This window comes from Ostrinia nubilalis, chromosome 21 (assembly GCF_963855985.1).
Source record: "Ostrinia nubilalis chromosome 21, ilOstNubi1.1, whole genome shotgun sequence".
In the NCBI taxonomy this organism is placed as follows: domain Eukaryota; kingdom Metazoa; phylum Arthropoda; class Insecta; order Lepidoptera; family Crambidae; genus Ostrinia; species Ostrinia nubilalis.
The window spans coordinates 6,537,307-6,609,395 of record NC_087108.1 but is presented as its reverse complement, the minus strand read 5'-3'; the positions used below and the strand labels follow the sequence as shown (position 1 = coordinate 6,609,395).

The following is a 72,089-nucleotide window of genomic DNA, read 5'->3' as shown; positions in this document are numbered from 1 at the left end:
TTACGTGTTCTCTTATGTTATTTGCTATCTCCACGAATTGTATCGCGGCGGTTAGTTTGTAATGCATTAATAAAAGCTTAGATTGCTGGAATCGGGCTAGAGTGGTTATTTCTAATTCAGTACCTTAATTATGTATTGGGTTTTACTGATAGCGGTGGAAAGGTTGTTTGTTAGTGCCAATAATGGAGGGGATTTGGTATTGGAAGTATTGACTGTTGGAGTATCTTTGGTATTCTGGCATTCTAGTCTGTTGTTCTATTCATTTATTGTGTTTATTAATTTTATTTGAATGCTAGAGCAAGGCTGAGTGGCACCACCTGATATTTACCGTAGCTATAATGATAACCGGTGTTTTTTGTATGGAGTAAGACAGATTTTTGACATTTGACAAAATTAAAGGAAGATTGTGCAACTCAGCCTTAGTTTTTATTAATGTTAGCAGCCACAGGTATGCAAAAAGTTACTGTAACTAGTAATAAAGATAAGTGAGAGGTAATTGGTTGGGTAATATTTAAAGATTTTTAATATTATACGATACCAATCTTTTGTAGACAATAATAGAGTCTGATAAAAATTATTATGTCTCTTACATACATTATTCTTGTTATTTTGTATTAAAAAGCAATGAAACAATTGAAGAGTACAAGAACACAATAGGACATTTTGTTGAAAACTAATTTCGAATGTTTATCTTGATGAGCCATCGTTCGTACATTAAGCCATTAAGCAGAACTATTAATGTTATAAAACAAAACAGTAATTTAAGCATTTTCCTTTTACACCACATCATCAATCACTACACCATCTCTTTACGATTTTTAACCTTATAATCCTACACTGAAAACAAATAATTCCCTGACACCAGAATAGTCACTTTCACAGCCCATCCAATCTCCGAAATTATCATTTCGTCCAAACCAGACATTTCTACGCGGGACGTCAAGTCACGTAATATCTCTTGCAGCAGCCAGGCTATAGTAAAAGTTAACGGTATGGTTCAGAATTGTGTGGTTTCTACGCCATTGCTGTTTAAAATTAGATTGTTATTAAAATAATTGACAACGTTATTTCATAAGTAAATTAGTGCTTGATTATTATAAATTAAAATCACGAAATGCATCTTTGGCGCGATACAACTCATGCATTTCTAGGCTGTGCAAAGCCTTTGCTTGATAGTTTTGTTGATCCATTAGCCATGGCTAATCGGTGTCGTAAATACACATTAAATAACAATAAATAAATTATTTTATGCCTTAACTTCATCACAGTAACTGTTCTAAATAGGGCGGTGAAAATTTGCTAAGAATTAAAGAGCAGTGTGTCACTATCATGATACGGACATGACTTACTCTGTTTACTTTTACTATGACAGAGCCCATGGAAACCATGAATTTAACATGAACAAAGATTGTTGGTTCAAATGAGCTATTGTTTTGGCATGACAATGTGGACTCCCGTATTTTTAAAGAAGGCGAATAAGGTTTTTCTTTTAAGCCTCATATCACCCGTAAATTCGTTCGTAGAGCCTTTCGTAGACGTGAGATTGGGTGTTATATTATGATACGTCTTTTTATACAAAAACCTAATTTTGCTTGAAAAATCTGGTGTTGATTTTATGTTCAAAAATGTTTTACGGGTTTTTTTTATATTACCGACCAGGAAGCTCTTGGCCTGCTTCTGACCTGATGAAAAATAATGATTAGTTGAAGGTGGAAGCAAGCTTCACCCGGAATTCTCAACTTGGATCGTATAATTTTGTAAAATTGTTTTATTGTGATAAAAATAATGTAGCCATTTGACAATAGAGAAGATCAAAAAGCTTAAGCATCAGGAGACGTATTTTTGAAGCGAAAGAAATCCCTCCCACATCAACCATCGTATTCGACAATAAAATTGATGATGAGTGATAAACTCGCATGCTATTAAAAACGTGACTTGATTACATGACAATAAAATATAAAAGTGCCATGAGACTTTTCCTGGCCATCACTTACGAATAATTATTCGCCGACAGGTACTTGCGGCGTCCCTTTATCGATTAAAACGAGGCATCGAGGTGCGAATAATCGCGTTCACAGGGTGTTCTCCCAATGAATCGATTAGGCGACTCCATTTGTCCGTTATTTGTTACTATCACGATGTAACCAAACCCCTTTTCCGTGCCATTTGTTCTGAACCTATTTTCCGTTCGCAACGATACATTTAACCAAAGATTAAGTGCCCTATTTGTTTACAGAAGGCTCGACTGTTGAATGCGATTTATTGCCACTTTTGGTTTTTATATACTATAGTTCCGTTTGCGTTTCGCGGATTACGTCATACTTCCGCGAAGACGGCAATTTGGTCAAAATTGACCTGTCGATATTTGTAAAGACTTCGATTGCTTTTGATTCCAACTCAAACATAAATTACAATCTTAAATTGGATAATTTTACGCCAATGCAAATGTAAAGGTAATTTTTGTGTGAATTGTTTACCTTAGAAACCACTTGAAGATCACAAATCACGTAGATACCTACTTTCAAGATTATTCCAGAATTAATTACTCCAGAACCAACCATTGTAGATACCATCAATCATCCACACCTTTAACTTTCAAGAAGCGATTTTAAGTAGTTGAAACGCAAGACTTATGGATAGGATTATATTGGAATCTATGACGTCACCTGTTTGTCAAATCAAATTGACTATAAATAATTTCAAAGCTGAAACATACTTTCATACTGAATCAAACAGCAATTGACTTTTAAATAAGTTATTTTTTTTAAAGTAGTTTTTATGTGTAAGGTAATGGTATCAACTACATTTCAGCACCATCCATCCGTCGTCCGCTTTAAGCACCCCATACAATAAGCTATTTTCTTATTACCCTCCAAAAAGGCACCCTAAAACTTGTCCCGCCAGTTTACAAGTCGCTGACTGAAAGAGTGGCAATTCCATGAGGTCGTTAACCTAGTCGGAAAGTGTGAAAGCGCCTTAATCTTCGGCTGTAAAAAGTACTTTTGTGTTACGGTACGTGTGAAACGTAATTGGTTGGGACAGAATGGGCGGGTCATATAAGTGGGTTCTGTACAATCCAGGCTTTTGTATTGAAAGCTTCAAAAGATGTCTGAATTTACTTTTCAGCGGTCGGGGTTACATGGATTTTGGAGGATCGCGAAACGTATCAGGAGAGACGGTTGGCAGATGTTTTGAACGAGGTTTCGGGCAACAGCAACAGGGTCTAATCCAGCTTGCAAGGTTTGACCCAAACATAATATTCTTACTTACAATACATTGCAGGTTAAATAAAAGCTTGTAAGAAATCTCCCTGTAAGGACCTTTTCACACGTCCCGGTTGCCGGCTAATCGGCGCCGGGTATCCGGTGGTGAAGTGTATGGGCATGGTACGTAGCTTTCGCATGTTCCGGCGTAATTAATCCGGCATGCCCATACACTTCACGACCGGGTACCCGGCGGCCGGTTAGCCGGCAACCGGGACGTGTGAAAAGGGCCTAAGTCTTCAATTTTACCTACAGAGCAAGAGTATTATTTTAACTTAATTTAACTCTTTAAATACGACAATTTTAATTTTTGACTCCAAATCAATACGAGTATCTATAAATTTGGGTTGGCATGTAGGTGGATGTTATGACGTAGGCATCCGCTAAGAAAGTATTTTAGGAAACTCCACCCCTAAGGGGGTAAAATGGGATCCACGCGTACCTACGAAGTCGCGGGCGGCCGCTAAGTAGTACCTATTCAATAAAGTAATCGAATCTTATTTAAAGCAATTAGAACGCTTTATTTCTACTCAACATGTCATAACTTCCAAGATTCCCCAATCCCGACATTCCGTTTCTACTAATATTACTAACAAAAGCTTAGGATATACGGCCTTACGTTATCTCTGCCTAGTTTACGATCATAAGCACCATCTACAGCCAATAAACTTATACCGACGTCAAGATATGAACGTATATCGTGCTTAGAACAATAGCTGGAATGTTAAATGAAATCTGGTGGTAGAGGATTCGATTGTGTTGTGTTTGGTAGTAATAGTTGTTCAGAACATTGGTTTTAGGATTAAAATGCTTTCAAATCGAAGTTCTTATGAAAAAGATAGCTGAGCAAGATTGAGAATTAACTTCTTGTCATCTTCGAGCATAACCCTCTCCAATTTGATAGAGGCAAATGGAGGATTAGATCTACCTATATAAGCATCTACTCCCTACGCGCTGGCCAGGCGGGTTAAGAAGGCACTACTTGTTTTAAATCATTAAATTCAATGTTAAATAATAGTTGTGTACCAAGTGAAATAACATTTAAATCACAGATATTTCATGTACCAATTCAAACGTTACTTTGAAAAGAAACTTACATACCAAACTTTCAATAATGCAAACAGCAGAAATAGGTGTAATATGAAAAAAAATTGACAAACAAAACAAAACCAAATGATTTCATTTCCCCATTTGTTTTCTCATGTGTAGATTAACAATAAGGCCGCTGGTAAATATCCGTTTTTTTGACCGGACTACGGCCCGATTTTTTCGCTGAATTTGGCGGTAGTGTATGATTTTTAGTGAACGTGTGCACATGCATCAGGCATAGGTCCGACGAGAAAATTGACAGCAAACAAAGGATATCCCTTTTTGACGGTCCTTCGTCCGGTGTAAAAACGTCTACAAACGGCCTGAGCCATCACGTTCCCATACCATTTTGTAATGCAGATAAAAGCAAAAGTAGCTTATGGCGTAGAATTCCACATGTAAATGTAAGCAACGGGGTGCAAAAGGAATCCAAGAACGTACCGCTTATTCGATATTTCCTGCCACGTTCTCGATAAAATTGAAGCCGTTGCGCTTTTATTGATATTTTGACGTGTGCTGAGAAGTTACGTGGCGTGTGTGAGTCTGTCGTCGATAAAATTGTCAAGTGTGTAACAAGAACGATTTATGATACAGAGTAAGGTAAGATTGTGTGTTAAAAATGTGCGACACTCTTTAATCCTTCAAGCTCCGCGAATCTAGACACAATAGATAATCAATTGTTATGACATTAATTAATGCCGTCTGGGACTCAATCGGTTAATGCTTCTATTATTATTAGGACTTTATTTTCTAATAGTCATTTGTTTATAGCTAACAGTTATCAGATATTTTTGTTAAGCTTCACCACACCAACGCGTGCAGATCGCCATCGCTGGCGCGATCAAAGGCCAGTGCCATTTGCCTATGACTGCGCCGTGATCGCACCGCCAATGGCGATCTGCACGCGTTGGTGTGGTTGAAGCATTACATTAATAAATTAATAACTATATTTAGACATACATATTTAGCTTGATATATCGATCAACATGAAAAGCATTGGGGGAGGCCTATGTTCAGCAGTGGACGTCCTATGGCTGAAATGATGATGATGATGATGATGATTTAGCTTGATGCCTATGCATAATACCTATAATGTTTACTTTCACGCTAATAGGCTAGTAAACTAAACGATAATAGGCTAGTTTCCTAAAAAAATTTTTTTAGTCCGTCATGTTTAATATCAAAAAATATTGGACACATATATTTTTATTTGTCAATCTAACAAATAATTACATAGTTATGGTGCGTTGAAGTTCCGCACGACGCGGCGACGTCACAACGTGCGGTACTTTTATGCACGCATTGACGTCACGGGCCTCTTCTTATGAACTTTGGCGCGCTTTATCTCTTTAAATTTTCATTAGTTTGAAAAAGTGAAAAATACGTGTAGAGTATTTTTTGATAAGTTAACTGACGGACTAATTAAAACTCTTGCTTTTTGACCCAGGAAACATCCCTATTCTCTCAGTTGATCTAAAAAATGAAATCGTTACGTCGCATTATTCCCACACAATTCTAATTTCATACATTTTGAGCTTATAATGTTTTGAAAACACTGTTTACGATAATTTCAACCACAGTACAAAGCAAGAAGTGTGTTACAATTTTCTGTACAAAAAGGTTACATTGTGTCCGTGTCACTTCTCGGACGAGTTATTTGACCACAACCAGGATCTTCCTCACAATTTTCCCAAAAAAAATCATATTTTTAAATACAAAGCAATTTCCTACAATAGAAATTCCTTGCTGCAAAGGAATTTGAATTTTCGCGTCCAAACAACAAGTCGTATAATAGAGTGCCACGTCAGCGCCCTGTCTGTTTATTTGTTTTCCTTGTCCTATGGTTCCTTTTGCTAATCGTATGACACGCTGCGGTTTTTTAGGGTTCAGTAAATAGATTCCTATAAATTTTCAGAATCAGAATCTAGAGGCATAGAATCATAGTCTAAGGTTTTTAAGGTCAGCACATCAAATTACAAATATTTGTTGCAAAATAATAACTATTGCAATTACATTGATTCCACAGTTTACTGTAACTTAATGCGAGGACTGCGAGATCGTTCTTACTTTATTTGTCCCTTTATTTCTCCTTTATCTGGATATTGAGGCCAAGATGAGGCCAAGAATTTAATGTAGGTACCTATTAATCCTTATAAGCTACCAATAATTAAGAATAGTTGCATTGATGTAAAGTCAAATAATTGTTATGTAATTTCATCCTGTATTTATATAAATCTTTGAAGAATTGCAATTGACGAATTGCGTTTTTAAGCATTTTGCTTATGAACGCCATAGTACAAAAAGAGACGCAGTTTTATAAGCCCGCATATTACCAATCACACCACTGTTATCGCTTGTCAACAAAAATAACTATTCAAAACAATACTAAATACATTTTGTTTTCATCTTTGCCAACAACAGCGTGATGAACCAATTGTTAAAATGTTTATCAAACACATTTTCAATGCGGGCTTCATAGCAATAACAAATTCAAACGAGCCTTCCGTGATTTGTGTAGAACAGATAAACACTGGATGATTAAAGATACCTTATTGATATTTTTACTACTTCATGTCGGTACAGTAATGTATTAAAAGATATTCGTGTGGTTCTAGCAGAGTAGAATAGGGCTACCACTCCCACTTTCCCCGTGGATGTCATAAAACATGACAGATCAATCCGAGACCTATCCGCCTGGGCCAGTGTAGGCTAAATCTTTTACTTTCCTCTGGCTAGTCTATAGTAGAGACTAAATGACCTGACGATAACGTATAAGAGATGTGAGCTGACCCAATAAAAACCCGTTTTTTTTTCAGTCACAAAGAAGAGCAATCGGGAAGTCCTATTTTCGGTCACCACAGAACATCTAAAGCCAATAATGAACCAGCATTTATCATTATTTAGTGCTCTTTAATTTATTTTGAAGTACATGCTTTACAGTGGATGTCATATGGCTGAAATGATGATGACGACAATGATGATCATGACATGCATTGGTACAATAATAGATCGGAACCACAAGTAAAAAATACATTTCGCGCCTTATTCGGATTGCAACTGATTACCATTTTTCATGTAACTCCAGTAAATGGATCCGACGAGTCACGACGACTCGAGAGCGTTTCAATCGAGGCTCTTACCAAATTGACATTGGAAATATAGGGTGTATTGACAACACATACATTTGTGTTGAAAAATAGACCTTGGTGCAACTACTTAAGATGCCTTAAAGTTGATGTTTTAGTGACTATAGGTACAATGACTTCGCACTTTTTGTGTATTTGTATTTTGTATGTGTATTTTTCTTCCATTGTAGCAATGACAATGCGAAGCAATAGCAGTTTAAATGATTGATTTTGACAATGTTGATATTGCATTATTTGTTACGACTAGTTCTATTTATTTATTCCGATTGTTTGATTCATGGAATAGAAATAAATTATTATCCAATATTTTCCTATTATTACGCAGTTGTAACAAGATGATTTTGCTAGAATTTTCCGCCATACAACAAAGAAAAAAGTATCTCAATAATTTTAATTGTTGATAATGAGGATTTTGAGATTGACAATATTTAGTTACACCAATCAAAGCCGCTACCAACTGGGCGATGTGGAAATCATTGGGGGAGGCCTATGTTCAGCAGTGGACGTCCTGTAGCTGAAATGATGATGATGGTAGATAGATACCAATCAATCTAATTTTCATTGTTAGGATTTCTATACCAATTCAATCAAACCCTCCAAATCTCAGACTCTTTTATAACCAATTTTGCCAAATCTTCAATACCAGCCAAGGCAAGGAAATCCTCTATTTACATAGCTAAGATCTTGTCATAAACATTTATAAATGCAGACAATAAGCGATAAAGCACTCCGGTTCATACCACACGCGGATAAAACGCCGCGAAATATGCGACGTCAAGTGGGTAAGTAATCTCGTTTACATTGAACGGGGGAGGTACACTCAGCTACATAAAAACAAGAGTATTTGTGATTAATTACATTTTAAAGATTTTATTCAGCGAGGAGAAAATATTTGCAAAACAAGTTAAACAATACTAAATTACATAATTGAAGCTTCTCTGGTCCAATCTATGGTAGAATTAGCCACGCTGACTTACAAGTGTTACCGTGTTTTTGTATAAGTTTGAAAGATTTTTGACGTTTGTCACGGTTTGGGGTGAAATGGTGCAACCCGGCCTAAGTTATCATACAGAAGAGCAGTCTCATTCTAACATAAGTTTTTCAAACTTAAAAGGATGAAATTCACAACATCAATTGTTAAGACTTTTATCTATATAAATAAATAAATTTGAAATTTTGAATTTTTTGAATAAAATACAAAATATTTTATTTCATTACAAAAGTAGGTACAAGTGTTGGGTTCGATTCTTGACGGGACGCGCATAAAGCACGGAGATAAAACGCCGCGAAATATGCGACGTCAAGTGGCCTAAGTAATCTCGTTTACATTGAACGAGGGAGGTATACTGAGCTACAGAAAAACGACCTAAAAAAAATTTGATTAATTGCTTTTTTCGAATGTTGTAGTTAAAGATTTTTGTCTGAATATAACAACGTTGCAGTGTCTGTTGATTACAACTTTGATTTGTTCAAAGGCTCAAAGGTTTCGGTTCGATTCATTAAATTAAATGAAATGCGCATAGTGTGGTCACTTATTGTATTTGTTTCCAGTTTGGTTAGGGTCCTGCAGTCCTGACTCTCTGAAAAATAATGTCATTTTCCGCACGTTTACTTGTCGGTCCTATTAGTTATATCAGATGCCCGTTGCAAATCATAAAATCAGATACCTAGTGTATGACGTCAGATGTGTATCATCAAACAATAAATAAAAGAAGGAGAAAAGACACACCACAAATGATACAAGAAGAGTCTTTAGGGAATAATAAATTTTATTGCTAACATAGATCCTGAAATAAAACTTGATCGCTCTAATGGAGAGTTTCAAAAAATGAGAGGCCTTCGCTAACTGGACGCCTAAATGGAAAACAATTTCCACGAAGTAACTCGCGTAGCTAGTTTTTATAAAAACCTGCCAGCAAAGTAATAAATCAAACTGAGCGCCGCAAAAAACGCAATAAATCCACGATAGAAATTGATACTCAATTACTCAATATTTTTACTCAATATTCGGCTGATGCTTTATTTTTCGAGGTCAAGTGTACCAAGCGCTAAAAGGTCCATCTGTCACCAAAAGGCTCGGGGCCACATCGACTGGTTCACGCCCGCAAATAACGCTGACCTACATACAACACCCTGTATAACATCGTGTATAGTACTATGAAGTCCTGATAAAAACATCGCTATGTTTTATACTCGTTTGTATACTAGGTAACCTAGACCAAAGAAGATTCATGTGCGGATTTGCTTTCAAGCATACCTACATTCAGCTTGCTAATGGGCTAGCAGCGACTTTACTTCGTTTACGGATCTCCTCATTTCTGATTTGATCTCTTAAAGAAAATAAATACCGAACCGAGGGCGTGTACTGAAATAGGTGGACCAGTGTCGTTATGATGTCCTATCATAAAGGAAGGTGCTGGACGCTGGACCAATCGATCAACATGGAAATCATATGGCCTATGTTCAGCAGTGGACGTCTTATGGCTGAAATGATGATGATGATGATACCATTACGGTACCAGAAAACGCATAAGGTGGACCGATTACCTTATAAAGTAAGTAGCAGAAAGGCACTGGATGCAGGCCGGACCAACGGGGCGATGTGGAAATCATTGGCAAAATGCTATATTCAGGTGGACGTCCAGTGGCTGAAATGATGATGATGATAAACCTACATTTAAGCCTAGCATAGTTCAAAGTGTAATCCTATCAATGACATCGTAGGGTATTATCGTTACAATACAACGCTCAAAATTCTATTCAATGTCTGTCACAGATTGTGTCTCGTGAATGGTCTAATATAGAAATTAAACCTACAAAGCTTCAATCTATGCTCGAAATTGAATTGATTCATTTGCAATAATTTCAATACGCACTAAGACTCTTGGAGAATAAATTGGTAGTCTATGTAGAAGGTAAAAGTTCCCTTTAAACAATGATTTTTAGAATGCAGACTTTTATAATTAAAAATACTTAGTTCAAACACAAAAGATTCAATCATTTCTATAAATATAACGTAGATCACTACCCGAAATAAGTTTACCCGTAACTTTTTAACTGACCACAACCTTCCATTTCCCTATCCCTGACCCAGTCAAACATATTGAAACGGAACGTGACTGCGTACTCTGCGTACAAAAACGTGATGATACATCGGCGACCGATAAATCTTGGGGCCCATCGGACCGACACCTTGACAGTACTCCTGGGTCCACTAACAACATCTGTTTATCAAACTTCGGCTTTCTCATTGATTTATTAGCTATTCCCGAGTTTGTGGAAGACGCTTGAGGGAAGTTGCTAAAACTACTGCAGCGATATTGAGGTCGGTTGAAGGTTTGGAAAATAGTTTGTTACAACTAAAGTAGTTAAAGATTGTTATGAGATTAATAATTGAAATTGTGTATCTACATTGCGTGCTCATAATTATTTTAACACACCATCTCATTTATGGCACACCGCGAATCCTCTTTATAATACTTAATTAAAATATCAGCCAGATTTACATTTATCATTTTTCACATAATAATAACCAAAATTGTGATACATTGTCATCCATCCTTTTCACCGAATGATTTTAACAATACGACCCTCAAATACGAAACTCGGAAAGAGCGTACGAACATGAGTGGTCATTGTCCGGGAACACTCCAGTTGAAAAACAGGCTTTAAAACAAAAACCAGTTCATTACTCTATACCCGAACGAGGGTGCGTGAGGTTGACATTTTATTTCCCAACGAGAAACTTTTATTGTACAAAAGAGCAGCAAAAATATCCGAACGCTCAAAACGTATGCGAACAAAATGCATTATGACTCGGCGATTCGCTCTTGATGCTGGATTAATGATTCAACTTTTAAATGTGATTGGATGGTTGGAATTGGAGTAGTATTCTTTTGGGATGCTTTTGAAAGATTATTGATGGTACGAGCATTGGTAAAGCCAAATTACACGAGTGCCTCATTAATATTTTGTTTCAATTTAAGTAATTCCTCTTTAACTTTTGGTATCGCCGTGAGTTTTTTGTTAAAGGCGGGAATAGATATTTAAAATGTGAAGTAACGGTTAAATAACTTCAGTAAATTTTCATTGCTATCCGCAAATGTTGGGTGAAAAACTTTCTAGAAAAAAATCTGTAGTTGGTAAATAGACCAATAGTTATCACATTTGTCACCTTGTTGTCACCTTCTTTGATGCAGAAGCGAGCATAGTGACACATAAGCACGCAAGCAATAAACTGAAGAAACACAGCTTTTTACTAATCCTAATTTTTATAAAGATTAAATTAGTGTAAATGGTAACAATACAACGTGGATGCTTAATAATTTAACTGCAATACCAAAGCTTGCTAGCTGCAGACAGGTTTTTGGGCATGTAAAGTTTGGTTAACTGTTTACCTGGACTCGTCTCTATTTATTCAAGCTACTAGCTTTCCGCCCGCGGCTTCGCCCGCGTGGAATTTTGTCTGTCACAGAAAAACTTTATCGCGCGCGTCCCTGTTTCAAAAACCGGGATAAAAACTATCCTATGTTCTTTCCCGGGACTCAAACTATCTCTATGCCAAATTTCATCAAAATCGGTTGCGAGGTTTAAGCGGGAAAGCGTAACAGACAGACAGACAGACAGACAGACAGACAGACAGACAGACAGACAGAGTTACTTTCGCATTTATAATATTAGTTGGGATTCCCTCCGAATTAGACGATGAAAATTTACACTCCAATTATACCCGTTTATCCAGTACACTTGAAGCACTCCAGCTTAAAACAATAGGGCATAAAATAATACGTATAACACCACTAAGCTCCAAGTATCGGTGGTAACTTTGTGTAACATAAGAAGCAACGGGCTAAGTTTTAATAGCCGGTTGGTTTACACTTGCGGTTCCCAAAGTGTTGTATCAGCACCCCGATGGGCGATAAGGAGAGCTAAGTACATCTTAAAATAGCGTTAGTGTACAAGAGTTAATTCAAGTTTAACTTATGAAACGAGTTTTTAACTTATGAAAGTCTTTAGTTAGAACTAGCTGTTCCCTTCTGGCTTCACCCGCGTGAAATTCAGTTTGTCACAGATCGTCGTAAATTATAGCTCGTATATGTTATTCTGCGTTATAAATAATAATACTGTAAAGTTTTATCAAAATCCGTCTAGTAGTTTTTGCGTGAAAAAGAACAAACATCCAGACATCCAAACTTTCGCATTAATAATATTGTAGTGACCAAAATTGTTGTTATGTCAAGGACAACCTTCTCCTTTTTTGAAGTACTTAGGCTAAAATGGTACTCTTCATAAAAATTTTCGTCGCCTCAGTGATTATTTTGTTCTACCTCCTATTATTAACTTTGATAGGTAATACCAGCGCTTCAAGACAAACGTAATAAGTACATACCAACTCTTGGTTTAGTTAACGTAGGTACCTACTCGTATTTCATGTTCATCTGACGATAAATAACATGTAACGAATCAAAGTTGAACATTGTCTATTGATAAATTAAGTGCCACAAGTTCATCCAAATATCTCCACAACGTTTCATTGATAACTCAAGTTTCAAAATAATAAACTTTGTAATTAGTTTGTCATGATTAACCAACCAGTCCAAAAGGCAAACTAATACAACTATTTTCCGCAAATTGAAACTAAGCACCACTATTGATGTAGTAGGCTTTTAGATCTTGAACATAAACATAAAACTGGTTCAACTCACAAACTTTGGGAGCCTCTGGCTCTCACTATCCAGTAACTCTAGGCTTAATGCCGAGATGGTTACTGCAGTTGAGACTTGTTTAATTTTGTTACCATCCCATTTGATTGTCCGACGAAAGATCATTTGTTAATGGAACTTTGTCTGTGGACTGAAGTTTGGGAGCCCGAGGAAAATTGAGTTTATAATTAATGATTAATATGATTTCGGCTTTCTCATTTCTATTTTGTATTTGGATTTGTTTTGTTTTGTTGATTTTGATGATGGAATAAGTAATAATTTGGATGATTATACTCATAATTTGTTTAATTCTTAGGCTGAGTTGCACCACCTTATTTTAACCGTAACTATAACCAGTGTTTTTGTAGGGAGTTTGAAAGACTTTTGACGTTTGTTTAAGTTAAAGTAAGATGGAGCAACCCAGCCTTAGTTAGACTTGTATGAAGAATTTGAAACTATTTTGCAAACTTCAACAAAGCTCTTGATTTTAAATCCACAACATTTAGAAAACTATTAATCTACTATATAAAAATAAGTCGGGTTTTCCTCCCTGACGCTATAACTCCAGAACGCACGAACCGATTTCCACGGATTTGCATTCGTTGGAAAGGTCTCGGGCTCCGTGAGGTTTATAGCAGAAAATTCGGGAAAAGGGGGTAAAACAGGATCCACGCGTACGAAGTCGCGGGCGGCCGCTAGTAACTAATAAGGAAAAAACCACATTATTATCGAGTCTAACTAAGATTATCAAAAATAACTCAAAGAATAGAAACTAATTTGATAAAACAGTATCTTATAATGATGGGTTGTTTTCTAAAATTGAGCTGTGCCTAATCTAGCAGTTACCTACTTCAGAAAATTCATGGCCCGAAATTGGCCTATGACAAACTTGGGAGAACTCCCATACATCTGAAGTTTATTAAGACCGCGCTTACGGTGTAAATATTTTACCTGCTCCTTACAACGTTAGACCCTTTAGAATTTGCATTCATTACACATTAGAATTTGGAATGGCATAATTAAGTGGGGTTGCAGACGAGCGTTCGGCAGCTTAGGTACACGTGTGTACGTTTCACATTATTCATTCACCACCATCGTCGGAACACCACGTAGTAGATTTAAAAAAATCCCCATAAAGAGGAAATTGAAAACAAAAGAACATCTAAAGAATCGATTGCTATTAATTAAACCTACCAAGTGACAGTTTGTGGTTGAGGATTCGGGATAAAGCTCGCTTCGACTACTGCCTGATCGTCATCACTTTTCGTCAGGTGAGATGTTCACGCAGCAGGCCAAGTAATTCCTCGTTGTGGTTAAAAAAATATTTAGCGAAAGCAGGTATTTGACTGCCATCATATCTGATGCTAAGTGATTTGCAGTCTAAGATGGTAGGTATACCTGCGTACCTGCTCTGTGTCTATACACTTGTGCCTCTAAGAGACCCGGATTATAATGCTTGGGAAAGACAGTACACCATAATATAATTCAGCCCCTAGCCCTAGCTGTCCATCGTTGACAGATACAAAAAAAAATATTTTTTACCTATTTACAAAACAAAAATGTTGAGTTTGACCATTTTGACCATAAATCAAAGCATCCTCTTGACCCTATGTCCGTTTTATAACAACTCAAATAAATAAGATTCTCAAATTGGGGACGCCATTTATGTTTTATTACTACTTTATGTTTTCCTAGTCGTAAAAGTAAAATAGTTTCATTTCCGCAGATGATAGCTTTATACACAAGTAAGTTATGGCTTTAGTAATTGGTTTATACAGGGCGAAAAATGTTTATAACGAGATACGTTTAGTAGATACTTAAAAGTTCATATTTGTCCACTAAAATAGTTAGGGATTCATTTACAGTTCTTCGTTCGTCGTAATGACGTCATCGCTGGACAAAGGCTTCCCCCAAGGATTTTCACAACGGTACAAACTTACCGCGTCCTTCACCAGATTAATCGGTCCACCTTGCGGGAGACCTGCGCACACTATGTCTTCTGGCCCGTGGTCGCCACTCGAGAAATTTTCTGTCCAAATGGCCATCAGCTCTACGAGCTATGTGCCCTGCCCACTGCCACTTTGAGTTGATATAACAATAATACATACTATTACGATACGCCTTTGTCCAGCAGTGGACGTCATTTGGCTTTGGCTGAAACGAACGATTACGATATGATACTTTGATTGTATATTAGCGCTACTTCTCATAATTTTCGTACTTCGTCAGACGAGTTTAACGAGCGTAACGAAGGTAAAATTGTAGTCAGATTATTGTTTACAGGCTACTTAGCGTCTTGCGTGTACTGACTGCTTGTCTAAGTTAGTACTTATTTGAAGTCTTACCTGGTGAGTTACTGAACCAACTTTGCTTAGAAGTTGGTCAGTGATTGCTGGGAAAACTTATATTAAATTGGTAAAAGGAATAACCAAATTTAAAGTGATTTGAATGCTGTACCAGAGTACGCGCACACACACACTGACAAAATTTAGCGTGGATTAGCAGGGTGTTGCGCCGAATTTTGTCAGTGTGTGCCTGCGCGCCGCATTCGTATTGGCGCGTTCACATACGTATTGGCGCGTTCACATACAAACCGCGCTCGGTGCGTTTCTATGAAGATGACCTACTCATTTGTATTTACTCTGGCTGTACTGTTGCGCTTCGTCCTTTTGACTGCCGTGCCGTGAACTGGCGAAAGGGTATTTTAGAAATTGTCCAATTTAGCAAGTCTTACAGATGGTTGTGTGGGTTTGGCAGAGTAGATTAGGACAAGTCCCACTCTTCCACCAATTAAATGTCGTTAAAGGCGCTTTTGGGACAAATATGCGTACATTAGGCCATATTTTAGTAGTACCTAAAGACTGACGCCATCATAAAGGTAGCAGGAAGGCGCTGGACGCAGGCCGCTACCAACCGGGCAACATGGAAAGCATTGGGGGAGGCCTATGTTCAGCAGTGGACGTCCTATGGCTGAGATAATGATGATGATGATGATGATGATAGGCCATTTTTTGTCCAACGTGAGGAGTTTAAATCCTCTTTTTGTCGCTGGTAAATTAGGATCGTGCTCCTACAGTGGAAACTGAATAACCTCACAATAAAAAGGTACACCGACATCACCTGGATTCAACAGATTCGCACTAAAAATGAGCACTTTTATACAACCCTAAAACTCCTCACATATTTTTAACCGACTTAAAAAAAGGAGGAGGTTCAAATCGGTTGGTTTTTTAGATATTAATAAAACGACCTTATGTCAACCAATAACTGCCCGTCTATCCCCACCAATCTAGATAAGTCATGATTTCCGACAGCAGAGGAGTCCCGACTCCCATCATTCCCGACTTTAATCCTACCTGCCCTTAATAACGGGATTATTTTAACTATGTGTTGCGGCCTGGAGATTATGATTAGGGATGATTCGGGATAAAGGTGAAATGTAATGTCAAAAATATAGGTAGGGTAAACCAGAGAGTGATTGCCCACTGGTAGTAATTGCCCGCTTTAAGGATAATATTGTCAGGTGCTGACTTTGAATCACTCTAGTTATATTTGAATTTACTAAGTAGATGGCTCCGAGATCAATGAACAGTAGATTTAAAATTTACAATAGGAAACACTAAAAAAAACAGTCATGGCGGATTTTGTCAAGACGGGTGAAAATGTTACTCAAACAGGTAAAGACTTTAACAATTTTACTAAGGAATGACTTGCTTAGAGGTTAAATTTTTTTTGCAAGTTATTTAATATTCAACTAATGGTGTATAGTCATGATGAAATTATAAGTGTTTTCTCCATTATCAATGAAAATAACTGGTAAAATTTGATTTCTAACGGTCATTTTAACGGTGGGTAATCACTGCACATAAATCTGTATATTTTTAGTTATTGCCCACCATCATTTCAGTTATTGCCATATGTTAAGTATAGTTATTGCCCAGGGAAATTATTATTAGAGTGTTGCCACCATGCAGTAGCAGTGTTTACGTTGCTCATTGCTAGACTTGTTTTGCAATTTACAGGCATAAATATTGAAATGTCTTTTAATGTTTCATTTTCAGTATGTCAAAGATCCAAAAGTTCAATATAGCATAGTAAATTTGCAAAAAGCGATCGAAGCTGTACAAGATGTATATCCAACAATTTGGTTTGGCTTGAAAAAATTGATAAAAATTCAAACGCAAATACAAAAAATGAAATCCTACGTTAAAATCTACTAGTGAAAATGTTAATTGTAAGGAAATAGATAGAACTTTAGGGAAGAATAATCAACAGCTAATTGAACATTCTGAGCAACCACTTGAACTGATATCAAAGAAGATAAAAAAATAAATACATATAGTATAAAATTAAAATTTTTGCGTCATCTATGTTTTGAAGTAGATGATTCTGTCTCTACCGATTCTGACTCATCAACATCAGCTCAAGAAATATTTGATAATATGTTAATAAGGCCAAACGCAATTTATTTTGAAATTTTGAAGACTGTACTACTAGAATTCAAGTTTAATGTTTTGTTTTGTTTATTTAAAGCCTATTTTGTCATTTTAAAATTGATTATTTTGTTTTAAGATACTGGGCAATTACTGTGCTTTGATGTGGGCAATTAGTGTAAGTAATGGGCAATGACTGTACTTTTTGGAGGATTTTAAATTTATTTCAATATTTTCTAAGTTACGTAAGATTTAACTAAAAACTGTTAATATTCTGTTTAACAGTTAATTGAGTTATAAGAAAAAAGTCATAAATGGTCGATAATTAAAATACTTTCTTTAATTTTTCATCTCAATGTATTTGAAATCTTTAAGTGGGCAATAGCTATACGGTTTACCCTATTATGTAATAACTAGATTTTACCCGCGGCTTCGTCTGCGAGAATTTCGTTCTGTCACAGGAAGACTTTATCACTTATTGTTTATGTAATTAGCCCGTTTTATCACAGAAAGTCAGTTCTGTCAATTATTAACCCGATAAATCATACAAATTAATGCTCATTTTGATTTTCAGACTTTGTCACCCCATTTCTCCCTTTTAGGTGATGCATTCTGTTATAGTAGGGTCAGCTAAATAAAAATATTTTGCACTTAATCATCATCATCTGGTGACCTAATCGCCACTACAGTACTTAGACCGTTTCTAAATTAATATTCCTTGATTAGTACATTCCCCAAGCAGAGCAGACGTGCTTGGGCATCTGATTATGTTGTCCCTATGACATCTCTTACAACATCTACGGAAAGACTGGCAGTTGTCTTATTCATCATCATGATTTGTCATCATCAACATCGTCAAGATTTCACCACGGGACGTCCAGTGTCCACTGCTGAACATAGCCTCCGGCATAACCAGCTGATAGCGGCCTTTTCTTCTTATTTATAGCGTGATTATTAAATGTTAATATTAATTTGGTATTAATCTCTTCCCAATAACCGAACGTCAACTTCCACCATCCATTACATGTGAACCAAGCGTTAAAATGTGGTCCCGAACCGCACACCGCAAAACAAACGACATAATCTCCATTTACACAAAATAATACCGCGGCATATTGGTCATTATTGGTAATTTATTACAGACTAGCTTTCCGCCCGCGGCTTCGCCCGCGTGGAATTTTGTCTGTCACAGAAAAACTTTATCGCGCGCGTCCCTGTTTCAAAAACCGGGATAAAAACTATCCTATGTTCTTTCCCGGGACTCAAACTATCTCTATGCCAAATTTCATCAAAATCGGTTGCGAGGTTTAAGCGGGAAAGCGTAACAGACAGACAGACAGACAGACAGAGTTACTTTCGCATTTATAATATTAGTTGGGATAGTTGGGATGGGATATAAAAACGGTATAAAGACTTATGAATGTATTTGACGTACATTTTCGGACTGTAATAGGTTTCGGAGTTGTTAATTATTGGGTATTATGTGGAAGCGAATGAAATAATGCGAACCAATGAAAGCTTTTTTGGACATCATTATGTTTTATTTTAATGATGGGATGGATTTTATTAATTGTTTCAAACATGATTGTTTATTTCTATTAAACTAGTACCCGCGAGTTGGTACGCGTAAAAATCGCTTGAAATTTTTTTCTTATTTTACAATATTTTTCATTTATTCCTATTGGCCGTAGCATGATAGCAGCCTTCCTCGGAAATCAAATCGTACCAATAGTTCCAGAGATTAGCTATTCAGATTTACTATAATACCTACGACCTACGTGCTATAATAGTATCAGTTTTATATTAACAAAAAAAAACCTACCCAATTCAACATAAACCTAATAAAATGATAATGCAAAAATTATCTGAGAGTCATTGCACCCGCGATCTCTGGCTTACCTGAGCTAAGTTTTCTACCACGGTGTCAAGTTGATCATTACAGTTAGTAAAACTTTAGTACGAGTACATTATTAGCATGTTTATAGACGTAGGCTATCTCAAAATAAAGGAAATCTTGCCAACGCACCTCGTACCCTCGCTAGATATTTCCTTCCACCTCCTAACCCTTCACCGCAATTTTGACTGACGCCCTTTCTAATATCACACCCAATTGCGTATCCAATATTACTATAACACCGCGGCTAGATTACTCCAATTACAATGCAAGCTGGTACCGGGCCCAAGAATTCCGTATAATATCGAAGGTTCTGGGGATTTCCCCCGGTCTCACCAATGATTAATGTACCCACAACCCAGGGAGAGCAGGCAGACTGTGTCAGAGAAAGCTAGATGAAAACCATATTAGGTACTTAGGGTGAGTTGCACTACCTTACTTTACTTTAGCAAACGTCAAAAATCTGTCAAACTCCATACGAAAACACCGGTTATTGTTATAGTTACGGTTAAATTATGTTGGTATCCCTAATCAAAATAATCAATTGTTTATCGACAAGTGGTTAAATAACAACAAAATGCATTTTTCGAACGATGGTTAAGTAGTTTGACTTTACAATATTTAACTATTACTTTAAATTTTGTTAGTTTAACCACTGGTAACAAAAATTTTATTTTCAATTGGTCATTTTAAGTACGGATCAAAAAACTACGCATAAGTAGTTCAAAAATTAAGCTAGTAGGTATATAAAATTCTTATCATGATATAATATAGAAGATAGGTTATCATTTTCACGAGATTATTTAACTAATCACAATATTTGCGACGGATTTTCCATGCACTTTGAGATATTTGTGTAATTGATACGATAGACACTATTATATAAGACTCCCACAACCTGGGTATCAAGGAATTAAACTAATTGTTCTGCTAAAATGACTACTTCAAGTAATAACTTTCCGTTTGAAATAAAAGACTTAGATCCAGAAGAAGCAGATGAAATACATAAACACTATTTCGAAGGTATGTTTCTATTATTTTTATCATTTTATATTAATTAATATGAAATTATATTATTTATTTTAATGTCATTTGAATAGGTTCTTGCAGTATGTATTTATTCAGGTAATTTAAGTACATAAAATAATACTTCCGGGTCTAAGGCGTTTCGTACCACGAGTGATTCCGCGGTGTGAATTGGCCAAAACTTATTGAATGGAGCTTTTCGCACTAGGCTTTGGAGAGAGTTGCATGTGTTTATTTTAAACTAGAATTCACATAAAACAGTGTACATAAGGCGGACTTAATGCCTTTCGGCATTTTCCTCCAGTCAGTCTTAGGACCAGACTGAAAATAAAGTAGGCAGTATAAAAATTACACTGACTTAAATGATGGTACATAAGTAATATTTATTTGTTTTTTTTAATCAATCTATGACAAAAATATGTTAAAGACCACTTATGAGCGACTCGCACCTGACCGAATCACACATGGTGCGAAATACCTAAAGACCCATAAATAGTTACCTAGTACATGTGTAGGTAAAGGTGTTCTACTTCATATATGGAATATTTTTACTTCATAATCACTGCTTTTCCGGTTTTCAATTTCAGGGTATCAGAATGGATTCATTCGAGTCGGCCCAAAGGGATATTTTTTCACCAACGGCATTAAAGTAGATATTAAAAATATTTATAACATGCCAATACGACCTGACGATACTTTTGTGGTCACGTTCCCTAAATCAGGTTACTACATATTTATTATCTGCCTTTGCACGTACTTCCCTTTTAGTATTTTAATGATTTCATGAAAAAATTAAGTTTACAAATTTTACTAATTTTCATACTTATAAGTATTTAAAATGTTATGTCTGCATTGTAGAAAAAAATTACTGACATGCTCGTTTCAAATTAAATTTATAAGTTTTATTATGTTTATAGGAACGACTTGGACGCAGGAACTCGTTTGGATGGTGGCAAACAATTTAGACTACGAAAAATCTGATTCTATGCCGCTTAATGAACGGTTCCCATTTCTAGAGTAAGTAATTTTACAAAAGGGAAACTGTAATATTGATTACTAGCTTTCCGCCCGCGGCTTCGCCCGCGTCGAATTTTGTCTGTCACAAAAAAACTGTGGAAAAACTTTATCGCGCGCGTCCCTGTTTCAAAAACCGGGATAAAAACTATCTCTATGCCAAATTTAATCAAAATCGGTTCAGTGGTTAACCTCCTGGGGCCTGGCGTCATATATTTATTACATAAAACAAAAAAATATAATACAACGCTATCTGTTGAAATTTACCAGAACTTTTACGTTAGTTAGTTAGATGGTGCATCTGTCCATCATTCTTAGCTGTGATTGGCCAGTGAAGTGACATTTATATTTTTTTATCTTTAATTGAACTAGCGACGGCGCCGCGACCGGGAACAAGTGGTTAGTAATAATGAAATTTTTACTAAAATATGAACGATTTCTATAAGCCTTTGTTATTATTCGTTTTGGGATTTGAACTGTTTTATTATCTGAGTATCACTGATTGTGGAAATACGTATGAAAGCTACGAAAACCATGGTGAAATCTGAATGTCATACAGGTATTACATGAGGTCCCAATTACTAGTGTAAACTGACAGAGCCCAGTGTAATACCTGTATGACATTATACATTTTCTATTAAATAGCATACAATCTGATATTATTTTCTTATTTGTTTAGGTAGATATATGCGAATATAACATATTAGAACATTCAAAACTCGATTTTACTGGTAAAGTCGGCCCAGAAGTATTATCAACACCTCAAGTCACTTTGATTTTTTTTTATGAAATTAAAATAATTTCATTAGGCACTTAATCAAATTGTTTTTTAATTTTTTTTATTGCTATTGACCTTATCTACATCACTTAATGTTAATTACACATTGGTGTGATGCATTTTTTTATCACGAGGATTTTTTAATTGTAGTCATCCATATGAAATGCAATAAAATTTTGAAATACTATTAAAAAAAAAATAGAGATGCAATGTTATTGCCCAAAAATGACATAAAACTTGATATAGAATCTATCTAGCTACATTTTAACGAAAAGGTACTTAAAAAATATCAATATTTGCATCCACTGCATAGAAAAAAGTAAGTACAGGCAGAAAAAAAATTAAAAATATGTAAAAAAAATTTTTGGCATCTCAATATATTTCAAAAATAGATTCAAATTCGTTGTAGATAGTCAAGAAACTTAACTAGGAATTACTTTTGTGGAATTTATTACGGGACATCCTGTACATGAAATAAAAAAGTCGTTGACATTGGGAACCGATGTCGTAAATATATGACATTGAGAAAATTGCCGTTTTCCAGATAAAAATTTTTATTTTATTTTTTAAGATAATTATATCAATTATTAATACTATTTGGATAGTTTTCATATGAATTCACGATAAAAATAATTCCCGGGCCCCAGGAGGTTAAGGCGTGAAAGCGAGACAGACAAACAGACAGAGTTACTTTCGCATTTATAATATTAGTATAGATAATGTCTGGTCTGTAATCGGGTGTTTTCAGAATGTTCATGATGATAAATAGCGACAAAACGAAGAACTATATGAAAGACTTCGCGAAAGGAGACGAGCGACTGTTAAAAATTATAGAGGAAGTGACTACTCCTGGCACCGAGTTGATGGCGAAGGTGCCTTCGCCACGGTTCATCAAAACGCACATTCCCTTATCCCTGCTGCCGCCGAAGCTGCTGGACACCGCCAAGGTGGTATACGTGGCGCGTGACCCACGCGACGCCGCGGTCTCCTTCTACCACCACAACAAACTCTTCGCGTTCATGGGCTTCACTGGGGACTTCAAACAGTATTGGGAGTACTTCATTCAGGACAAAAGTGAGTTAAAACTTTATCCTAAATTATCTGATCAGTCTGTATCACAACTGCGATGCAGCTAGAATCTCTGATAGGGAATTATCTGTCTGAAAACTACAACACGCCAATGTTAATAATATAAACCTATCGCATATCAAACTTGGACTGCGTTCGGGAAACTACGCGACATCTTTTCGTCCAAAATACCTCAGTGCCTGAAGACGAAAGTCTACAACCAATGTGTATTACCTATGATGACTCGCTCGGAAACGTGGCCTCTCACTATAGGCCTTATACAGAAGCTCAAAGTTGCACAGCGTGCTATGGAGAGGGCTATGCTCGGTGTTATTTTACGAGATCGAATCAGAAATGAGGAGATCCGTAAATGAACTAAAGTCGCTGATATAGCCCGACGGATTAGCAAGCTGAAGTGGCAGTGGGCAGGGCACATAGTACGCAGAACTGACGGCCGATGGGGCAGCAAGGTTCTGGAGTGGAGGCCGCGTACCGAAAAACGCAGCGTGTGACATCCACCTACAATGTGGACCGACGACCTGATAAAGGTAGCAGGATGGCGCTGGATGCAGACTGCTACTAACCGTGCGATGTGGAAGTCATTGGAGGAGGCCTATGTTCAGCAGTGGACGTCCTGTGGCTGAAATGATGATGATGATGATGATGCATATCAAAGTTCCAAAATACACCTGAGCAAATGTAATTTTTTGTTTGTCCTACATTTTCATCATCATTTCTAAAAGCTCTATTGGTAAAGTTTGAACTGAAAACGGACAGAAATGAAATTAATAAAATAATAGTTAATGTAAACAGGTTATTTTTATTTTACAGTTGATTCGACTCCGTACTTCCCGCACGTTATGGAAGCTTGGGAGCAAAGGAATCACCCTAACTTACTGTTTCTCTTTTATGAGGATATGTTGAAGGTAATACCTGTTGAAGGAATAACATTAGCCGCCTCTGTGGTCTAGTGGTAAGACCACCTGCTTCAGACGCAGAGGTCCCGGGTTCGATTCCCAGTGGGGGCAGATTTTTCTGTTCGGTTTGGTTGGTGGTAGGGCTTGTTCTAAGTCCGCCTGGCTAGCTACCACCATCATAGCTAAGTCTGTCGCCATAACAACAACGTTAACAGCATTGTTGTGTTCCGGCAGTTAGAGATAAGATAGCCAGTTCCTCCGTGGTTGAGGATTCCGGGTGAAGCTCGCTTCCACCTTCGGCTTGATCGTCACTTACCATCAGGTGAGATACAGGCCAAGAGCTTTCTCGTTGTGAATAAAAAAAAACAAATGCGAACGTTATTATAAGTTACTCTATGGTCTCCTATTACTTCTTCAACCTCATATTTTTATACATATTACAGTATGTACTTTACTTATTTGTTTCAAGGATTTGCCGAAGGCAGTTCGACAAGTTGCCGAATTCCTAGGCAAGACGATGACTGATGAGCAAGTCTCTCGTCTTTGTGACCGCCTAAAATTCGATAACTTCAAGAAAAACCCAACGGTTCACTACGAAGTCGGAAGGGACCTAGGGTGGATAACTAAAAAAGATAGTACATTTTTTAGAAAAGGTTAGTGGATTGACACAAATTAATTAAGGATCAAGTAGGCATCAAATAAAGTATTTACAGGCTGCTGGTGACACTTAGTTACTTATAACTAAATATTTTCTTGGCATATTCTGATGATAATTTCTATTAATAGTAAAAGCATTATAATCAAACTTGCCTTTCCTTTATGAACTAGGCAAATCTGGCGACTGGCGCGAACACTTCGACGAACAGATGGCGGCGCAGGCGCAGCGGTGGATCGCCGACAACCTGCGCGGGACTGACCTGCGCTTCCCGACTATAACTAGTAATTTAGCATCTTACAACAAATAAACGATTTTGGATTATTAATTTTGAAATTATTATAATACTCATACTGAAGCTGAAAACATTGAATTTCCGGATAACTCCAGTTCATTCAGTAACCTATTATTATTATTGGTACCGTTTGAAAGAGCTCGTGAAGCACTATCAGGATTAGTAACCAGTTTTTTTAAATCTTGTATAGTTAAGAAATAATCGAGTGAGATCACTGATCGTTTCCACCCTGTATTCATACGAGCTAATCTAACGCTTGATAAATCAAAGCAAAGATATGATTAGATTATACTTATTTAAGATCTTATCCGTCTTCCATTGAGTGACATAATATATTAACAAAATAAACTTAGGCTGGTTTTAGTGTCACGCGGACTGCCAGTGCGGATCGCTCCGCACAGCCGATCTGTATGAACTGCTAGGGAGCGGAGCGGTTCCTCCGGACCGCATTACTCTAAAACGCTCCCTAGAAGTTCATACAGATTGGCCGTGCTGAGCGGGTCCGCACCGGACGGTCCGCGTGACACTAAAACCAGCCTTACTTAACCGAATATGTACAACACAAACTATTTTATTAGAAAATGTACCCCAAGAACTAATGGCACTTACAAAGGGAATTTATTTGAATGAAGGTAAATTATTCTATTTCAAACTATTTATTTATTGACAAATAAAACAGCCTACCATAAGCTCCTACCCAGTTACCGATCCACAGGAACGAACCAGAAATGGAATTTTATTATTCCTGGAATGGACCACGCAGACGTTAAAAATGAGGTCTTCCTTGAAAAGCACCCTTTTTCAAACGCATCTAATGAAACGCACATAAACTATTATTCGAAGCCCACAAAAATTTTGCTGCCTAAACTCATTGACTTTTGTGATTTTCCGCGAAATCAAAGTATTTTTCCTGGAAAAAAAGTTCCCCGAAGTAAACTGGCTCTTCTTCTTTTGCTGTGTTGAGTGATCTAAGCACTTTGGATTACTGGAACAAGTAGGATGCGGTTTTAATAATATAAATGTTGACTGTAACAGGTAAACTTTGCATGTTCCTTTAACGTTTGACGTTGCATGCCAAAACTTGCACTTTACATGTTTTAACTGACAATTTTGGTGTTTCAAATAGTGTTTTTTAGTAATAAGACTTTACAAAAGGGTGGAAGGTTAAGATTAGGTTAGCATTTCAGAAATTCCATTACATTAAAATACATGGATTTTTTCAAAACCCCTTACTGCGATTGCAATTACTTTCATATGTACCACTCCTGAGATGGGCGTTGTTTTACAAAACCACAGCCTGTATAACGTTGCTTTCTAATTTCCCAGAAAAAGATAAATAATTGCAGTTCATGAAAATAAAGTAAAGTAGCTATTATTTATTATTATTGGTTTTTGGGCCTTTATTTGCGCCAATTCGACCAGGTTTGATCTATTGTGGCAGCCCTTGTCTTTAGAGTTCACTGCTTAGTCCCGTTGAGTCTATAAATTTCCAGATTCTTTGGAGCGTGATATCTGCTATCTCATCCGGGTGCATGATGTGTCGCCCGAGATGGATACTTCTTTTGCTCATAAGCGGGAAGCATGAGCAAAGAACATGCATGGCCGTTTCTTCTTCTGTATGGCAGAATCTGCACAGAGTTTCCTCGGTCAAGTAGCTAACTTATGTGTGATTAAGTATCACAATTTGAATACAAATCGGTGATTAATTAAAATAAAAAACCTAATTTAATTTCTTAAGCTTAATCATGTCTACTCAATTCTCACCCCTAATTCATGTAACCACGTATATTATGTAGATATTATTATACCAAGAATAACCTTTATCCCCTTATTTATAAAAGTCATGCTGACTTTCGCCGCTGAGCATAAGAAAGGGAAAATAAGGCAGTTTTTCCCTTTGACTTATTTATTGTGTTGACCGCCATTTATTGTTTCACATGCTATGAAAATACTTTTTTGGATCCCTTTTCTTTGTCTTGAAAACCACTCATAATTATTAATGAAATGTTTCTAGGAAGATGACTTTTGGAGAATCCCACTAATATAATATGTTTGAATATGAAAGTTCGTGAGTTTTTATGTTTGTTTAGTTACTTCACGAAAAACTATTGAACGGATTTTGACACTCCATACAAAAAAGATGTTTGGATTTTTACGTGCCAATTAGGGCCAGTGTTTTTTTTTTATTTGTAATAGGTATACAAACAGTTTACAGTCTAGGCTTCATCGTAAAGAAAAAGTGTTAATTACATACTGGACCGTAAGCCAAAATTAATTTAATTATTAATTTGTTACAATACTTGACATTATCACATTGTCTGTATAGCAATGAATACTACAATTTAAAATGCCTATTCGATCAAAAATTTTTTCTATCAGACAAGAATCAGAATTACTTACTTTTTGTTGTATAGAATGTACTTATTAATATCTACTCGTAAGAGTCTCCGTACATTACAAACCCTTTATCGAACAATACTTTGGTCTTCTTCTAATACTCAATACTTTATTGCATTTCACAGTGTACATTAGGTCTTAAATATGAATATCTATACTAATATTATAAAGCTGAAGAGTTTGTTTGTTTGTTTACTTGAACGCGCTAATCTCAGGAACTACTGGTCCGATTTGAAAAATTATTTCAGTGTTAGAAAGCCCATTTATCGAGGAAGGCTATAAGCTATATCCCATCACGCTACGAGTAATAGGTGCAGAGAAAAAATGAAAAATATTGCGAAAACGGGTTTTCACGCGTACGAAGTCGCGGGCGCAGCTAGTGATTAATAAATCCATTAAACTATCGGCCGAAAAAATGCGGTGATTCTAACGTAAAAGTTATAATTACACTAACAAATATTTTTCTACGCAAACTACACTAAGGACTACACCAAGTCAAAGTGACTAATTTGTCGGTAGGTACTTCTCTCCGCGACACCCCATTTGGGCAGAAGCCGGCCAAGCAATAAAAATGATGCGGTTCTAATTCCATGGCAAATTAAAGCGGAATACCACTTAAACGTTATTTACTTGAAAATACATCATAGGGAATTCAGCCAGTTCACTTGGTCCTATTTGAAAAGGACATAAACGAGGTAGGCTATTGAGCTATTAGGCTATTCGCGCTACGACTTAATAGTCGTTTCCTATTGGAGCGGAGCATCAATGAAAAATATTACGAAAACGGTAAAAATAGGTACTCAAGCTATTTTTGCGTTTATGGCGGGTACAGCTAGTGAACTTTAAGCACTGTGGGTATTATGCTTAGGCATTTACCCCCTTACTAATAAAAAGTTACACACTTGTTGAACACTGTTTTAAAATGACATTTCCACACAAAACGAAACTCACGTTTAAGACACAACTCAAGACTTATCTTTTGTCATTGCAAAAAACTAAATATTAGTGTAAATGTATCTCACCATTGGGTTATACGCGACGCGTGTCATTGGCGATGACGCTACGTTCCGGCGCCGCGTGGGCCCCTTGAGGTGCGGAGGGACAAAGGTCTATTCTGCACCTGTCTTAGCCCCCATGAACAGATTGCAACACTTTTCCTCATTAATTGAACCGCTGCCAGGTCATTCTAGACGTGGCTGCGCATGCACATGTTTTAATTGATTAATCCCTGGCCGACTTAATGTATTTGCACCATGCACGCAGAACTTTAATGCGAAAATGTGTCCAATAAATGACAGTGACAGTTGTCTTTGTCTTCTTTTTTTTTTTTCGAGTTGTTTTTTTTTTGTCACAGATATAATGGTCCGTAATGATCTGTCATTGTGTGTGTCTTCTTCTTGTCGTCTTCTTATTGTAAAATGCTTAAATCTAAGAATTTTCTATTTGCCTGTAATCTTTTTTCGCCTAGGATGGTCCGTATGACGTTTCGAGTTTGAAAGATTTGGAGATGTCACATAACTAAACCATAGCGATTTATCTATCGATTTTTTTTCGAAGAGTTAGTAAAACTTACTTTTAGAGAAATGTTTTGTATGGGTGTTATTTAACAAAAAACATGTTTTTTTTAATTACAAATATTATTGTAACAATTTTTTGTTGATAATATTCAAATTTCATGGTTTGTGTTCAAAAAAACGATTCCTAAAAAGTGCTGGTTCTGTTTCTTTAAATTAAAAACTACTAATTTATTTTTAATGCGTTTATTAAAGTCAATAATCGAAAAATATGGTTGATTTTTGTGATGTTTTTAATAACTAAGTATTCACTGCAATCGATTAATGAACCGCGGAAATAATCGATTTTATTATACAAGAAATACCTCAGCACTAAATCTATTCCGTTTCACACATTGCGTACATTAGATGAAAAATATTTTTACATCGTGTTTAATTAAAATATAATCAATAGACTTAGATTTTACTATATATTTCGAGACAAGGTAGTTATTTTTTTTATTATATTGCTAATTTATGTTAGGTATAATCTGTGTGTTTCTTTCTTTTATTTTTTTTATTTTTACGGCGACCCCAGTGCCCCAAAGGTCCTTGCTGAAAATCAGTGTCGTGGCATCTTTGTCACGACTAATGCTGAGTCAGGGACCTTTTTGGCACAGGGCACTTATAATCTATTTTATTTTTCTTTTTTCTTTTTTCTATGTTTTAATCTTGTATTGTGCCTATATAATGTATTGTGTATTGTGCCAAATAAATAATATTCTATTCTATTCTTCTATTCTAAAACGTCACTTTAAAACACTGTTCAACGAGCGTGTAAGTTTTATTAGTAAGGGGGTAAATATTATTTTAGTAGGTAATCTTAGTCAGGATTGGATTTCAAATCTCTATGTCTGAACCAAGTTATACACCCTTTATAATGGATTGTTAATTGTCAAAAAAGTTTAGACAGCGCATGCTGTTTTCGAAGAACACTGGCGGTTTTATTTCAGCTGTAATTTAAAGTCTGTTCAGACAAAGGGTGTTATTAACTGCCACAGGCTAAGGAAAGGGTACGCGAATTTTATTAGCTATAAAATTAATTTGAACCCCCAGTTCCATTGAGTTATCGTAAGAAAACAGATAATTTAAGCCAAATGCTTGGGTTTATTTTAAGTGGGATCTAAGGAAATTGAGGGTACTCCCAAAGGAATATTCCATTTGTGGATATTATAGTGCTATGGACTCGTCATTCGATATTCAACTTTGTCGTTAATATTAATTATCAAACTTGTAATGATTTGCTAAGGCTTAAAAATATATGTTACGGTAAATGTGATAAATTGAAAATTATTAATAATAATCGCCGGTTATTATGAACCGGTCTTTAGAACAGTAAAATATTTTATACGGAAGCGTAGCAAACTATTTCTGTTAACATCCCAAAGTTCTCAAAACTATTTCAGTAGATTGGCGGTGTCATAACAATTCGCTGAAGTTCTGACCGACGGAACAAATTACCAACTTACATGGTGACATAGATCAAACTTGGAGTGTAACTGTTTTGTGTAGGTACACATACACCTATTTAACTCACAGATTTTGAAGTAAAGAATCATTGGCAGGTAGTAACTTCGATATCCTCCTATGTTCTTCTGGGTCCAATGACAGTTAACTTTCCCTCAGTACAAACTTGACCTTCACTGGTTGGGTTTTTTATTGGCGGTCAAGCTGTAGATCCTGGCTACACAGGAATTGCAGCGGTGGGAACGAGAGCTGGGGATAGTCCCGTGGCAGGTAATAGTATGTTCTGACACTATCCTCATCAGTAGGTACGATCATAGATAAGTTAAAATTATTTCGTACGGAAGCGTAGGAAACTATTTTTGTTAGCATCCTATCTCAGTAGATTGGTGTCATAACAATCCGCTGAAGTTCTGACCGACAGAACAAATTACCAACTTACATGTGACATAGATCAAACTCGGCGCCGGGTGTAAGTAATCAGAACTGCCGCTGAGTTGCGGCTAAATCAGTTAAATTAGTTACGTCTATTTCTTTACAGAGCGTTATACTGGTGTAGTGTTCGGTGAACGTAATAACTTGTAAGTGTGATCTTATGATAATCTGGAATTTACAATAATTATGTGATTGTAGATTAGCTGCATTAGATTAGGGAGAAAAATGCAGTGCTTAAGATAAATTTTTTGAACTTGCTTGATTCGAATTTATTTGGAACGCTATCCTGTGAATTATGTACACATTTTTCCATTTTATCTAGTTTCCTATAGTATACAATAGTGTAACATTATTTATACCTAATCAGAACTCCAACTCCTAGCGAGAATCTACAGTTTGGCTTCAACCATCTAGTTAATCTATACAATAAATTTGATTGTAGGTGCTATTATGTATTTAAAATCCCTTACCGTACCATAACGGCTACTGCCCTTGTCCAAAATAGTAGAACGGCTAGCTAGGAATTGGCATCCGTGCTCATTTGTGATCCTTCTTGGGGCTTAAAAGAATGTATTTGATGATGAATTGAATGGAAATTTGGACCTCACCCTCTGCCTAATAATTTGTCTTCCGAACGTCACGACCGTGTGTCCCCAGGAATACCAGGCAAGGTAATCTGACAGCGATACGAGTAAACTAAATTAAGGTTGTGTAACATACTAACAAAGGGTATCTGTTTAATTAAGTTAAGATCCCGCCTGGATCACGATACAATCAAATTAGTGCCGATAGTGGTTTGCGACAATTGACTTTGTTGTGACTTCTAGATTATCCTAGGAAAGTTATTGGTGTATAGCTAAATCTTAATTACATTTCAACTATCGTCACTAATAATATTAGGTTAGTAGGTCTTATAATGTATACAGGATTAATATTTATAGATCGTTTCATCCACTAATGTTTGAGTGTTATCGGTACATGCTAAATCATCCATAAGTGCACACGCACATTACAATAATGACGTTCGGACTGCTTGGATCTAACTACCCGCACCCCGACCTTCCCTTGACCAAAAATTGGTGGGGCGCATCTTCGTGGATGTAACAATCTATACTTTTAATGATGGTATGTCTGTTAAAGATACTTCTTGCAAAACAGTAGCAAAACTAAATGACGTCATTACTAGTTTCGTTCCACGAAGTACCTGCTTCTTTTTCGTTGACAAATAGAAAACAAACGCTTCTAAAATCACGAAAAGGGACAGTCTATAAAGTAAAAGTTAAATTATTTCTCGGAAACTCAATGAAACCAATTCCAAGTGGGATTATTTATTTGGATACTTAATACAGGGTGGATTTCCAATTATGCTCGGCCTTAACTCGTTTCCAGTTGGTGTTCCCGTATTTTGAGAGGTCTAATTTTTAGTCCTCAATTAGTTTTTAACTAACTTACAAAAGGATTTTGATATTTTTTGTGTATTTTTAATTACTAGAGATTTCCAAGTATTCTAACAGTATCCCGTTGAGAGTTAAAATTGTGTGATTAGAGTTAAAGTTAATTCAGCAATGATTACATGTTAACTTATTTGTATGAAGTACAGAGTAAACGGATACTATAAAGACTCTACTATTTGCAAGTTAAGTTAATTTTACATGTTTTTAAAAATCTTTTTTTAATAATAAATCAATATTTAATAATTAATATTACATAATATACAAATCTATTTTGTACACGTTAAACTAATTGCTATACAGACACGTACGTTTTTTATTTACCTTTCTTTACCAAAAACTAAACCTCTAAAACGATTTTCAGGGCCGCTTTTTGTGTATTTTCATCGGAACCTTAATTTTCTTTTCACGGGAAACGGTGGATTTCTCTAAGCCAGGGGGCCTATTCTGTAAAAGACTTTGACGAATTTGACTATACCTATCTCTTTCACCCAGTTCCATGAGTGAGAGAGACAGAAAGTTTATTTTGCGGAATAGGCGCCCTGTCTAGTTTTGGAGCGAGCTTTGTTGAAGCTTTTCAATAAATATTCCGCCATGTTGTTTTAGGTGGAAAGGTTAAAAGTTTTTTCTAGTTGTGTAAATACCTTTAGTTTGTATGTGGAATGTGAATCTATCCCGTATTTTTCTACGTTTTGATTTTTTTACGTAACTAGTGTTACGAAGGGTACTTTACAAAGGTAAGCGAAATAGAACTAAGCATAATAAATTAAGCGGTGCTTAACTAACAAAGATAGTTTTGTCAGTAGCGTACTTCATTTGTTTTAATCAAATTATTTAATTAAAATTATGTTAAAAAGAGATTAATGATGTCGTCCACCTTTGGACAAAAGCCTTCCCCAAGGTTTTCCAAAACCTGTCTTGATACTCGTACCTTCATACATTCTTGAGAAAAATGGTATTTACCTCAGGTATTTACAGACAGAAAACGGACAATAACAGACAGTGAAGAATACTTATTTACTAAAGCATATTATTTTTATGCCTCCCCAACCCGTGTGGCCAGCGTGGGGAGTGTAGACCAAATCCTCCATTTGCCTCTGATAAATTGGAGAGAGTCGTGTTCCTACAGTGGATATTAAATAACCTGGTCATGAAGCATATTTATTATACTCACTGTAAGTCCTAGTATTAAAACCTAAGTTTGTAAGAGATAAATCATCATCATCATTTCAGCCCTAGGACATCCACTGCTGAACAATGATTTCCACAATGACCGTTTAAGAAATAAACTAAAGAGTTTTATTATCATATCCTTTATGGGTTTCCGGATTTTCCTTTTGAGTTACGGGACCCTAAAAACCAGCAGAGCGGCTGGATCTGAAAACCAACGGTATTAGCCTGCATTTTAATGGGGCTCTGCAGTGTTAATTCAGGCGGAGTCGAGCGGAGTCGTGCCTTAATCTGACCTCTACTGGCATGGGATTAAAGAATCGTATGCTATGCAATACTGTGCATGGCAGGTACAGTATTGCACAGATGGCGTTTTTGGTTGCAATGTAGACTCTATGACAGGGCTCGTAAGATGCACAGTGTGACTTGTTGTGCTTTTGATGTAGTCTGTGCTGATTATACAATAAGTTATTTCAATAATTTACTTCTTTGTCTTTATTGACTCACTTTACAGTATAATCACGTTTCTTGTAGTATTTAATCTTTGGACAATTTCACACAGCGCCAGCTAGCCCCAAAGTAAGCAACTTAATGCTTGTGTTATGGGTGCTAGCTTAACGGATATACTACTTATATACTTTTTTTTTTTAAAATACATAAATATTATACATAGTCACACCCAGACCCGTCACAGAAATTAAAATTCATCATTTCAATTTCTGCCCGGCCGGGAATCGAACCCGGGACCTCTCGGCATAGTAGTCCGTTCTGAACCACTACACCAAACGGCCGACGTTATTTTGGTCCAGTAAAAATTTAATTTACGGATTAGCACCTGTTAGTTTTGCAAATTAACATTAAATTAACATACGTATACATAAACGTCCATGACCTTTATTGTTACAAATTGCCTCTGGTGAGATTTGAACAAGCTACAACAGTCAGCGTCAAATAGTTCGTGACACCCTAAATGTCCAAAAAGATGACAACACAAGCTCATTCCAATGAGGGCTATCGTTTTAGCGCTCACCAGTTAGCGCCACTGTAGAGTAAGGTCCTGTCACTTGCTAGTAGCGAAGACAGTGGCACCAACTGGTGAGCGCTAAAGTGGTAGGAGGACTATCGCAATTGCACTCATCAAGATTGGCGCCACTGTAGAGTAAGGTCCTGTCAATCGCCAGGGGTGCCAACTGTTAAGTATAAAAACGATAGTCCTCATTGTAACGAAGACGTGTTGAGAACTTTTTGGGTAGGTACTTTGAGTGTCACGCTAACCACTTTTTCGGACAGTCGTCAGATATTTAACTTGGCCCTATCAATATCACTTCCTTTTCAATTTAACAAAAATGGTGGTCACGTTTTTACGGCAGCAAAAATGATTATATACCCACCGGATTTTCTTCAAATAACATAAGGATTTTATGTCCCCTTAAATTTTAGAGTCCATCCGAAGCTCGGGAGATATTTAGAAGATTTGTGACTGAAAAAGATGGTTCAATCAGAGGTCTTGGACAAAATCCAAGAGATTTAGTTAAAATGTTTGATCGCAAAATCAGTTTTGTGACCGTGTGCTTCTTAATGTTTTTTTTTTCTGCTGAAATCTGAATTGTATTAAATTTTAAAAGAGAAAAATCCACACATTATCTTCAAATGTAGTTATAACAACACGTGCGTTTTTTGCAATAAAAAGATAGAGTCTTTTAATTTTCAAACTAACGAAGAAAAGGTATCTTACTATAGATACAGCATCTATTACACAGTGTTTAATTTTATATCTAGTGGGCTGAGTGTGAGTTTACATCAAACGCGCTCACTAGTGAGTGTGTTTAAAAATGTATGAAAATTTTAGTTTTTGAACGTTTCCCGCTAGGGGCGCTGTACAATGCGTCATACATTTAATGTCATTTTTTGACGCGCTCACTGGTGAGCGCGTTTGATGTAAACTCTAGGCCCTCAGTTCTCCATAAGGTACAGTTGATAGCATGTCAGACTTATTAGTTCTTTCGTTTGGGCCAAAATATGACGTCCACTTGCACATATTACAAATTACTTAAGGTGCAGCAGTGTTTTACTTGATGTGACGTCACTTAGATACTGTGGTAGATGGTAACTAAGATCTTTACCATACAAATAAAGACAAATATCCCACACAGTGCGCAAATAATTGATTCGTAATCAATCTTCGTTTTCAATTTCGTATCACTGAAACTGACAATGTTAATTCGTTTTTGATTTCGTCATTAAATTAAAAACGCGTTTGCGGCGTCTCGCGTAATTTCAGGCCACCCTATATATGAAATTGTTTTAAATGCATTAAACATAAACATTGCGTTTCCCATTTGGAGGTTTTTAAAGTATCTTACTTTCGCTTTTATTTGTTCAAATATTTACCAATAAATAATTATTATTGTTTCAAATTTTCGACAACTGCCTGTATAATAAAAGCCATGCAGACATCGAATTTAAAAATACTTTTTGTAATATTTAATTTTTACAAAAAGACCGATGCAATTAGGTAAGTGCGTACCTAGTTACGGAGTTTCTTAAAAAGAATACTGACCGCCTCGAGTTGATAAGGTTACGATCCGTTCTCGAGTTGATAAGTGTGCTTCGTCCTTTAATTGCCTTTGACTTTATAAATCGGTATATTTTAGGCAACCTTAGTAAGGAGCGACCTAAAACAACATTTCTTCTGTTTCATTGTAAATTGTAACAGATATTTTGTGATTCTAATTCAATGTTATTTTTGTTACAGGTCAACCAACTGAGAACTCCGACTGAAATAAGTAAGTATTCACTTACTAAAGAATCATACTTATAAGTAGGAAATATTTGTATTTTTGTATGTTTGTAACGAATAAACTAAAAAAGTACTAGAGCGATTTCAAAAACCATTTCACCATTAGAATTCCACATTATTAGTAAGTAACATAGACTGAAATTCACACGGATGAAGCCGCGGGAAAAAACTATATCTCACTAGCGGCCGCCCGCGACTTCGTACGCGTGGATCCCGTTTTACCCCCTTTTCCCGAATTTTCTTTGCTATAAACCTCACGGAGCCCGAGACCTTTCCAACGAATGCAAAACCGTGGAAATCGGTTCGTGCGTTCTGGAGTTATAGCGTCAGGGAGGAAAACCCGACTTATTTTTATATAGTAGATAATGAAATAGTTACGCTGCTATATTTTAGCAATGTTCTAGATCGTTCTCTTAGGCATAGGATTTTCTCAGATTTAGGTACGCTTGAAGATACTAATTAGATTATACGAGATAGGCATTAAGTTTAATGTAATTAAAATTATTGGACCGAATGGAATCGCCTTTGTTCTAGATTTCATTGTTGTCAGTTCTCTATTAATATAACTGGGATATACTAATAATAATAGGGTGTTTTATATGTATAATAAGTATGTATTTACAAAAAAAAATAAGTATGTTTATATCCGTTGTCTACTCAGATCATAGAATGATCTGAGGTTGTCTAGTACCCATAGTACAAGCTTTGCTTAGTTTAGGACAAGAAGCGCAGTGTAAAATGTCCAAGCATATTTATTTATTTAATAATGAGTATATAGAATACTGCCAGTAGTCCCATCGTCTTATTGTATGCTACCATGGTTCTAAAATTACTTTATTTGAATTGAATTCAGCAAACATGAAATATTTTTACATACATACTTACATAAACTGCTCGTTGAGTTAGAAGTTTTTAGTTAGCAGAACGTGGTATCGATATTTGCCGTGTATAATCAAGTGTAGGCACTTGAAATTCAACTGATATTTTGAAACCAATCATGGCCGATATTTTTTTTAATAAGAACCGTGATGTAATTTTATATTTTGTATTGTAGATAAATCAGAATGACATATTAATTAGGCTATTATTTAATTTGGTTATAATAAATCCACACAGGCGAAGCCGCAGGAAAATGCTAGTTTTAAATAAAGGTTTAAACATAATATTTAACTCTGATCCACTTTCCATGTCCTACAAAAACACCTGTTTATGTATAACACCTTAAAATTCGGGCCGAGTGCTTAAAGCGCTGAAGAGGCAAAAAGTTCTAAGATGTTCGGTGCAAAAGCCAAGCTTTGGAGCACTTTCTAAAGTTTGTCACTCATTTGAATAACAAGGGAAACCTTTTTTCGTGCCCTCGCCCACGCTGTTTAGACTTAAGCCCACTATACACTTAATCGCCGAAGATTGATGCTGATTGATCGAGTATTTTCGTAATTTTAGATGAGTTTCCTAATACTTTCCGAATTTATTGGAATTGATGTTGTAAGAGGCGGCTAAGGGAAAATGCAAACATCAGGCCTCACCAACCCGTCTGGCCAGTATGAACAAGAGAAATAATAATTATTTTATGTTGTTATATTTGATTTGGAATTTCCACTGTACCAAACCGAATTGGGTTGATTTTGGTCACGCCAAATACTTTCTTTCTTTCTTTCTTATAAATCAGGATTGACCATTTAAACTTGGCGCCCATTTAGATCTCACTTCTTTTGTCGTTGAAGTCAACAAATATTATAATATTGACTTTCACATTTATGTTTTTGATGGGATACATAATTACCTATTTCGATTCGAATTTTTGTAATGAATTTTATATTTTGTATGATAACTAATTAGTAGATAAATCATTGTCAATAAGCAGTTATTAATAGTTAATTAATTATTGTATACCAAACTACCTCCCATATACATCTGCATGTGTATGCGCTTTCTGAATCGAGCATTCCGTATTCACCCCGTGCGTCGAGGGGTAATTGATTCACTATTGTGTGAGCTTAATCAAATATTACGGGACTAATATTGCATTATATGTATTGATTAATATTGTGTTTGTTATACAGTTTGATAGTTTATTTGGAACCTTAATAAGCGGGAAATGACATTAAAACGTGTATTTTCTTTTTTTTCGTAATTTTATTTTTATTTTTTGATAACATATATTGACGTTTTGATTTCAAAAACCATCGCCGTTTTCCAAACTGTAAAACTTTTTTATTTTTTGTCAAAGTTCGAGTGTAAAGGTGCCTTAACACGTCACCCTGAGCCAAATTTGCAAATTGTAACCTCACTGTTTGTCAATGGTGTTTATTCGATTATGTGCTGTATTGGTTTAGTCCACCATAGCCCGTGAACTTCGGAACGATCCGATTTTCCACGTTTGCGATTTCTCGAGAAAGATCTGACATTTAAAAAATTGAGACCGCAAACGCTTTTTGAGTTAAATAAGATCGATTTTTCCTCTTATTTTTATTTTGTTTTGCTTTGTAGTTACAATTTTTTTTTAATTAGTCGACTACAAGCTCCGCGGGCACTCTACACTATATCAAAAACATAGTGAACAATATCTCAGTTTGAAACAATTTTGTCTTGATTGAAGTTAATGTCCAATTAAACTGTTTTACATTTTTAATTTGTGCCCATTATCAATGAATAGAATTGTTGTAGATCCAAGTAGCGTGAAAATACTAAAAAGGACCGCACGTACTGCCTTACATCTTTGTTGCATAATCGCCTCTATTACAACGTACACAAGACCATGTACAAGCTTGACGTGCTGTCTGTACACCCAAACCTAATTCAGCCGTAATCTGCAAGTCCGAATTTGTAATTTAGTCGTCAAAGGGCCAGCCGCCGGCAAATTGGTACAGTTTGCAGACCAATTAAATGGTCAGTTTTGACCCTGAATCGCCCCGGGCGAAGCGAAATTCGACAATCTATTCATGGTGCTGACTGTATAAGTACTAATAACTGAATAGCGCTTTGAGGAATTTATTGAATCGCATAGGTTTAGCATCTAGAACTGACTTATAAGCTAGCTTTGACATCAACTTTAGAATAACAAGGGCTTACTTCTACTTATGCCCTTTTTCTCTTATTAAAAAAATTCTAGACCTTACTTGCAACGGGGCGTCTTAGCTAGCTCAGTCTGACACCCCGCTGTTTAGTACTAAGTCCCAGTTCGCCTTCTGCGATGAGGGATGTGTACCTATGCCTACAGGGATATTTGACCAAGGAAACGCACAATCAATGACACAATGGCACTTTATAATCTAGGTTCCACAATAGTTCACTTATTCTAGTTTCACTGACTCTAAATCGCTATCGTTTAATAATGAGCAAGTTTACAAGTACTTTACAAGTTATATCACAATTTACTAATTACAACAAGAGGAATAACGACGCGCCCGGTTCGCGTCCCGTTAGCTAGCTTTCGTATCCGCGAGAGGGGCGGCGCCCGGTGCGAGGTTTATCGAGTGTTAGTCTGGATACTTATAACTAGGGGGGTAGGATGTGGTTCGTTAGCTCAAGCCAGAGACCGAAGCCTCGATAGTGAGTACGACCACTAGGGAAAGGCGTTGGACCTACGAGGTGAGGGGGTGTGAAGTTCAGGAAGGGTGGCAGCAGGATTGCTACCGCAGGTTCGGGATGAGTATCTCATGCACTACTCGGTAAGGACGAGAACCGGTTGGCTATCAACGATAGAACGTCTCGACACGACGCTTTATGGCAAGCCGCGGATTAATGACGAGGTATCGGATCAAGCCAGAGTCGAACAGTTAGGGTTAGTAGGGAACAATGTGGATAGCTATTCGCTAGGGACTCTTTGCAATGCAGCCGAGGGAATGATAGACGCGCGCGCGAACGTCTGGCTGTTACAATGGCTCCCGAGCGAATGCTAGGCGCCCGCTTTTTTTTTTTTTTTTTTTTTTTTTTTTTGGGACGCGCGCTGGTAGCTTGAGGAGCTTTTCCAGCTTCACCGGGCAGAGTGGCGAGTACAGAAGGTACTCTAGCCGTTTGGCGATCGTCGGTGCGCGTGCCGACGAGGCCGAGTGTGGGCTTCGCGTAGCGAAGCCCAGGCTCGTCCGCGTCGGTCGCAGACCGACGTTCGCGATCGGGCCGTATCGAGCGCATAAGGCGCCCGATCAGTGGCGAACCCAACTAGAGGGTTGCCCACCGCGGTGTTGGACCAAGTCCAGCCTACGGCGGGCTCACTCTAGTGGGCCCGATCGAGGGGACTACGGACGCGGCCTGAGGGCGCCACGGTAGGCTCGGACCTCGGCTCAGGCCGTGTCCGGGGGACGGATAGGGGAGAACCGGCCCGGTACATGTCTGTACCGTCCGAAATGGAAAGCAGGGCCTCGTACTCGCCGGCGAGTACGGTGTAACGAGCTACTGTGTTGTGGAGTAGTTGGCGTGCTTAAGGCAGTGATGTCTGTGTTCAGAAATTCGGTAATAGGATCGTCCGGGTCGTCTAGGACATGCCTAGGTCGTCGGTATTGGGCAGCGACATCTTTCTGGGGTGTATACGTGGCGGCGCTAACGATAAGAGGGTTCTTGTGGTTGATCGCTTTATCAAAGTAGCGGCGAGAGGCTTCTTTCATAAAGTGGTCAATCGATGGGATCTCGAAATCTCTATGGAGATTCGTATTACGCACGAACCACGGGGCATCCGCGGCTCGGCGTAAGAATTTGTTTTGGAGGGTCTGGAATTTCTTAAGGTCTGTGCAGGAAGTGTGAGCAAACACCGGACTGGCGTAAGTCAACACTGGACGGATGCAGGTTTTGTAAATTGTCAACTTATTTCTAAGTGACAATTTACTTTTCCTTCCAACTAGGTGGTAGAGTCGGTGGATGTAGTGGTTCGCACGGCTCAAGACGCGTCTGAGGTGCGGAGCGAACGATAATCTCTGGTCGAGAGTGACACCTAAGTACTTGGCCTCACTTTTCCAAGGAATAGTTTGGTCAAATAAGGTGAGATGGGTGGGGACATTAGGACGAGTGCGAACCGGAGGACGTTTCGCAGACAAAGCCCTAGAAAAGTACACTGCTGCACTTTTTTCGGGATTTACCTCGATACGCCACTTCCTGAACCATTCGCCTAATTGTGTGACTGCGCGTTGGAGCGCCAAGATGACGTAATTCCGATTACGTCCGGACTTGTAGAGTGCGGTGTCGTCCGCAAAGAGGGCTAAATCCGTATTCGGATATTTGGGGATGTCATTGACGTACAATGAAAAGAGGATGGGCGAGAGCACGGAGCCCTGGGGGACTCCGGCTCTTATGGGGCGGGGGGAGGAGAGGGAGCCATCTAATCGGTAACGAAAGGTGCGATTCGATAAAAAGTCACGTAAGATGTGCACGAGACTGTCCGGCACACCGAGTTCGTAAAGCTTGTAAATCAAGCCATTGTGCCAGACTTTATCGAATGCCTTCGCTACGTCGAAGAATAGCACTCCTGTCCCTACGGGTGGCTTAGCAGTGAGGCCGCTAAGTATGTGCTCCGTTAAGCGGTGCACCTGTTGTACGCAGGAATGTGAGGCGCGGAAGCCAAACTGTTCGTTTATTAAGAGATTATTAGAAAAAACATAATCTCTTAATCGAGAGACAATTATACGTTCGTATAACTTACCCATGGTCTTTAAGAGACTGATGGGTCTGTAGCTTGTGGGGTCAGCCAGTTTCTTACCGGGCTTTGGGATGCCAATGACTTCTGCCTCTTTCCACGCGTCGGGAAAGATGCAGTGAGACATGGCCGCGTTGAAAATAGCAACCAAGAGGTATACTAGGGGGGCGGGCAGGGCGCGTAAGACTCTATTAGAGATACGGTCCGGGCCGGGGGCTTTGTTGGGACGGAAACCTTTGATTATCTTTCGCACCTCGTCGACGTTGGTCGGGTCTAGGGTTGTGGTCGGAGGGAGGGCGGCTCTACGTTCGACTTCGCTGTCCACCATGCGGAGGTGGGCAGAGTCTACTGGGAGGGTACTGGGGGAGCACTGTGCTTCTAGACTGTCGGCTAGACATTCGGCTTTGGCGTCGTCGTCAAACGCAAGCGTTTGATCGGGACGTAAAAGCGGTGGCGTGGACGCTACGGTGTCAGACTTAAAGGCTCTCGTCAACTTCCAATAGGCTTGGTGAGATGGCGAGATTTCTTTAAGTAGATCATCCCACTGATTGTTACGGAGTTCCGCGATACGGGCCTTGACAGCGCGCTGTAAGGAACGTAGGCGGACTCTGTTTTCCTCGGTTGGATAAGCGTCATAATCGCGAGTGGCTGCGTTCTTTGCCCTCAATAGTTCTCGCGCGTCGTCCGGCAACCTGAGACGGTGGTTAGCCATCGCAGGCACTTGCCTAGACGAGTCGCCGATGGCGACCGAGATGTGACTAGTGAGCGCATCGATCGCGTGAATAGTTTCGTGAGGCGAAACTATATCGTCGGGGATTGAGGACAGTTGTGGGCTCTGACAGTTCCCAAGTTTTACCTTGAGTTTGTCCCAGTCCACAACTGTCTTCATAGTGGGTGTAGACTCAGGAGAGCCTAGTTGGAGTACGACCGGGCGATGGTCAGAAGTGAGCGCGTGCATGGTTTCTATAGAGTGTAGGCGGAGGCCTATATTCTTTAGAATTGCCATGTCAAGAATGTCGGGCCGATGCTCGACATTGTAAGGATAGTGAGTGGGCGTCATAGGGACTAAGATGTCAAAGATGAGTTCCTCAGAGAGTTCGCTTAACATGTTGCCATTGGCAGTGGATGTTACGCAACCCCAATGAGTGTGTTTGCTATTAAAGTCGCCGCCAAGAATGACTGCACTATTCATAGCAAAGAGGGCCTGAAAGTCGCTCCTTAAGGGAGTCTTGTTCGGGGAGAGGTAAACCGAGCCGATGAGGATGGGCTCGTGTCCGGTCATGGCTAGCCGACAGAGTGAGACTTCTAGGTTAGAGAGAGAAGGGGGATCGACTAAAGCACAGTGCAGAGAACGCTTATAATAAATAAGCGTGCCGCCGCCACGTGTGGGCCTATCGTGTCTAATGATATTGTAGTTCGCTATCCTAGGATTGCGAATAGAGGGTGTTAGGAGGGTCTCTTGAACCAGAAAGATGTCGACCTGGTGGTCGGTAAGGAACTGAGTAACCTCGTCCTTCTGCTGTCTAAGACCGTTAGCGTTGAAAAATGCTAAGGTGATTGACCGGGGTTTGATCTGTTAGCATTAAATGTGATATAATTATTCTGTAAATCTTATTTGCTTTGTAAATCGCATGTTCGAGCGGGCAACCCCAAAATTAGTGGGAAAAGTAAATACGTGGATGGCAACACTGACGCTCGAGCATACGATGGCGGATTACGTTTTGATGCGATTGTAAAATGTGATTATTCGAAATAAGAATATTGAGTTCAAAGTACGTGGTTTCAATACATATCCTGGAGTATTTCAACAATTCAGAAGTGGTACCGACCTACCGAAAGTTTGGCAATTCTGTTTGCTATCCTGTACCCAACAAGTTACAAGGGGTAAGTTGTCTTGTATTTCATTTGGCTATTGTAACATAATATCTACATAATAATAATTTTTTGTATGATTCCCATGATATTACGCCAACGGGAGAAATCTCTAGGATATTTCTCACACTCGATTTGGATATAACTTGTAAACAAAAAAATTGTCATAAAGAGGTTATGTTTCAAGTGATCATCAGAAACCTTAGACACTCCTTACTAAATGTTATTAATTTACTCCCATAGTAATTTTACAAATGCAAATTTATTAAACCCAATGAGTTCTGTAACCTATAAATGCCAAACTAAAATCATTTAACTACACCGACTTACAGTTTGTTCCAATTCCAATTTAGAACAATTCTATTATTTCTCTATAATAAATATACCTGCATGTGACTCTTATTAATCATAATAATTAATTAATTAAACCCAGCTGTTCATTTACAATTAAGGTATTGTAATTTGTTTCAATTTAGAACAATTTTATTATTTCACTGCGAGTAATATACTACAACATGACTAATTGATTATAATAACTAATTAATTAAAGCTACTCTTTATTTCATTACTATCAAGTGAGATAAATTGGCATCTCACTGTTCAACTTTTGTTTTGAATAGGGTAAAGTACCCTAATACCGGCCTAAGCTATCCGGAAGATTTATACTATACATTTTACTTGTTAAGTTCATCTAAATTATAAATAATAATCTAATTCACTTATTAAGTTGAATTTAGATAATATTTTAGGTAAAACATTTGAACTAACATTTATTATTGTTGCAATTTTATTTAACCAGTATAGTATACTGTGACAATTATTGGGATTTTACTAACAGTTATTTTCTACCCCTATCCTTTATCCCTCCTTATTTGTATTACCTATGTGTATTTAGACGTAGCTATAAAAATGTCGGACACTGATCAAAGCAGATACACACCTACACATGCATCACCAATTCATAGTCGCAGATCGGACAAACGTAAAAGTGATATTACGGCCTCCTCGAACGTACCGATGAAACGTTATCGGTCACGATCTTCATTTATTCACAAACACTCTGGGGACAAGCGCAGGGACACTAGTAGTCCTACCAGTAGCCACTCTAGCAGGACGAGTCGCTCGCCGTCAAGGAAGCTACATACGAGGAGACGTCGTTACCGTCACAGCTCCAAGCGCATGCATCATGATGGGAGGAAGGCCGACCGTCGCAGAAATTATCGCCGGCACTACTCAGTTACGGAGACGTCGTCTTCCGCAAGTAGATCTTTATCCGGTGATAGTTCTTTATCATCCGACCGCAGAAACCGTTCAAGAGAGAGACGCATTTCGAAGAACCGCTCTAGAAGAACACGAAGTCGTAGTTCGAGGTCGCAATATCGTCCGTCTCGTTCGAGGAGTAGACACGCTTCAAAAGATCGCTCTAGAAGAGCAAAAAGCCGTAGTAACTCGTCGAAGAATATAATGCGGGACTTTATACAAGCTATGAATAACCAAGGATCAAATTCATTTATCGGCGCTCAAGAGGTCATTCCTCAATTTGACCCCAGCCAGAAAATACAAAGTACCAGGGCTTGGCTCAGAAAAGTCAATGAGGTAGCCATAATTTACGGATGGACAGAAAGACAGATTATATATCACGCGTTACCTAAGTTGACTGGTCTAGCCAGGAAGTGGTATGAAGGGTTGAGCTCTATCGACTTGAGTTGGAAAGATTGGCAGAGAAAACTTCTGAAATGTTTTCCTGACGATAGAAATTACGCAGACCGATTAAACGAAATGCTAAACAGGAAAAGCAGGCGAGACGAGACATTAGAGGAATACTTTTACGAGAAGAGTAAGCTAGTAAGTCGATGCCACATCAAAGGTAAAGATGCAGTTGATTGCATAATCCATGGCATTTTTGACCATAATGTACAATTGAATGCACAAGGATCAAGTTTTAAGCGCCCTAGTCAACTATTACGGTACTTGAGGAGTATATCAGTCAAAAACGTGCGCCCTGTGCTGGATAGTAAAAGATCTGCCCCGCTCCATAAAACAAGCAATGGCAGACCCACTGACCGAAATACTAAATTCCCGAGTACAAATCGCGCTGTTAAATGTTTCAACTGTTCTGAAGTTGGGCATACCGTGCCGAAATGCCCGAAGCCTATGCAAAGGTGCACGAAGTGTCAACGCTTAGGCCACGTTGCGGAGCACTGTAAACGAGAGCATGTACAAGATAAAACTTCGGTGGCTTCGAGTAATAATTACAAGGAGGTTCAACAAATTACAGCTCAAGGTAAATCGTTAAATATTTATCATAAAAAGATACGAGTAAACGAAACTGATAGAAATGCTTTCATAGACTTTGGAAGTCAATGCACTATTATTAGTAAAAGTACAGCAGATGACTTAAATGTTGCGGTTAAAAGTGATAACTTACCAGTTATAAAGGGGTTTGGTTGTGGGGTTACGCAACCAATAGGCCGTACCATGATCGATGTCAGTATTGACTTCGTTGAGGCAGAGATTGAAGCCTATGTTGTCGATGATACTTTCTTAAGTACGGATATACTAATTGGTCAGAACTTAACCGAATTACCTTATGTAATCGTGCACAAGACCAATGAAAAGCTAGTTTTGTATTCAGCTCAAAATGAGTTGTGTAAAATAAATATATTCGCAGCTGAGTCTATAAGGTTGGTAGGGACTCAATGCCTACCTATACGTTTGATTTAATCGAGACAGGATATATCTACATACCAGGTAGTACGTCTTTAAAACTACACGACGAGCATATAATATTGCAAGGTGTATTCCATCTTAATCATGGTTTTGGGTCGATTATGGCTATAAACATATCAAATGGTGATGTTTTAATAGAAAACGGTAAGTTACTAGCGCGTGCCTACCTTTTACCAGTGGTGGGCGATCTGAAATCTTATACTCCGTCGTGCGTCGAGGTAAATCAGGTACAGATTAATAGTAATGAAGAACCAGATAGACTCACAATTACACAAGACATGGTAAATGTGGGCCCAGATGTTAATGCACAACATAAAGAACGCTTAGTAGATCTTCTAAACAGTTATAGGGACTGTTTTGCGTTAGATACGACTGAGTTAGGTAAGACCAATGTTTCAGAAATGCATATTAAATTAAATGACCAGAGCCCAGTCTCGTATAAACCGTACCGACTGGCTTATAAAGAACGGGAGATTGTCAGAGGGTTGGTTAATGAATTGCTAGAAAACAACATAGTACAAGAATCAAACTCACCTTACGCAAGTCCAATCGTACTTGTTCGAAAGAAGAACAACGAATATCGTTTATGTGTCGATTACCGGTCACTGAATAGGAAGACTGTTAAGGACTCTTATCCAATGCCGGTAATTGACGATCAACTCGATCGATTAAATGGTATGAGGTACTTCACCAGCCTAGATCTAAAATCTGGATATTATCAGATCCCTATGGCTGAGGACTCAAGACATCTGACTGCATTCATAACGCCAGACGGACATTACGAGTACACGCGAATGCCGTTTGGTTTAGTGAATGCCCCAGCCGTCTTCCAGCATATGATTAACAAGACGTTAGGCAAGGATAGATACGAATTAGCTATGCCATATATGGATGACATTTTATCACCCGCAGCCACGATTGATGATGGCTTCAAGAAATTGGCTAAGATTCTAGACGCACTACGTCAGGCCAGGCTGACATTGAACTTAAAAAAGTGTAATTTCTTCGAAAGCACACTGGAGTATCTGGGATACGAAATATCACGAGAGGGCTTAAAGCCTGGTCAAAGGAAAACTGACGCAGTCGCATCATTTGCTACGCCAACCACCGTTCACCAAGTAAGACAGTTTGTTGGGTTAGCGAGCTTCTTCCGGAGATTCATTCCCGGCTTTGCAAGCATCGCTAAGCCCCTTACAGTACTAACGAAAAATAACACACCATGGCAATGGGGTAAAGACCAAGAAGTGGCGTTTCAAACTATCAAAGACAAGTTGGTACAAAGACCGTTACTAGCATTATATGATCCGAAGTATTTGACGGAAGTCCACTGCGATGCGAGCAAGTTAGGCTTGGGTGGAATATTGTTACAACGCCCCAATGAAAAATCGCCGCTAAAACCCGTTGCATACTTCAGCAAACAGACAAGCAAGGAGGAAGAATTTCTTCACTCCTATGAGTTGGAAACCCTTGCTGTCGTCTGTTCACTAAAGAGATTCCGTACTTATCTCATCGGCATTCATTTCAAAGTTTATACGGACTGCAATGCACTAAGGACAACCCTAACAAGAAGGGACTTAGTGCCGCGAATAGCCAGATGGTGGCTACTTCTCCAGGAGTATGATTTCAACATCGAATATCGACCTGGGGATCACATGAAGCATGCAGATGCCCTAAGTCGGAATCCTATTAGAGAGAGCCATCTAGATGACCTCGCAGAGGGCCGAGAGTTCGAAATCATGCGGATTGAGACCGACGATTGGCTTCAGACAGTTCAAATGGCTGACCCCGAGTTAAAAAGAGTCAAATCCATTTTGGACTGTGGTGAGAGAAATGTTAAAGACATCGTGGCAAACTTTACTATTCATGACAATAAGATTTATAGAAGAGTTGGAGACCAATTAAAATGGGTCGTCCCTAAGGGCGCCAGATGGCGTATTTGTCAACTGAATCATGACGAATGTGGCCATTTTTCGTATGACAAAACGCTTGATAAGATTAAACACGATTACTGGTTTCCCAAAATGGGTAAATTTATCCGTAAATATGTTTCATCATGTCTCAATTGTGCATACAATAAGGGATCATCGTCAAAAGCAACAGGATATTTACACCCGATACCGAAAGGAGATATCCCATTCCAAACACTGCATATTGACCACTTAGGCCCGTTTGTCAGGAGCAAAAAGGGGAACTCATACATACTAGGTATTATTGATGGTTTTAGCAAATTTATTTTCGTAAAACCTGTTCGGAATGTTAAGACTAAGACGACAATTCAAATTCTACAAGATATTTTCAACGTGATTGGTATACCAAAAGTAATAATATCGGATCGTGGAACTAGTTTCACCTCTGCAAGCTTTAAAAAGTTTATTGTATCGATCGGCGCCAAGCATGTTCTTAATGCAGTTGCGACGCCTAGAGCTAATGGGCAAATTGAGAGGTATAATCGTACCATATTAGAGTCTTTGGCTGCAACTAATCACGGAATGGACGAGCGGATGTGGGACGAGAACGTAGGCCGAGTACAGTGGAGCCTTAACAACACGAAGAATAGGAGTACAGGCAAATCTCCAGCTGAAATCGTATTTGGATTTAGAACCGTTAGTGAAAGTGAAGGTCCCATCATAAATGCCTTAAATGATGTTCTTCCGGATGTCGATCAAGCTGAAGGATCTCCTCGGGATGGAATACGAAAATCCGCCTGTTCGCGCCTTGCAGACGCGATGGAATTTTATAAATAAAACTCGGAAACTGCTTATTTCGTTGTATTCTTGAGACGTTACAATTTTGATGTTGTTCGATCGGAATCCAAAAGAGAAGTGATTTTATACAATGGTTCTCAATATAAAGTATTGACTGACAAAAGTTATGTGACATTTACATTAGAGGTAGATATTGCTATTGGAAAATGATGAGGCGCGAGTAGGGCCGCAACATACTCCCCCCGGTTGAAGGCTCCAGCTCTTCAACTCTCGAAGTCTTCATCGCTGAGCAGCGGGCAGAGCCGCAATTAGGGCCGTCGGTAGCTGCCGGAGGTGGTCTTCACGTCAACAACACGGACAATACCATCACGGCTAGGATACAATTTGGTTACTCGCCAAGCACGCCAACAGAGAGGTGGGAGAGATTCCTCGTGAAGTAGAACCAAGTCTCCTGTCTTTATCTTGCTCTTGCTTTGTCTCCATTTTGTTCTGACTTGCAATTTGGTTAAAATTTCTAACTTCTTCTCCAAAAATGTTGTAGTTTCTCCAACAGAGCGTAGCGCTGGAGTCGTTTTCATCATCAGCCTGCAGAGATGGTGACGGCAGCGCATTCAGTGGTCTTCCTGGTTAAGAAGTGCCCTGGGGAAAGGAAAAGGGAATTGTCAGGGGATGAAGTTAAAGGACACAAGGGAAGGCCATTTAGTATAGCTTCCACTTGTACAAAGTGTTGAGATTTCCTCAAAAGTTTAGTGAGACGTGTCTATTACACGTTTTAAATTATGTGTGGCCGATTTGACACCAGCTTCCCAGATGCCACCAAAGTGAGGGGCGTGAGATGTATGTAGGTAAATAAAAATTTTGTGCTTTCCTGAGCAGCAAAATCAGAAAGAAAAAATATTTAAATAGGTATGTAATAAAATGTAAAATTATGTAATTTTTATCATTTAAGTAAGAATATTTCGGCTGGCTGACCTCAGCGGGGAATAAAATATTGTGAGTTAACTCAATTACAGCTGCCAAATGAATACCTACACTTGTATCTAAAATAAATATGAATAAACAAAAGTAACATTTCGACAAGCGAGCATCGCGTCCCCTACGATTTGCAACACTCACTTTAGATATGAATGTTGTACCTTGCACGCGTCGGCACCGAACGCACTGGCGCACAGTGCTCCGGGAGACAAGTCTGCCTTTTGTTGGCCAGATCGTTATCTCACTGCCACTAGGAGAATGTGCGAGCTAGCATGCATAATATTACGAATGCTTTCAAATGTAAAATTAGATAGATAATGTGATTAATAAATTAAGTTAATAAATTTAATTGAATTTTGATAAATAACATGATAAATTAATAATAGAGTTATTTTTATAGATTAAAGATTGATTGCAATGCAGTTGATTACTTATGCATAAATTGATAGAACCGCCAATTAACCAGCCAAACTTAGAGTTTTGAAGTTTCGGTTTATTTTTTCCTAATGATTTTTGTTGACATATTAGAACATCCCAAAATAAATCTGCGCCTATTAAAAGATCGATAGGGCCTGGCTGATTAAAATCAGGGTCTGCTAATTTAATATTTTTGGGTAATTTTAATTGGTTTAAATTAATTGGAGACTTTGGAAGAACTCCTGTGAGCTCGTCAAGAACAAAGCAATTTAGATTTGTTTGGTAATCCTGACGAGTAGATTTTAGTTGAACAACACAGCTTTCATTGACTGAGCTTGAGTTGTTTCCAATTCCAAGGACATTGATGGAAGTTGGATTAGAGTTTAATGATAGTTTTTGTTGCAATGATTTTGTAATGAAAGATGACTGACTGCCTGAATCCAATAAGGCTCGAACTGAAGTTGCCTTTTTAGTTATTGGATTCGCGACTTCTATTAGGGCAGTAGTCAAAATGACATGTGTATTTTCTTCTTTAGAGAAGTTGACAATGGATTCCGATGGTTGTATTTGAGCATTGTTGGCTTTAGTGGCATCAACTGAATGCAATAGTGTGTTATGTCGCTCGTTACACTGCCTACATGGACCCATACGACACTCGCGGGCCGGGTGTCCTTGACGTAAACAGTTTGAACATAGTTTATATTTAGAAACGTCTACTAACCTATCCTGTATTGATTTTGATTTAAAAATTGAACAATCGTATATTTTATGGTTTTTGTTACAAATAATACAGACGTGTGAATTATTATTGTTGGAATTTGAAGTTGCATTATGTGAATTTGTTTGAAATGTTGATTTATTGCTATTAAAATTTGAATTTTGATTTGATTTTATGTAATTATTAGTATTGTTAGAATTATTATTATATTGATTACGACTAGTAGATTCTAATATGTGTGCCCGGTCAATTAAAAACTGCTTAAATTGTTCTAAGGTAGGAACATCTCCTAAATTGCTACGTTGTTCTTCCCACTTTATGAGAGTATGGTTATGAAGTTTAGAACAAATAAAAAATATAATTAATGTGTCCCAGTGCTCTGTGGGCTGACCTAGGTTGGCTAGGGCACGCAAGTTTTTGGTGACATGATCTACTACAAATCGTAGGGAACTTTCAGTTTCGCGTGTCGACTGTTGCAAGTTATACAATGATTTAAGGTGATGATTAATGAGTAGTCTTTTGTCATTATAACGCTGGTAAATTAATTGCCAAGCATCATTATAATTGGCAGAAGACACCTCAATATTTGAAATAACACGAGCTGCATCTCCCTCTAAATAGGATAGCAAATAGTGAAACTTTTGAATAGATGACAAGCGTTCATTGTTGTGAATTAAATTAGTGAAAGTGTCGCGGAACTCTAACCAGCGGAAATATGATCCGTCAAATTTGGCTATTTGGATTTGAGGTAGGCGAACACTAGAATCTGCGTCAAAAGATTGAGCCTCTAAAAATAAAGATTCGCGGCGTTTTTTGTCTTGACTTATTAATTTAGATTCATTTTGTTCATCTAAGAAGCTCTTTGCCATAGCTATGCACAAAATGAAGTCTTGCTCAATGCGTTCACGCTCGTCCATCTCAGAATCCAAATTTTCAGAATTTATTAATTCGATCTGAGTTTGCAGCTCGTCGTATTTGGCTAACTGACCCTCGAACTTGCTGAGCTTAAGTGACAATTCAGCAATCTCAATGGTCGTCAGCGAGGGCTGCTTTGTAATTTTATTTAAGTAGTTTTTAAATCTAGTAATTTGCCCTTTGATTGAACTACGTTTTACTAATAAATCCTTTGACATCGAATGCCTCGATGCCAAATGCGGTGATAAAGTGGCTGGATCAGTCATTATTTGTTATTAAAATATCAAATTGCTAATAAAATATTGTTTTGAAATGTATATTGCGATATTGAAATGCGTTTAGTTAATAAATTGTAGAATATTTAGTGAATTTACACGATAAAAAAAATATGCGAGGTAGTTCAAGTCAAAATTACAAAGCCGCGCCCCAGAAAGACACAAATTTATAATAAAAAGAATACGTATCTCACGCCCTCAGCCCCGACGGCAGCTAGAAAGCCGGTGTTGACGCGTTGAATCAGCTGATGTCCCGTTAGCCGGCTCGTTGAGGTCGGCCGCTGGCACAACTGAAATATTCGGCAAAATACTAAAAACCGGGAAACTACTGGCGCGATACGTTATTACAATTAGGATTTGGCTTTAATTACTTGAAAATAAGAGAAATTGCAATGATTTGATGATATTTTGAATGATAAATAAAAATTATGGGGTAGACACGATTTGCACAAGTGAAAGTTTTTACTAAATTGGATAGGATTTCGGGAATAAAAAAGGTTTAGGAGTGGTTTAACAGTGTTGGGATGATGTAAGGAAGGAATAATCAGGGCACTTATCTGAAATCCAGGCTGCGAGGTGAAACTTTTGCTGCGTCACTGCTCGGCTGACTCCAGGTGTCCCTGGCTTAATCTTCCAGATTGTCCGAAATTGCAGTCCTGTCACGGTCGCCAATGTTCGCGCCTTGCAGACGCGATGGAATTTTATAAATAAAACTCGGAAACTGCTTATTTCGTTGTATTCTTGAGACGTTACAATTTTGATGTTGTTCGATCGGAATCCAAAAGAGAAGTGATTTTATACAATGGTTCTCAATATAAAGTATTGACTGACAAAAGTTATGTGACATTTACATTAGAGGTAGATATTGCTATTGGAAAATGATGAGGCGCGAGTAGGGCCGCAACACCGCCCAAGAGAATATTGAAAGGAATCAAGATTATATGAAACGTTATTTCGATTCCACTAGAGCTCCAACTAAATTTTATAGAACCGGTGATTTGGTTATGATACCAAGTCACAATAACCCTGCAGATGGCAAAAGTAAGAAATTGCGACCTAAGTTTAAGGGTCCCTACAGAGTAACTGCCGTTTTAAGTAATGATAGGTACGAAATTTCTACTATAGATGGTCATTCTAAGAGGAAGTATAAAAGCATTTACCCGGCGGATCAACTAAAACCTTGGATAACATTTACCTCTAGTAAGGATACAGATTGTGATGACGACACATCTAGCGATGAGAGTCATGAACCAAATTAAATGTACATAACATCAAATTTAATAATATGGTCTAAATTACTAAATATATAACTCAATCACACAATTTACTTACTAACTGAACTATACTACATACTTCATCTATAACTTTTATACATAATAATAACTGTTAAGTAGGTACTCTAATCAGCTTACTAATATTACTGATCTATAAATACTTTCCATATAACTTATTTGATCCAACTAGCTAACTACATAATAATATTACTCAGCAAAAACTTCTTAAATACATATCTTACTGTTTGATTCCGTTGCATTAAAATATTTTTATAACATAGAGTCCGTTTGTCGTCACTGGATTGAATCAAAATTAAAACATAAAATTAACATAAATGTACACTATAAAATAAAAACAATAATTTAATCATATTTTTAACTTAAGATTTACTGTGACGAAAACCGGTACTTTTACCCTACCTGAATAATAACTAAACACCATTATTAATATATTCTTATTGACTGCTTATGTCTATGTATGTGCACTTATTTTAAGGTAGTGCCCCTATACTATCCCTACTATGATGTATTATTATAAACTAATATTTGATTAATATTTGAATTGACACTTACCGTATGTACTTACCTAATTGTAGCAGGAGTACTTTATAAGATTATTCTATTAGGTGATGATAGTCATTACCATTACTCCTACCTTCCCACTTCCCTAAGATATTTCAGGGTGAAGTCAGCTCAAAACCCCTGTGTTGGTCAGACTGGCCGAAGGTGCCAAAAATAAATACTAATATCTACCTACTGGACCTGAAGAATTATAACAAGAGTGAAGGATGCTGAAGTACAAGCGGTGCTCACCACTAAGGGCCTAGATAAAGTGAAGGATGCCGAAGTACAAGCGGTGCTCACATAAGTAGTGAAGGATGCCGAAGTACAAGCGGTGCTCACTGTCTAGTAGCCCGGTGAAGGATGCCGAAGTACAAGCAGTACTCACTCACTGAATGCAATACTGAAGTCTGAGTGGTTGTATAATTCCATACTATATTACTGATGATTTTACATAATACACCTTAGACCTTTGTCCCTATTGTTGGGAATAAAGTCAAATAAAACAATTATTTCATATTATCCTATTGACAAATAATTTAGTATCTACATGACTATCAGATTGGATAGAAATAATCATTGGTTTACAATATTTCATAATCACACTTGAATGTAATATTGTGCTGCATATTCCTAAACAAATAAATACTTATTAACTTAATCATAAATATTTCATCAAGGCTGACAGGTAACAAATTTGAAGTCCAAAGTAGTAGGACAACTAGTAACTTACTTATTTATCTTCCAGGTCAGCTACACTAGAGAGGAGGAGTGCAATGTCTAATGGGAGTCTGTGTAATATGACTACAGGGAGAAGAAATGATGAACCTAAATATACCTTTTACCAACCAACCAAGTCGGGAGGATGACACCAATAGCTCAGCGTCGAGACTCCAGCCACAAACTATTCAATAGTAATAATGAGTAGTAGCTTAATTACATAATTATTAGGTATTTTACTTCAATAATGTCTGACTGATTTATCTTCTTTGATAATGTAACAAGATCAAGTTATAATGTTAGTAGGTAAAATGATTTCATTTATGTTCTTAAATAATTGTAAGTTGAAAAGTAAATCTATTTTCTTTTGTTTTGGTTCTGATAAGTTATGTTAAATATTTTAAATTGTGAACAATGTATGGGAGTTAATCCAAGATAGATTATTAATTCACATCTTACTTTAATCTTGTTTGATTGATTTATCATTTTGATTGAATGTAATGTCAGAAACTAATCTCATATAAATTCCTAAATTAGTAATGGTAATTGAGAAGTAAATCTATTTTCTTTTGTTTTGGTTGTGATAAGTTATGTTAAATACATTTTAAATAGGGTACCTAATTGTAAACAATGACAATGTATGGGAGTTAATCCAAGTTAGATTACTTCACATCTTACTTTAATCTTGTTTGATTGTATGTAGGTCAGAAAGCTGATCTCATTTATGTTCCTAAATTAGTAACGTTCATTGAGAAGTGAATCAATTTTTTTTTATGGGTTCTGATACCTCTAAAATGTAAACGATAATGATAATTAGCCTAATCCAAATTTCGTTAACTTTTTCTTTTATCTATAAGTGTGGGACACACAGGCAGTCAAATGGCCGAAACCGTAATGAGGGCATTCCGGGGACAGAATGGCCGACTGTTAGCATTAAATGTGATATAATTATTCTGTAAATCTTATTTGCTTTGTAAATCGCATGTTCGAGCGGGCAACCCCAAAATTAGTGGGAAAAGTAAATACGTGGATGGCAACACTGACGCTCGAGCATACGATGGCGGATTACGTTTTGATGCGATTGTAAAATGTGATTATTCGAAATAAGAATATTGAGTTCAAAGTACGTGGTTTCAATACATATCCTGGAGTATTTCAACAGATCCTAGCGGTGGGATTAGCCATTACGGAGCGTGGAAAGAGGAGATAGCGTAGCAAAAGTCTACGTGTTCGGCGAGGATAGATAACCTATCCATGATGTTGCCTTCGCCATTAGTCGCGCGCAGTTTTGCGGCGATCACAAACATCTCGCCGACATTAATTTGGCCAAAGAAGTCTCTGACCAACTTAATGTCAGCCGCAGGTGAATGTGAAGGCTGGGGCTTGGCCTGAGGGGCCGGGACTTTGTGGGCTGGTGCCTTAGGGGCAGGGGGACTTGGGTTAGGCGCCTGTTGGGTAGGTGCCTTTGTCGTAGCCTTAGGGGCTGGGTGGGGTTGAGGAGCCTGCTGGAGCGCGGGTGGGGCCACAGCTGTTTGGGTGGGTGTGGGAGTAAGGCTGGCAGCCTGGGTGTAGGCCAGAGGCCTAGCCCAAGCATTGGGCCTGTTGGGGCGGAGGCTAGGAGCCTCACTTGCTACCGCAAAGTTGCGAGTAGCATTGATCTGCCTGGGGGCAGAGGGGATGGGGGCACGCGGCTGAGTGCGTGGAGCCCGGGGACAACCGCGATAATTCGCAGGATGACCCTGGCTACCACACAGTATGCAGCTCGGTGGTTCGGTGGCTGTGGCCTTGTCACGGACACAGTCGGCTGTGCCGTGATCGCCTAGGCACTTGACGCACCTAGGACGGGCGTGACAATTACGGGCAGCGTGCCCGTAATGTTGACAGCGGTGGCACTGGCCGGGAGCGCCGCGCTTTCGGGGTGGCTCAACTTTGAGCCCGGAGATGAAGCAAACCGTTTTCAAATTGAAAATCGATTTCGCTTCATCGGAATAGTCCAAGACTACTTGGACAAGGTCAAATGGTTCACGAGTACGAGTCCTGTACAGACGATGAACCTGTTTGACAGGGAAGTTTTGGGCCTTGAGGTCGGCCAAGATGGAGGCGGAGTCTAGCTCCTTGGGAAGGCCACGGATAACAACCCGCAGCTCCCTTTCCTCCTCTCGGGGGAAAGTATGATAACCGATACGGTTTTCATCTAGGAATCGTGTTAGGGCTCGGTGCTCGTCCGAGGTGGACAAGGACACCTTAATACCTACGTTGCACGACTTAGCGTGCGAGAAGTTGATGTGACGCTCCTTGAGCGCGCCGGAAATCTTGTTCCAGGACGCCTTGTCCTGGACAAAGACTGGGGGGACTCTGACAGTCCGCCCGGTGCTCGACTGCGAGCCGGAGGGCTGGGAAGATTGCGAGGGCTGAGAGAGGCCTGAGTTGGCCTTCAGGGCCTTCGCAGGGGGGGAAGGAGGGGGAGAGGCCGCGGATTTGCGGGTCCTCTTCGGACGACTGACGGTGGTGAAGCCACCGTCATCGGCGTCTGAGACAGAGTCACATTCCATGTCCCTACTGGGGGCATGGGATTGGTGATCTATCACAATAGAGTGCTCGTTCGTGAGCGGGATTGGTAGAGGGGCCGAGTTCGGATCGCACATGGCGTCCTCGGGACATGAAGGGGAAGCAGGCTCCTCATACACAGAGCTTGCGAGGGTCTTTGCCCGTATGTGAGCTTTAAACCCGGAGAGGACCTCCGGGTGAGTGGCCCGGAGGAACTTTAAGAGTTCCTCCGTATCCATGGCATGGAGTTGAGTTTCGCGACGCGTGAATCTACGCCGGTTCGCAAGTCGCAACCACCGAGAAGAGCCGGCAAGAAACTCGGTGGTTATAGCGGTGTGTAAGTCCCGCACAGTCGGTGTAAACCGTGCGGGGTGAGTGGGAAAAGTGTGCCCTAACCAATGTAACTACGCCGCAACGTAGCAACGCCGCGACGTAGGGTGAGTACCTACTCCTAGCAGTCCTTCAGGAGGGCCCCGGTCGCAAAAACAACCAGGGATACGCTCCTTCAGGGATGGAAAGTAGGGAGGGGTAGGGGGGGTCACGCCCGGCAGTGAAAAGACTGTGAAACCGAGTGTCTCAAGGGCGAGGAGGAACGCCTCACCCTCTCAAACGTGCCTTCCAGGAGGCCAAGGTTCACAGCCTAATATACCGGCGGCGGCAGGAAATTTCAGCGCCTTGAAAAAGGCACTGTCGGTCGCTCCCAATCGAACCGAACCGCCTTTAGAAAGGCGTTTAACTACGCTTGTTCGTTATCACCGTTAGGTATCCCAAGCGCAGCCGCGGGCAAGCCACGTAATTGTGACAAAACACCACAGAAACAAGACTCGCAGAGCGAGGGCGATAAGCTCGAGGAACTCGGAGCGCAGCGCATGCGAGCGGGCGGGCGAGGCGGAGCGCACGTCCGTACCGTGCGAGCGATGCGAAGCGAATGCTAGGCGCCCGCGGTCGCCGCCGTCTCTTATATTAGCTCGGTCCGTGCGGCGTGCGGCCGCGCAGCCGTAGGGTTGTCAAAATCTCCGTGTTCGGTGCTAGGGCTGTCGATGCGTCGCGGGGCGCGTCACATCCTCCCTTGTTTTGGAGATTTTTACCTGGAAAAATCACAAGTCTGGTACATAAAGGTTCTACATGAACAACTATAATTCATGTTAATAATAAGTTATTTTTGGGTAACTTCATAACGAGTAAAAATTAAAATATAAAACATGACTGAACTTGTGCACAATCATTAGCCCAATAATAACTCTTTATTTAGAACATGACAGCACATTCATTATTTACTTACTTATAACAATATTAGCTAACTTGGTCTTGAAACAATGTTATTAAGATACCCTTAATTTTTTTTTTTTTTTTTTTTGCTTACAATGAACTAGTTCAACGCTAATTTTAGCTAACTTAGTTTTGAAACAATGTTATTAAGATACCTTTAATTTTTTTTGCTCACAATGAACTAATTAACCGCTGATTTTAGTTAACTTAGTTTTGAAACAATGTTATTAAAATACCTTCAATTTTTTTTGCTTACAATGAACTAATTAAACGCTAATTTTAGCTAACTTAGTTTTGAAACAATGTTATTAAGATACCTTTAATTTTTTTGCTTACAATGAACTAATTAAACGCTAATTTTAGCTACCTAACTTAGTTTTGAAACAATGTTATTAAGATACCTTTAATTTTTTTTTGCTTACAATGAACTAATTAACCGCTGATTTTAGTTAACTTAGTTTTGAAACAATGGTATTAAGATATCTTTGGTCTTTTGTTTACAATTAACCAATGAACTAATTTAACGAGTTGTTTAATTTGTTATTACGAGTATTTCTTGAAATATTTCTTTAATACAATAATCGTATTCATGGCACTTGTTATTAATATTTCTAGTTTACTAGTTTTATTATTTAAATTACCATACTCAGAATAGGCATCTGATTAATGTTAATAATTTCTATAATTATTAAAAGTTATACAAGACAATGGCAGTTAAGGGGTTAAGTTTTAACTACAATAATATTATTTCATAATGGAATGCAGCCTGACGCGGCCAGGCCTGGCTCACTCCGCGCGGTACATCCGATAATTACCTACAGCGAAGCGCCCCGCCGGCGGGTATTATATTAGTCGAGTGTCACGCGCGCGCCCGTCAGGACGCTGGCGTGCGTTGTAGTACCCAATTCTATGATCGAAGTATTATTTAAAAATGGACATAAAGAGAAATAAATATTATTGTGCGGCGTTCGGGTGTTTAAATTCGAAAATAAATCTACCGGATTTATCATTTTTTTCGCTTCCCAAAGATGCTGAAAGGTATGTTGGCCATGTAGGTAATCAATAATTCTTAGGATAGTATAGGAACCTAACCTACCATGACTACTGCTCAGAATGCGTTCGTTCGTTTCAGCCAATTAATGACGTCCACTGCTGGACAAAGGCCTCTCCCAAGGTTTTCCATAATGAATGCGTACTTACCTACATACGTACCTCATTACAAATAAGTAGATTAATTATTTTTTTACTAGACACTTCTAGACAGCAACCCTAACAGCGTAAGAAGAGTTCAGAGGCACGCGATAGAAAGAGACAAAACTTGTAGGTGAATAAAATTGTAGGTACGTAGTGCTGTGCGAGCTGAATTCCACTGTATCGCGGCGTAGCAAGACTCGCATTTATTTAAATCGTCTAGCGGAGTAATCCTTCTGTACCTGTACTATTACTTATTCTGTGACGCGGCGCGCAAACATTAGGCAGGTAAAATCTAGTTATGAGTCATCTAGTAAGCGAGCGCTGTTGATCGCCCGTGGCGAATAGAAAAAATACATGTTTCTCTGATAATAATATGCAAATGAGCTCGCTCGGTGAATCGTTCTTACAATGTTTGTTTACTATTTAAAAGTTATCGAGAAACTGGTAGTACTATTGACGCGTAGCAAACCGGTTTGTTATTTATGTGAGTTTAGGCTGCGAGTTACGAGTAAATAACAATGCGATTTGCGTCAATAGTTATTTAACGAGATTAAATAGAACAATTGAATGATTTAAATTATACAGGGCTACTATGTAATGTTAATTAATAGTTATAGGTTATTGATATGTGATATTTAACGAGATTAAATTCAAGAACTGAATGATCTAGATTATACAGGGTTACTATATAATGTTAATTAATACTTTTACATTATCGACTTGTTTTTAATACTGATGAATTTACCTTAACGAGAACCGACCAGACAATTACTATGTACTTTGTATCTATCTATTAGAAACCTAACTTAGGTATAAAGTTAAGCTACGAGTAATTAACGTTACTGGCCTTGTTCAGCTGGTTCTGGATTTGGCCGCGCCTCTTCTTTCTCCCCGGCCGCCTCCTGGTCTGGTCCTCGGCTCGGGTCGGCTCCTCTCCAGGGCCGGACTCGCGCCAGTCCAGGTCTTGTGGGTAGTCGACGGTGTCGACATCGAGGATTTCGGTCCAGTCTGTGGACCGGTTTGATGATCTGGGTATTGATCTACTTGGGTCTGTAGACACTGCGTTCCAGGGTTTGCGTGCGTTGCTAACTTGGCAGATTTTGCAGTTCTTGACGTACGTTGACACATCTCTGTACATACCGGGCCAATAATATCTCTGTGATATTTTGTTCAGTGTTTTTGCTGTTCCTAGATGGCCTGCGGTTGATGTATCGTGGTTTTCTTTCAGGATCTGGTCTTTTTCATTATTGTTTATGCATAATTTCCAGTCTGGTGATGTTTCTGTTCTTGGTCCGTATGCGTGATTTATTATTTTCCTGTATAAATTGCTGTTTGACATTTTATAGTCCTTATTTCCGGTTTTTTGTATTTCTTGAATTTTCTTTTGGATCCAGTCTTCTTTTGTTTCTTGTTTTAAGCGTGTTACGTGTTTATTTATTACTTCTTGACTTTTAGGGTTCTGTGAATAGTCTTTTTTCTTGATTGGTTTTTCGTGTGCGAGTTTGATCTTGTGTTTTTTCTTACTTGTCGGTGTTTCGGCCATTTCGTATGTGGGTACGATGTTGGCTTCTGTACTTTTTCTTGACGTTGTTCCCACTTGTTCCCCTTGCTTGGTACTATCTTTAGGCCATTCTATTTTGGCTCCTATTCTGTTCAATATGTCCATGCCGATCAGTATAGTCGTGATTTGTGGATGGTATAATACTTGGTGGTTAATTGTTTTTCCTTTTATATTAATTTGCAAGTCTAGTGCTTCTTTAATTCGAGTTATGTGCCCATCTGTCATGCTAGCCGTTATGCTTACTGTTTTCGGTTTCAGGTTTGTTTTCACGAATTTGTTGTACACTTGGTCGTTGATGTATGATCTTGTGGCGCCGGTGTCTACGAGTGCTTGATATTTTTCGCCTAGTATCGATACATCTACGAAGGGACGGTTATCTTTGAGTTGCGGACTTGTGTTTATTGTCATGGACTGTGTGTACTCACTTGTTTTCTTACAACACTGTTTACTCATTTTGCCGATCTTGCGACAACCGTTACAAAATAGTATTTTCTTACTTCTGCAATCTTTCATCGAGTGTCCTTGTTTTCCACAGCTCCAGCAGCAAGTATTTGTGTTGTAATTGTGTATGTATGATGCCGTCTCCTTGTGTCCTTGATTTGTGCTTGTTTCGTGGTAGTTATTTCGTGGTTCTCGTTCTGTGAAGCTAGTTTGACGTTCTGCTGTGACATTTTCGTAGTCGTTTGCCAGTTGTATCAATTTGCTTACCGAGTCTGCTTCTGATTTCTTGATATAAAACTTGTATTTTGCGTTCATGTTTTCGTAGATTCTATTTATTTCTTCTTCCTTTGACATTTTCGCGTATCTGCGCATGAGTGTTTGTATTTCAATGAGGTAGTCTGTGAATTTTTGGCGGTGATGTTGCCTATAATTCACTATTTTAGCTAACAGGTCACTGTCACGGCTCACAAATGTCAATGTGAAGAGTTCTATGAATTCGTTCCATGTAGTGAACGAGTTTTTATTATTTCTTTACCACAGTACGGCCTTTCCTTTCAGGAATCTGGGTAGCACTTTAAGCACTTTATCTGGCTTGACCTCGCCCGATGACATTAGTTCGTCCAGTTGCTCTAGGAACTCCACTGGGTCGTTGTATGTGTCAAAACTTAGGTTCCATCTGGCCGTTATGCTTTCAGTCTGATCTACGGTGTACGACATGTTTGGTTCTTGCTGCATCTCTGTGTCTTCAAAATCGGTTTCTGACTCACTGTTAGACTGTTCTTCGGAGGATTTACTGGCGGACTGGACGGGTTGACGTCCCTGCTTGGTTCTGAGTACTTCTGTGAGGTTCTGTCTCAGTTCTTGTACGGTTCTGTTCTCCGTTTTTATGTTTCTTCTTTTGCACTCGTTCTCAAGTTCTGTCTTTTTCAGTTTGTATATCCAAGATGTCGGTTCTGACATGTGTGATTATCAATTTGGTGCGGAGTTTTGCTTTCCTTTTGGTCTTTCGCTTGTGTCTAGCGATCTGGTGTTCCCTGTAGGTTCCGTGGGTTATTTAGTTGGGCGCCATTGCAACGGGGCGTCTTAGCTAGCTCAGTCTGACACCCCGCTGTTTAGTACTAAGTCCCAGTTCGCCTTCTGCGATGAGGGATGTGTACCTATCCAGGATGCCTACAGGGATATTTGACCAAGGAAACGCACAATCAATGACACAATGGCACTTTATAATCTAGGTTCCACAATAGTTCACTTATTCTAGTTTCACTGACTCTAAATCGCTATCGTTTAATAATGAGCAAGTTTACAAGTACTTTACAAGTTATATCACAATTTACTAATTACAACAAGAGGAATAACGACGCGCCCGGTTCGCGTCCCGTTAGCTAGCTTTCGTATCCGCGAGAGGGGCGGCGCCCGGTGCGAGGTTTATCGAGTGTTAGTCTGGATACTTATAACTAGGGGGGTAGGATGTGGTTCGTTAGCTCAAGCCAGAGACCGAAACCTCGATAGTGAGTACGACCACTAGGGAAAGGCGTTGGACCTACGAGGTGAGGGGGTGTGAAGTTCAGGAAGGGTGGCAGCAGGATTGCTACCGCAGGTTCGGGATGAGTATCTCATGCACTACTCGGTAAGGACGAGAACCGGTTGGCTATCAACGATAGAACGTCTCGACACGACGCTTTATGGCAAGCCGCGGATTAATGACGAGGTATCGGATCAAGCCAGAGTCGAACAGTTAGGGTTAGTAGGGAACAATGTGGATAGCTATTCGCTAGGGACTCTTTGCAATGCAGCCGAGGGAATGATAGACGCGCGCGCGAACGTCTGGCTGTTACAATGGCTCCCGAGCGAATGCTAGGCTAGGATTGGGTAAAAAATATCGATATATCAAAATATCGATATTTTTTCAGAAAAATATCGATATAAATTAGCGATATTTTTTCCGGCGATATATCAATTTTCGATATTTATTTTCAGATATCAAAATCGATATATTTTAATATTTTTAAAGCTCTGCTGTCTGCTCATGCGTCACATCATTTATTTTTTTGACCAATCCGATTTCTTATATTTAGTAAATATGCAGTAAGCTGTATGGGTTTAGTTTCTTTGCTTCAAACACAAACAAAAATTACGCTCTATGACTTGCTTGTGATGTGAGACAAAGAGTGCTCCTGAGCCCCGATTACGGTAACTTTTAACGTTTCCAATCCAGACATGCTTCTCGATTCTGCGATACGATTGGTCGTTCAACAGCGTACGTCAGCTGTTTTGACCAATCGTATCGCAGAATCGATGAAGCGCGTCTGGATTGTAGACGTTAAAAGTTACCGTAATCGGGGCTCTGATGTCAATATCAGACAAATACAGAGTCCCGATTACGGTAACTTTTAACGTTTCCAATCCAGACACGCTTCTCGATTCTGCGATACGATTGGTCGTTCAACAGCGTACGTCAGCTGTTTTGCCCAATCGTATCGCAGCATCGATGAAGCGTGTCTGGATTGTAGACGTTAAAAGTTACCGTAATCGGGGCTCTGGTTTGAATAATGTTTTTTTGTCAATGTTTAATTGCTCATTCGAAAAAATAAATTGAAATATTACAACTTGAGTTGAAACAGCGACATGTGTTTTCTTTAAATTTAGATAATTTTGGCCATTTTTATAAATAATTGCAAATTGGGCAAAAAATATCGATATTTCGAAATATCGATATTTCTTGGGCGATATATATCGATATATTTGAAAAATATCGATACGATAAATATCGATATTTTTTTTCCGTTTGCCCATCCCTATGCTAGGCGCCCGCGGTCGCCGCCGTCTCTTATATTAGCTCGGTCCGTGCGGCGTGCGGCCGCGCAGCCGTAGGGTTGTCAAAATCTCCATGTTCGGTGCTAGGGCTGTCGATGCGTCGCGGGGCGCGTCACATATTACACTAACTTTTCTTCATAATAAACTGACCTATTTCAGAATATTTGAAAAGCGCACGGGAGGGGTAACATTGTCATTATTAATTATGACGTGACAGAATAATAATATACAAATCTGAAGTCTCGTTGACGTTTGACTTCTCAAAAACACCCTCTCGTGACATACCTCAGGAGTGCATCAGTCACTGAGTTAAGTGCTAGATCTATAACTACACACTCTAGCTAGAATACCTACTATGACTGCGAGAACTAGCACGTGCAATATCGTCTTACAGAGAAAATAATTCCCGATTTGTTCCCGAGAACACTCAATACGACACTCCCATCTCAAAGGGAGATTTATTCCCGAAGCGTTTTTACTATTCCCGAAGGCGATATTGTTATTTCTGTAAGACTATTAGAATTCTGTAAGTAAGTTATTGTCCTAGGTTACAAAGGAGTTTCATGTTTCTTTTTGTTGTCGAATACATACCTACCTATAGAAAAATTAAATCAGAAATATTTCTAAATGTGGATTTCTTGAGATATAATAATGCTAAGTTCAGTCTCTGTAGATTATCTAGAATATTTAAAACATCTGTAGAACAACTTTATCTTTTTATAACTATTACTAGTTGACCCGGCTCACTTCGTACCGCCATCGCGCCATTTTTAACCACTTGCTTTTTCTTTATCTCCCATTTTTAACCTTCCCTGGACTACGACAAACATTTCAATACCAAAATCAGCAAAATCGGCCCAGCCGTTCGAGTTTGAGCGAGATTTATGCATAGCAATTCCATTTTTATTTTCGATTGCTGTTTTACTTTGCTGTTGTGAGAGAATTAAGGAGAGACAAATTAATTTCTCTGAAAGGAAATGATCTAATAACATAGTCGGACAAAAGTTCGTGACGTCACAAGTAAGATACTACAATACACATACACGACATATTCGCATAAAGAACTGACAATCGCAAACACAAACTGTAACATAACGTTATCAACCACGTTTATTATACCCCTTATTAACAACTCGGGGGGTTGAGGACAAATTCAATTGTTCCAGCCACGAGTACCTTTTCAAGTTTTCCAATTAAGCAAACTTGTGTACGTGTTGTGAGAGCAAGATTTAACTTGTAAGGTTCCCGAGATAATACCGGGAACATCTGGGCCCGTTAACAACTTTCATATTAAAGCAGCATGCAGTGGAGTGAGTTTTGGAAAAAGTTTTGTTACTTGTATTTTACACTAGCGGCCGCCCGCGACTTCGTACGCGTGGATCCCGTTTTACCCCCTTCATCTTACGCGGTTTAGATTTTTTCATACAAATGTTTCTTCCCGCTAACTCCCGTTCCCGTGGGAATTTTGCAATATCCTGTTGTAACTAAGCTTTGAGTTTACTAAGGTACCTGCATGCCAAATTTCAAGCGTCTAACTTAAGCAGTTTAGAATTTTCATACAAATGTTTTTTTCACGCTAACTCCCGTTCCCGTGGGAATTTTGTAATATCCTGTTGTAACTAAGCTTTAAGTTTACTAAGGTACCTGCATGCCAAATTTCAAGCGTCTAACTTAAGCAGTTTAGATTTTTCATACAAAAGGATTTTCCCGCTAATTCCCGTGCCCGTGGGAATTCCTAAGTATTCTATAACCTGCCCAGGAGTACGAAGAATAATTGTACCAAGTTTCGTTAAAATCCGTCAAGTAGTTTTTGTTTCTATAAGGAACATACAGACAGACAGACAGACAGACAGACAAAAATTTTACTGATTGCATTTTTGGCATCAGTATCGATCACTAATCACCCCCTGATAGTTATTTTGAAAATATATTTCATGTACAGAATTGACCTCTCTACAGATTTATTATAAGTATAGATTGGTGATCAAAGTTTGGGTCTAATGACGTAAGTCCGAGGGTCTTGAGATACTTTCAGTCAAATGTATTTAGGCTAAAGAATTCACTGACGATCAGATTAAGGGCTAGCATTTTACCGTCGAAAGATAGTAATGACCGTATTTACAAAAAATACTATAGAGGTCTCACAGTGCCCGTGGACGCACATGGTGACATACAAACCTGTGATTGGTTCGTGCGAGCTCTATTCAACGCTGTGCGTTCAATTTGCTGCTTTACTTATGCAAGCATCGTTTGTATATGACCATCATAATCATTGGCCATCACCATCATTGGCATATTTTATGACCATCAATGGGCGTATATGACCATCATTGGTCTACCATTAATGAACCACTAGTCCTGCACTGCCCGCAACCAGAAATGCTTCCAGCGAACTTCAGCAGATCGTCAGTCCACTGACTTTTCAGTCGTGGTAATCCTTGGGTAAGGTGAGGCCTTTGTCCAACAGTAAGAATCTTTTACTTGAAATGAGAATGGGTTTCTCTTTCGATTTTTATTTTTGTTTACCAAATGACAATATTAAAAAAATCATTAAAGATTTCACTTTTAAAAGCATTATCTTCTTCCTCATTAGTCTCTACGATTCGTAAGTATAAAAAAAATATCCAGAAAATAATGGATATTTTTCAGTCGGATACATCCTTTTATTTTAGTAAGTCGATCGTCTTTCGCATTAGATTGTTGAATAACCAACAAAGCACGAGGAAAATGCTATAAAAATGATAAATGAACCTTCCAGTATGTGAAATTAGGCATTATGTTGTGGAGATTAAGCCACAAATTATTACGCGCTGTAAAAAACTGCCTCAAAAGGTTACATAAAAAGTTAATCTGACGGAGCTTGTAAAAATCTTATTACGTCACAAGCTAGTAAAAGTTAAGAGCAGCAAGAATAATGACTGTTTTGGTGGTAACTTAAAAAGTGGCCATGAGTGGTTTGGTTTAAGAGGTAACGTTGTAAGTGAACTTACAACATTTACACAGAAATATCTTTCAAAATTTTGTTCAACAGCGAAATGTTTTTAAATTGAAAACGAGGAGTTGAATATTTACCAAAATAAGTAATGTAAGCCTTCTTTTCAAAGACTTAAATTATTTTAAAATACAACTTTTAAACTTTAAGATTCTTGTATTTCACATTTTTTTAATACAGTATTTAAAAAAAAGCCTTGAATTTATTTAGAAGTAGGGCATATTTTTAGTTTTAACCTATAATTTATCAATAATAAATTGTTCATTATGTAATCAAAAATCTTAATCCGCACCAGGTAACGCAGCATTCATTTATTCACTTAAAACAGTTTGAGACAAAATCAGCCACATTGTATTTCCTTTTTAATCTTACTGTTAACCTATCCCAAAAAGTCTGAGATAATATCGCAAATCTTAACCAATGCTAGGCTAACGACCCGCCCTTATGTAATTAGGAGACCGACCTAAAATGGGCTAACAGCCCAATATTTCACGGCCGCTGATTATGAAACGGTGGCAAAATGAGACATTTTATTTTCCATTCCCAAGACCCTCGGTGTTTTCCCGCCCACTAGTGCTGTTTAGATGAGATTCGGATATAGATAAGTTTGAATCTTCTCCCCTTACGATTAGGGTCAATTGTTATAAGCTGTTTCGGATGTTGTGCGTAGTTTTTGAGAGGGTTATCCGTACGTTTCTGTCTGTGATAAAATCAGTTATGAAAAAAGTAGCAGTAAAATAGAGTAAAAAGGTTGTAACTGCAGTAAAGTAGATTATATTGCGAAGATAAGAAAGCGTAAAAAATGTTGTGGATGTTGGGTCTTGCAGATGCTTGGTTTAACTATAGGTAACACTGGGTGACTATTTGAACAGCCAAGTTAGTAAAACGAAAGAATTGTTTATGATCCGGTTACAGATTATTCTACCTTTTTCTATAAGAGTAGATCTGAAATAGTGGCTCGTGCACTCAAAGGGTGGGTGTCAATGTAGTATTAAGTGTTACTTTCTAATATTTACTTTGCATAACAACAATAAAATATTACTAAGACTTAGTAGAAACTTAGTATTATTACCTGTTAGGTTAATATAGTCTATTAACTACTCGTCTAGAGATAGAGATATATTTTTCCAGATAGGTATCCGATATCCCTTTGATTACTACGGATATCCGTGACCTGCCTATGCGTCAGCCAAAGCAAAACTTTGCGCATAATTTTATTTTTCAACTCATCGTCCGAGTCCGAACTTCCTGATTTCTTCCCCACCGTTCAATAGTTTTTTTTCCATAACTCGGTCGAGTCCAATAAACAAAATACTATATAGAAGACGGCAGAAGTTTAAGCAGAGTTCGCGAAGTAGATGGGGGTTGGCAATTTATTTCGTATTATTGAAGTTTGAACGAAATGCCTTATGTATTGAGGTTGATCTGTATTGCGTCTCAACAAATGGGCAATCGTATTCTAACTTTTCCCGTTTCGTATTTATATTTTTGTCAGCTACTATGCCGTTGAAAATTGTATGTCGTTCATCCATTCAATGTTCGTTCATTATAATTTTGGCACACACACACACTTTTTCTTCTTCCTACATCAATTTTTATTGCTTGAGGCCACCTGCTTCTTTCTCATAATTTGCCCAAATGAAAAGGTCAATTTTGTCACTCAAACCAAAACATGAATGTTACACTTTGTAACTTCATCACTGGAAGTTCAATTTGATCTAGAATTTGATCTTCCTTTACGACAAAAGTTAATTCAAAAATCAAAGAAATCAATGGATATTGAACAAAACTTAGAACCGGATAACTCATCGATCTAAATTTTCAATTCTAGAAATTCCACATACAGTAGAAGATTTTTCGTTGTCTTCCGGATCATTGTCGTCGAATTTTCTTCTTTACAGTTTCGTGATAAGGTTTAAAGTTGTTTGTAAACTGTGGTAGAGTGAATATCTATAAGATTGATGTAGAGATTCCAAATGGATCATTATCTGGAGCGATGGCGTCGATTGAACGTAATGGATGGCGATCCGCTTACTCGATTTGGAGTATATCAAGATCTCTATAGACTAGATCTAATTAAACTGGAGAATATTGCTGCTGGTCACGAACGTATTGCAGTACATTAATAACATTATTGTCAAGTCAATATAATCGACTTTGGAATGGGAAGATTGCTTACAGACTCCCCACAGACTAAAGACTTTTAGTCGGACGATAATCAAACCCGATACTAATTTATATAGACACGATATTATACAGGATGGCCCAGAAAGAAAAGCACTTTTGAAAATTCAATGAAAAAAAATCTGTGTAATTTTGTAGAACTTTATTCATTACAATTTAAAGAAAATTTAATGCAATTTATTTTTAAATTTACCTTTAAATTACATCATCCATGAGACTTGGCGCTTACAACATTCGATCAACACACATCAAAATCTTGAAGAGCGTTCGTTAGAGTTACCTCGAAATGGATTCTGTGATGATGATAATGATCCTGTACCATGTGCGCACTTTTTTTTATACATTATTTGTTGATCTTTGTTCCATATTTGTTCATACTGATTAACAGCCCGACCCAACTATCGGCCGACAAAAATCTGTGGTCTGCGATTAGGCTTATGCACCAGAGAGCAAAGATGGTTCTACCAAAAATATAATAACGTTCAGTATTGTGTACTCATTTGTGTGGCTTTCCGTGTTTGTGTTAATAAATAGTGTTTTGAACGAAGTATCTGTTGAAGCCACGGGCGAAAAAGCTCGTAAATATTTTTCTTCAGTCGGTAGAAAACTCAGATCATAGAAGGGAATAGATGTGAAACGGGGGCGTGGCGCGTGTCTCCGCGATATGCCCAGAAACGAACATCAGCCGCGTAGCTAGGTTAGTCGCGATTCAGTCGTACTAAGGAAATGTTCTCCGATATTTTGGATAATGCGTCGTTACGTGCAATAAAACAAGTGAAACGCAGAACTACAGGAAGAATGGAGTCATTTACTACATGTAAGTATTGCAAATCCATTGGTATTTTGCTCATAAATAAAAAAAACTAAACATTTTTACGAACGAATTCAGTGCCGTAACAGTTACTGCGATATCGAAATCAGTGGTAATAAAAATTCTAACACACTTGTACATTGACGATTTAGTTAGCAACCACTTTATGTCATGCTCAACTACTGCGCAATGTATTTAATTTCTTCCGATATCCACTGTCGTGTGAAAATACGCAGTACGGCCGCATGTGCCGGTCGTAACATAGTGCCATGCTCGTGTTCTAATGCGGTTTCCTATTATCGATAAAAAGAAGTAAATTATAATTATCTAAATAAATAAATGATGTGTTACTTGCGATTATAACATTTTACAAAAAAAATTATAACAGTAGAAGTAATTAGTAACTGTCAACTATGTAATTACTATAAGAGCTAGTTGAAAGCCTAATATAGGCATTATTTTTGATAAACATATGCGGTACGCAGATCGCCATAATTAAAAAGTAAATGCGTGATAGTAGGTAGTTAATAATAACGTATAATAATAAAAAGGTTTTCATACATAAGCATTTTGTGAAATCAGTTTCGAGCCTTGCCCCTAGCGATTTAAAGTATCGATATCTTGTCGACTCCATTTTATCTTTGTTCGGGATTCTTATGGATGAAGGAGACGCTGTTTCGTGTTTCAAACGGTTTACTACCAAGAATATCTTGTTACAAGGAAATACATTAAAATTGCGTAGTTGCTCTGATGTGAACGATGTAAAAACAAAAGAGATGTGACAGGCGCGCGCGGGGGCCCAGCGGGCGCGGGCGGTGGGGCACGCGGCGTAGTGATGTTCTTGTGAACAACCTCCGCCCTCCTCGAAGAATCGTGCCGCTGCTACTCCTCGTCGAGCAGGGGGCAGACCCGGTTTATAGCTCGACGGATCTGACCCT

General features: G+C 38.3%; 1 protein-coding gene and 1 long non-coding RNA gene across 2 annotated transcripts; both read left to right on the top strand.

Moving 5' to 3' along the window:
* The first annotated feature begins 20,398 nt into the window (after nt 1–20,398).
* Nucleotides 20,399–25,313, top strand: LOC135082236 (sulfotransferase 1B1-like). The gene is made up of 7 exons (XM_063977005.1): nt 20,399–20,550; nt 21,141–21,275; nt 21,471–21,570; nt 23,094–23,419; nt 24,245–24,339; nt 24,800–24,983; nt 25,159–25,313. The coding sequence occupies exons 1-7, from the start codon at nt 20,463–20,465 to the stop codon at nt 25,293–25,295; spliced, it is 1,065 nt and encodes a 354-aa protein (XP_063833075.1). The 5' UTR covers nt 20,399–20,462; the 3' UTR covers nt 25,296–25,313.
* Nucleotides 25,314–43,757: 18,444 nt separating this feature from the next.
* LOC135082207 (uncharacterized) lies at nt 43,758–56,461 on the top strand. Its single transcript, XR_010259371.1, has 2 exons — nt 43,758–44,060; nt 55,367–56,461. It is a non-coding gene; the product is annotated as an uncharacterized LOC135082207 (long non-coding RNA).
* The last annotated feature ends 15,628 nt before the right edge of the window (nt 56,462–72,089 follow it).

Bases quoted from the DNA above. Each gene is read 5' to 3' on its own strand.
- LOC135082236 (XM_063977005.1), top strand. From the start codon at position 20,463: ATGACTACTTCAAGTAATAACTTTCCGTTTGAAATAAAAGACTTAGAT. The intron at 21,571-23,093 runs GTAAGTAATTTT...GGGTGTTTTCAG, and splicing joins GAACGGTTCCCATTTCTAGA to AATGTTCATGATGATAAATA. The intron at 24,984-25,158 runs GTTAGTGGATTG...TTTATGAACTAG, and splicing joins TAGTACATTTTTTAGAAAAG to GCAAATCTGGCGACTGGCGC.